This window comes from Pyrus communis, chromosome 3 (assembly GCF_041283825.1).
Source record: "Pyrus communis isolate YQ-2024b chromosome 3, ASM4128382v1, whole genome shotgun sequence".
NCBI lineage: Eukaryota > Viridiplantae > Streptophyta > Magnoliopsida > Rosales > Rosaceae > Pyrus > Pyrus communis.
In genome coordinates, this window is record NC_142567.1 from 4,359,417 (window position 1) to 4,431,505 (window position 72,089).

The 72,089-nt window shown below is 38.5% G+C and overlaps 4 protein-coding genes and 5 pseudogenes across 6 annotated transcripts in view; 4 read left to right on the forward strand and 5 right to left on the reverse strand.

Annotated features, from left to right (window-relative positions):
• LOC137716052 (uncharacterized protein At4g28440) overlaps window positions 1-93 on the reverse strand; it is a 2,397-nt gene extending 2,304 nt beyond the window's left edge. The window contains exon 1 of the mRNA XM_068455445.2: window positions 1-93. This exon is cut by the window's left edge and continues 338 nt beyond it. The gene's annotated coding sequence lies outside the window, so the exon portion shown is untranslated.
• A 7,694-nt stretch (window positions 94-7,787) lies between these two features.
• On the reverse strand, window positions 7,788-10,386 carry LOC137714562 (D-amino-acid transaminase, chloroplastic-like). Its single transcript, XM_088690706.1, has 5 exons — window positions 10,186-10,386; window positions 9,990-10,051; window positions 9,289-9,464; window positions 8,442-9,115; window positions 7,788-8,289 (listed from the first exon to the last, which is right to left on the reverse strand). The coding sequence occupies exons 1-5, from the start codon at window positions 10,220-10,222 to the stop codon at window positions 8,144-8,146; spliced, it is 1,095 nt and encodes a 364-aa protein (XP_088546832.1). The 5' UTR covers window positions 10,223-10,386; the 3' UTR covers window positions 7,788-8,143.
• A 3,240-nt stretch (window positions 10,387-13,626) lies between these two features.
• LOC137714126 (putative aminotransferase TAT2) lies at window positions 13,627-15,709 on the reverse strand (annotated as a pseudogene). The gene is made up of 6 exons (XR_015960296.1): window positions 15,458-15,709; window positions 15,129-15,347; window positions 14,649-14,708; window positions 14,166-14,321; window positions 13,983-14,076; window positions 13,627-13,879 (listed from the first exon to the last, which is right to left on the reverse strand). The product of XR_015960296.1 is annotated as a putative aminotransferase TAT2 (transcript).
• A 3,159-nt stretch (window positions 15,710-18,868) lies between these two features.
• LOC137714561 (L-type lectin-domain containing receptor kinase IX.2-like) lies at window positions 18,869-27,967 on the forward strand (annotated as a pseudogene).
• Window positions 27,968-37,152: 9,185 nt separating this feature from the next.
• Window positions 37,153-39,954, forward strand: LOC137716134 (L-type lectin-domain containing receptor kinase IX.1). The gene is made up of 2 exons (XM_068455535.2): window positions 37,153-39,451; window positions 39,627-39,954. Exons 1-2 carry the CDS (start codon window positions 37,206-37,208, stop codon window positions 39,661-39,663), a joined length of 2,283 nt encoding a protein of 760 aa, XP_068311636.2. The 5' UTR covers window positions 37,153-37,205; the 3' UTR covers window positions 39,664-39,954.
• Window positions 39,955-55,126: 15,172 nt separating this feature from the next.
• Window positions 55,127-56,915, forward strand: LOC137714559 (L-type lectin-domain containing receptor kinase IX.1 pseudogene; annotated as a pseudogene).
• Window positions 56,916-57,922: 1,007 nt separating this feature from the next.
• Window positions 57,923-60,524, forward strand: LOC137715791 (L-type lectin-domain containing receptor kinase IX.1 pseudogene; annotated as a pseudogene). Its single transcript, XR_015960522.1, has one exon. The product of XR_015960522.1 is annotated as an L-type lectin-domain containing receptor kinase IX.1 pseudogene (transcript).
• An 8-nt stretch (window positions 60,525-60,532) lies between these two features.
• LOC137715792 (S-adenosyl-L-methionine-dependent methyltransferases superfamily protein) lies at window positions 60,533-61,711 on the reverse strand. The gene has a single exon (XM_068455139.2). It carries the CDS (start codon window positions 61,508-61,510, stop codon window positions 60,809-60,811), a length of 702 nt encoding a protein of 233 aa, XP_068311240.1. The 5' UTR covers window positions 61,511-61,711; the 3' UTR covers window positions 60,533-60,808.
• A 655-nt stretch (window positions 61,712-62,366) lies between these two features.
• On the reverse strand, window positions 62,367-63,738 carry LOC148697783 (L-type lectin-domain containing receptor kinase IX.1 pseudogene; annotated as a pseudogene).
• Between the last annotated feature and the right edge of the window lie 8,351 nt (window positions 63,739-72,089).

Consider the following 72,089-nt stretch of genomic DNA (forward strand, 5'->3'; position numbering starts at 1 on the left):
CTCTCTCTCGCTCTCCGACTCTCGCTCCCTTCTCTTAGCGTGGCGTTTTGGTGTGCTTTTATTTAGTGCTATTAACTTTAATTGTGTCGCTTCGTTTTCTACCAGTGATTCGTGATTCCCAAGTAAGGGTGGAAAAAAATACTAAAAATTCCAAACCGAGCCGAAATTTTTTTGAAATCGAACCGAAAAAATTTCAAACCGAAATTTCAAAAATTTCGGTACTCAATCCCAAACCGATCTCGAAATTTCGGTAGAAGAATGGATCTCACATTTTCATTTGTTGGGTAATCCCCAATCAAACAATATATATATATATATATATATATATATATAAAATTTAATTTTAAATATATATTTGGAATTGTAACAGCCGTCCGATTTAATCTCAATCGTTGAATCCAAATAAAACCCTCACTCAGTCACTCTCTCTCTCGACCTCACCTCTCACCTCACCCTCCTCGTCGATTTTTCTCGATCTCTCTCCTCCTCCTTATTTGTCGTCTTCGAATCCGGCCACACCCACATCACACAAGTGACTCACCTCTCTCTCGACTGACCTATCACCTCTATGATCTTTCTCTCCCTCTCTCTCTTGACTTCTCATCCCTCACCATGGAGCCTGCCTTCTCATCCCTCATTGTGCACCGATTCTCTCCCAAATCAGGTAAATTTTGGAATTAATTGAGGGTGTGAAATTTAATTTAGGGTTTGAATTCTAGATTAGGGTTTGTGAAATTCGTTCATGTTTTGGATTGGATGTTCATGATTCCAGCCCTAATTTAATTTCTATATTTATGTTTACCATTATGTTAGGGTTTATGAAAAAAAAAATTCGACTTAGGAATGAGGCTATTACTGGAATTTGCAAGGTAAAGTTTTATGGGTTTTTACTTTGTTGCTCCAAAATGGTCTTAAGTCTTTGAAACATTTATGTGGGTTTTGTTCAGTTGGTGGGTTGTGAATCTCTTATGGATAACATCTAAACTTTCATTTTTTAATCCAAGAGTTTTGCAGCTCCACATTTTGATGTGCTTTATGCTCTAGTTTGTTTATTTTTCATGAAATTTTTGTATATTTTTCATAATAATTTTTGTTGCTTCTTCTGTCTTTGCATCATCTAATTTTTAATTTCAGTAAATAGAAATCCAAAAAATAAAAAACATGTTTGGATGGTTTTTGCCTTCAATTTTTGGGGCTTTGTAAGCTAAATTTGTTTTTTTTTTCCTCGTTTCTAAGATTGTAGTATTTGTATTTGCAAGACCTCCCCTAGAAGGTTTCATCCTTATAAGTTGTTCACTAATCTCCGAAAGCCTTAGCTGTAAAGCAATGTTTCTTTGATCAGTGCCAAGCTATCACACTCAAGTCTTTGGAATTCTACTTTGGTGATTTTAGGGTTTACTCTCTCTCTCCCTCTCTCTCTCCCTCTCTCTATATATTATTATACATGGTGTGTGTGTGACTTATAAAGCTAACTGTTAGTTAATGGATTTGAGTTTAACTCCTAGGTGAACATAAATTTAGATCTCTTTTTCTTTTTATTCAGATTACATCTATCGTTCGGGTTCATATTTGGTAATTTGGGTTTTGTTTTCTAAGGGTTTTTTCATTTGGTTAACACACACAAATTACAAATAGGTATTTTGATTTGAAACTGGTTTGAGTTAGTTGTAGTTAGGGATTTTGATTTGAAACTAGTTTGAGTTAGTTGTAGTTTGGTTTGTGGAAGATCAGCTTTAAAACCCGACAAAAGATGTAACTGATTAAAGTCTGATACTTTAGGCTGCTTTAAGTCCATGTGTGAGAATCTCCTTTTCTTCCTTTGTGCTTTTCTCAGTCAGTCTTCTTCCTTTCATTGCTTTCTTTGTTATTAAGCATTCCAGCAGGAATTTAAATCAAGTTTGATTAATATGCAGCTGAACCCGCACTTATAATTTTATTGCTTTCTTTGTTATTGTCGTTTAAGTGCCTTCCTGTCCACTTTTTAACAAGATTCATAGGGTTAACTTTAGTGTTTATCTTCACTGTTTAACCTCATGGTGGTGGGATGATTGATAAAATAAAAGACCTTGATTGCTAACTTCATTTGGAAGATGTTGACTATTGGTTTTTTTTTTTTTAGCAGGATTCTCTACCCTCCTAATCTCTTTACCCTTCCATGCCCTCCTATTTGAACGGTCACGGTTAAGCCACGTCAACATCTTATATTGATTTTTTTTATAGAGATAATAAGACAAAAAACAATGTGTAAGAGGAGGTGATGGAATGAGATGAGAATAGGAGGGTAGAGAATCTTCCTCCGATTTTTTTTCCCAATTTTTTATAGGACCTAGAATCTGTTTGTATTTTTGATAGGGCCAAGGCACTGTTAACTTTAGCACTTGGAAGATACTGTTAACTCCTCAACTATTTGAATGCACTAAGCCCAGATTATGCACTGCAGATAGAATCCGCAGACTCATATTTCAATTGCTTTTTAAATGTGTCCCGGCTAAAAAAAAAAATGTAAAATTATGTTAGTTAAGAGACTATGAAGTATGAACCATTGAAAACTCAACATTAATATAACAAGAAGAATGCTAGCCATTGAAAATTATGTTAGTTGAGAAATCGTGCCTTCAAGGATCATTAGTTGATTGAATCTTATATGGAGCACAACACTGGAAAGAAAAGATCATTGTTTAACAACATACACACACACACACACACACACATATACATGTGTTCAATCCTTTTCTCTGCTAATTTATCTTGAATGCTTTAATAGGTTTTCTTCAATCCTGAGATTTATAGCACCGACTTGACCACTCCATTACCCGTTGTAATTGACAAGTGTATTCAATTTGCTTCAATTAACACTAGGAGGTCTTTGTATAAGGTGAAGTTGGCCTTGAATTGAGCTTAAGGAGATCGGTCCTCGGTTTGAATTGAGGCTTTTTAAGGTTAGTACGCTATCTTCATTGTTGAGAAATTTGTGCTTCTTGCAAGGATATAGTTAGATATGAATAAATATGAATTCTCTTTAATTGTTTCCTCTTAAGAAATGCCATTTAGCATGAATAGATTTAAAATTTAATGTTGTGCTTACTTTGCACATATTGAATATGTTATTGCATTTGAATTGGATATTTGATTTATTGAATTGGAATATGGATATATGCTGAACTGTGGTTGTGATATATTAATGTGCATTGTTATTATATTCGTTAGGATGGACGGGTCTAGTAGCCAATCTAGTACACTTACGGTCTCGGTATTAGGAAAACGAAAACAAATCCAACCTAGTGATACCCTTCAACTAGGCACTCTCTCACCCTAAGATTATTTGCATGATGATTATTATGAAGATTGTTGGGATGATGATCCGGATGTGGATGAGGATATTGCATTAGAACAAGTAGAAGAACAGGGTGAAAAAGGGGAAGAGGGGGAAGAAGAGGTAGAAAAAGTAGTGAAAGAATGGGAAGGTCCTCCTCGAAGAAAGGGCCCAAGTTCGGTGTGGAACAATGCTAAGATGGTAACTATCACCAATTTTAATGGGGTGGAATCGTACATGGTTGAATGCATGCATTGCAAACTCTTAGCACCGGCACACCCTATAATTCATGGGACGGTGAAAATTATTAAGCATTTGAAGAAATGCATGGGTTTTAGTCTTTGAGAGTGTGGATCTGAACCAACCAACATTGACACAAGCGAAGATAGGAGGTCTAGTTGTCACTCACACTTCCCATATAAAAAAAGACTTGATATGAGATGTGTGAGGTGGATTATAATGGTGGATATGTCTTGTAGGGTGGTCGATCAAGATGACTTTGATCTTTTATTCGTGACTTGAATCCAAAGTACAAACTTTCTAATAGGCATAAGGTGGCGACATCAGTTTTGGAAGTGTTTTACGAAGAGAAGGCAAAAATAAAAAGTGTGATTGAGGGGTTGAGAGTAAGTATCACAACTGATACTTGGACCTTGATCCAAAAGAACGACATGGTCATCATGGCCCATTTTTTGGATACTAATTGGGCATTGCATAAGAGGATCCTAAACTTTGTCCAAGTTACTTCTCACAAGGGTGATGACATTGGAAGATGTCTAGAGGTTTGCTTGAATGATTGGGGCATAGACAATGCTAGTGCAAAATTATATACATGAAAAGAAGACTCAAGTCAAATGGTACTCTTTTACTCGACGAGGCTCACTTGCACATGAGGTGCGCTTGTTACGTCCTCAATTTAATAGCTAAGGATGGAATGGCGGATCCTAGTTGTGAGACTTGATAGGATGTCAAGTATCCCTTGTGATGTTGCTACAAGGTGGAATGCCATCTATGAAATGCTTAATAGTGTTTTCAAGTTTAAAGAAGTGTTCTCTAAGATGACCTTTGAGTGTGACTCTTTTATTGATTACCTTAAAGAGGAGGTCTCGAAAGAGGTTGATGGGGTGACAACAAAGGGCAAGCGGTTGGGTCATCTGGAGCTCAATGATTGAGAGAGGTTGGTGAGTTTTGCCCAATTTCTCAATAAGTTTTACAATGCCACCTTGACATTGAGTTCAACTCTTACTCCAACGTCACTCTTAATACTGAGCATGGTGATTGCTTTGCAAGTGGAGATAGAAGAACAAATTTTAAACACCTCTAACGCCACTTTGCAAAGTGTGGCTACCTCAATGAAGCTCAAGTTTGACAAATATTGGGGTGACATTGAAAATGTGAACCCTATTCTCTTTGTAGCCCAAGCACTCGACCCAAGGTACAAATTTGAAATTTTGGAGACAAATCTAAAAGAGCTCGGCTATGGATGAGACAAAACAAGGGAGGAGAAAGTAAGGGTTAAAAGCCATGTAACCGAGTTGTATAATGCATATAACGAAGGAGTGGTCCTTAGTAGTACTAGTAGTAGCGCTACTTCAAATGTGGAGCAAAGATCAAGTGTTGTACTAGATGATGAGGGGGTGTGTGGTAGATATTGATGTTGTTAAAAGGATGACAAGGAAGATCCAACAAAAGAGGGCGGTGGCACAACAAAATGAGATAGCCAATGAGGATATGTACTTCAATGATCCACATCAAAGCCTAACATATAAGGGTTTCAATCTTTTGGATTGGTGGAAAGGAAATAGTGGTACATATCCAACTCTTAGTAAAGTTGCTAAGGATGTATTTGCTCTTCCTAGTAGAACCGTTGCTAGTGAGAATGCCTTTAGTTTTGGTGGGAGAGTTGTTGATCCATTTAAAGCTTCCTTAACACCTAAAACGGTTGAGGCTTTCGTTTGTACTAGTGATTGACTCAGAGGAAATGACTTTTGTTTTTACAAGGAGCCTACACTCGACAAATTCAATTTCTACAAGGAACTTGAACGCTTAGAAAAAAGTAAGTAAATAATTTAATTTCCTCTTTTATTTTCTTAGTATTTATTATCTATTCCTATAATTCAATTTAAACGATATGTGGTTTATTGTTTTAGGCACGGCTAATTTGGGAGGTGAGGGGAATACAACACAAGGAAATGAAATGCCACCTCCACCTCCACCTCCTCGACCACCTTAAGTTGAAGTTCAACAACGTCAAAATCAATCACAACACTCCAGATTGTGCCACGTGTCACAACGGTAACTTTTCTTAATTTTAAAACTATTTTTTCTTTTATTTTTTATTTATTTATAAAGCATATTAATATCCACCGTTGATCTCAGATCGAACGGTGGATATTAAATAAGACTTTTTTTTTTCTTGACCGTTGAGATCGAACGGTCCAAATTAAATATCCGTTGAGATTGAACGGACCGTGGGAAGCCACGTGACTTCCCAACGGTAACTAAAAAAGTAAATTTTTTTTTTTTTGATTTTGTGTCGGCGACGCGCCCCCACGCGCGAGTGGGGTGCACGCGCCTGACACAAAAAAAATTTAATAATGCCTGACGCCAGGCTGACGTCAGTGCTGACGTCACAATGCCTAAGGCTCTTGGGCTGGCAATTCTCCACGGGCCTGGAGCTCGAGCCTCCACCTTCACTCGGGCTTGCCCACGCTGGAGCCGGTCCATGGGACCTCGGGCCCCTATTCTCTCCCCCGTCCCCCGAGCAACTGCCCACGCTGGGCTTGCTCTAGTGAACCAACTGCAAGGCACTGAAGCCGTAGGCAAACTTGCATCTCATTTGGATATAGGGAAGGGTGAGGATGAATGTAAGCATTTCGCACCAATTGTAGTTACTGCTTGTGGTTACAGCTATACGCCAAATACACAACTACCAGTTGAAGATTTTGTAATTAAAAGTAATACATGCTGACATGTGAATATAATAATAATAATTAACAAATATTGTATATCGAGAGAAAAACGAGTTCATGATTACCATGACATCTTAATTTAATATTAACTGAAATGATAATTACATAATCGAAATGAAACCTTACATAGAAGAGATTTTTTTAGTATGTCCGTCACACGAAATAGTACATCACGTGTTCCTCAAATGGTGGTTTATATGTGTGTTAAAAAGTTAATAACTTAAAAATTATAATTTTCTACCACTTACATAAAAACACGTGATTTAACATTTATATTCACATCACAACTAAACACTTCTACTACGAAGCGGTGAACCCTAACAAGGTTCGCTGTCGTGTACGTGCGGTAAAGTCGGAAAAAGACGGGCAGCAAATGTATCGCTGTCATGTGTTTGATTGCACATCCCCACTTAAAGAAAAGCATCCCTAGATGCCGACTAAACACTAAAGTGGGCACACTGTAAAATAAATGCGAAAGATGCCCTTTCGATGCCCAAAAACCTTCTCTCTTGCATCCAAGATCTGAAGATCTGACTCTGCAAACTTGAAGAAACTCCTTTCTCTTTCTTTCAGATTATGCAGGTGTTCATGCTTGTTTGAAGGCATCTGCTGGGAACGAGATGGTAGATCTTTGGCCAGAATCTCTCTCTAGGTGATCAATCATTGCAAGTCACTAGTTTGGAGGACGACGCAGAAGTTACAGATTCATGGAAGATTTCCGAGGACAAAGGGGTATGAGTTTGGAATACCAATCTTGGGAGTTGGTGGCATCGGTAAAGTTCTTTTTTCTTGTTAAGGATGTAGAAAAGAGCTGGGAGTTGTTCTGCAACGAGAAACTCTAGTTTTTTTTCTACTTGTTCCTCAACCAATTAACTTTGTTCAGTAGAGATTTTAAAGTAGAATAGTAATAGAAATATGAGTTCGTATGAAAGGATTAATATATTACGCTCGCAATTAATGAAGTTAGAGATTAATGTTTACATGTTTTGTTGTTATATGTATCGTCACATATCTTTTGATTTATGCATTGTTTTTTCACTTTCATCGTTAAACGATTGAAGTATGATTAGTTTATCTTAATTGTATTGTACATTTTGGTTCATGGTAGTTTTACCTAAATTGTGAATTGTAATGAACATGGTGATTTAGCCCAAGGGAGAGCAGGAAGCACTTTTTTACCTCTATATATGTTTTGGGTGTCGACATTCCGCCATCAAATCAAAGGAAACATGAGCTATTTGCACACTTATAACATGTTAATTTGTAGATAAAATGCCTGCAAAATTGTGAGAAGGTTAAAATTCGTTTATGCAGTCTAATTCGAACGAAGAAAGAAAGATGTGTAAACGAAAAGGTTGCATCAAACGGGAAAAAATTTGCTCGATTAGATCGATGTTATCTATATGTTGGAGTTAAAACTTCTAAACCTTGAAGGAAATGTTTTTGCAATGTCAGAGACTCAGAACATTGAAACATCAGAATACATGCCTTTACATGTTAAAGATACTTTAAGCCAATTTGGGCAATAGGTTTTCGCTCCGTTCTTCAATTACAAGGGAAAAAGAATATGTTTTTCGATAAAGGCTTTTTGCTTTTAGAATGCTCATACATTTCCAATGATGTTCAATCCATTCTAACATGATTTACAGCGAAATTCGATAGTCATGCAATCTGCAAGCAAAAATATGCTTTAACAATATTCGGGAAGAGCTCATGTCAATCGAGTAGTTAGCTAAGACTCGTTTATCCGATTATTCAAGTGGATTTTCCTTATGTCAATCAGAGTGAAGTAAAGAAACCAAGGACGAAGCATGGACAAAGCATTTGTAACATGAGGGGCAATGATCAATGAGGCAGCTTAGATGCAAGAAGACGGCTTTCTTCTGCCTTCCTGATCTGATTCCTCAGTATAAGGAACAGCTATCCTCTGCGTACCAACCAGGCCTGCTACCATATCCTCCCAAACTAGATCTGAAAGTGCCATTGTCAACTCTCCCACCTTTCCTGTTACACGAAAGTTCTACAAATCAGCAATCAAATATCGCTGCATTGGAGAAGCGGGGTATGGGATTTTACTACAAGAAAAAGTAGGGGAGCTCAGTATCAAAGCCCTATATGCATTCAAAGGTGATAAACAGTTTTAAGTCATTCGTTACCATCTCCAATAGGTTGTTCATCCCATGCGATAATTGGCAACACAGGTAGTGTGCTTCCTACATACATCATTTCAGCTAAGCTTTTGGCTTCTTCCACGGTAAGATTTGCAGTTCTCACAGCTTTAAGACGTCCCTGCTCAACCAACTTCGGTGCTAGTTCAAGCAGCCTTAGCACAGTGCACCCTCTAAGGATTTTATCGAAGAAGGGTACTATAAGCTCCTTGTCATGAGTTATAAAAGCGACATTCACATTTGGACCTTCTGCTATGTATCCTTCCTCATCAACCCGTATAGAAGCATTTGCTCCCTTCTCTTTGGCTTCTAGTTTTGCAAGGACATTCGGAAGGTAGTTCACATTCTTCATCATTGAAAATTCAGGTGACTTCATGGGAATGGTGGATGTGATCACTTTAACCCCTTCTTTGCACCGAGAAAAGTCCTCGTCAATTACTACAGCATAGAACGCGGATGTTGGCAACTCTGTAGGTGAGAGCAAGAAGTTTCCAGGACCTGCACTCAGCCAATATCTTAGAGTTCCTTTCTTGATCTGCGATGCTGCAGCCAGTTGCGCAAGAATGGTTTGAAGAGTTGACCGAGGGAAACGAGAGGAGATCTTCGCCTTTGAAGATGATCTTAGGAAGCGGTTTAGGTGGACGTCAAGTTCATAGATGAAGCTGCAGGAATCACAATTCAAATCAATAACTCAAACTCTACACCATATTGGATGTGACAAATCAACATAACTCCGAAGCCTATACTACACTAGAATGAAACCTTACAACAAAAGTATTGCAAAACATAACCTATAAAGCTTGAGAACCCAAGAGGAAAATTTAAAAATGCCTACCCGTTTAGGATAACCATTGTGTCAAACACACCATGGCCTTGATGAACCATGTGATCGTCAATTGGGATCACCATCAAAGCTGGATCAAGAATAATTCCACCATAAGTGCTCGAGTACATGGCTGGGTATGGTTTCTTTTCAACTTGGCTCCACTTCTCATGCAGCTTTTCAAGCATCTGGTCGAGAAAACGGCATCAAATTAAAATTTTCAGAATTAGTCCGCAATATGTATGGAATAGAATGACAGGTTTAGATTAGGCCACAAGAAGAATACTTAAGCAACGAGCCATTGATCGCACGAGAGAAAACAACATGATTGCAGCAACGGATTCTTAAGTAACAAGCCATTGATTTTACACTGCAACCACCTAAAAAAAATTCTCCAGTTCTCAACTCAATACTTTCGAACTCAACGCTTGCACCCACAGATATACTAAAGATAATTTGAAACCAAGTTCCAAAACAACTGCCCTGTAAAATTGTATGCACAAAAACTAGACTAATCTTTGCGTTTCTAACAGAAAACACGGAAGACTTGATCCCGTGCTATCAAGCAATCTAAATATTGCAATCTCCACTCATAAGTATCTTCAGACTTGATCCCCGGCCACAGGAAATTAACAAGGTTCACAATTTTAATAGCCGAAACTAACCATGGTGATATTAAAACAAAAAAAAAATCGCGTTTTCTGAGTTCTCACCTTGGATGATGATTTGAACACATGCACTTTGAAATCATTGACATCTCCAGCCTCCAATGTATCTTCAGAACAACAGCAACAACAAGTTCATCAACAATCAAAGCACCAATTATGTTTACAGATCATCATGATCACATTAATTACAAATGGCAAAACCCCAACACAAAAAATTAATACACAAAACAGAAGTTCGCACGTGATTTCTTGTCAGAAGAAGAGCTGTGGCTTGCCATGGATTAGCAGAAGCAGAAATAATTAACAGAGTTAATTACAATTAAGCAATAGAGTGAAGAAGAAGGGTGATGGTGGATTAGGGGATATGGACATGTTTTTATATTGCCATTAATCAACAATTAAAGTTAATTTAGAATGGAGGGAAGGGAATCCATTTTTGTTTCAACCCTTTGCAAGTTTGGAGTTTGTCTTGCAGTGTTGTGGATTGGATCATATAGTGTCAGGTTGCTACTGACTTATGTTCTTTGTGTTGTAGCTTCATTGGTGGACAGATTCTGTATCCAGGTACCCGAGTGATGGTTACAGCAAATTAAGTACTACTAATTAGAAAATAATATTCTAGTTAAATGAGATTAAGACTCAAGAATTTTTCATTGATGTTAAAATTTAATAACCGGAGTTTCAAATGATAATTAGTTTTAATTAATAAGAGACCGCTCTTAGCAGGGTCTCATTCTACTACAGCAAAAGCAAGACGATAGGACCGAGAAATATACACAAAAGGAAACGAAGGAGGAGATAATGAAATATATAAGAGCTCTTATACGGTGAATACTGGTTCCCCGACTTTATATGTAGTAAAATGGAAACCTACCAAGCAGTTGCTTCTTAATTACTTGACATATATTTTTCCCTCAATTAAGTGTGGAAGAATGTAAGATCTCATATCGAAAACATGATAACATAAAATAGATATGTAATGAGTAATTACACTACTAAAAAGAGCGATATGTTTTATTAAAAAAACCTCACACCTTACTATTCTATATGATATCCGACAATGCAATCATCATCTATACTAGACACCTTCACTGACTTGTTTATCATACTAAACTACAATCTATATTTACAGAGAGCAAAACATAAGAAACTCTAACTCAGACAGACCAGGTTCAAATCCCAAACTAACAAGTAAACCTAAATAATTAAATAAACATAGAATATTAATATTTTCCTACAAAAACCAATAATGATAAGGCACATAACTTTTTTCTTTCTTTTTACCACCAAGCCACATAAGTTAAACGATATTGTTTTTTCTATGCTTGTTTGAAAAGGGTGTTGAGAAGCAAACAAGTTTCTTGGCAATAAGTGGCTTATTAAGGTGCATTGTCTATTAAAATGTACTCTCCTGCGCTTGCTTTAATTGCATAGCAAAATGTGAGAAACATGACAAGTTTGAAGGAAATCTCAAAGCATTCACCACTCAAATCCTAATTAGCCAAAATATGAGAAATAAGACGAGTCTAAACGCCATTTGCAGTTCATAAGATGAATTTAATTATACCGTTAATCAAATAGCTACATGATTGTCACTAAAATGGGTAAATGACTTCTAATTCGATTGATTTTTCTTAGGAATGATCCTTGTAAGATGACCTCAAAATTAATCGAAAATATTGCAGAATGTGAAGAAAGGAAAATGCAGAAAGGGAAGTGTTTGTGTGGATATTTAATGTTGGGCTTAGTGCGGTTGAAAGCCTAAGAACGTGAAATGTAGAAGAAGAATTGGGCTTTGGACAGTTGGCAGCCCAGGAAGAATTGAAAATCATTTTTTTTCCCAAGAAATAGGCAACAAGCCTATTTGAAGTGACAAGTGACAGAGGACAGCTCACCCCTAGCAAAAAATACTTTTCCATGGCATGTATAGGTAAATAACAAAAGTAGATGGTGACTCACCATACTCTGGAACCCATCACCGAAAGGGAAGGCTTGGACAATCGGGCTAGAAAGTTTATAAAAGTAGTAAGGGATGTAAACAAAAGGCTTTCTCAACCAATCAATCAAAAGACATTCAACTCTGCACTCCAATAGCAAGAAATCAGAAAGTTTTAGTTTGTTCAAGCTTTGCCCTTTCTAGTCCTAAGTCCACCATAGAAAGCTATCTTTTATCTAGTTTTAGAGCTTTGCTACCTTTCTTTGTGTTGTAGTATTGAATCTCTTTAGGTAAACCCGGTTTATGTTCCATTTTCAAAGACTTCAACCTTGTAAAACAAAAAGAGAAGTGGCTGCAAGAAGACGAAGCTTGCCTGACAAGGTTGTAATCTTGCCCGAGTCTCTTTTGTTTGTACTTACATAAAAAAGATCTATTATTTATGCATCTTTCATTGGATCCTATATCATTTTTCAACTACCTTCATTCAAAGTATCATCTATGATTAATCCAAGAACAATATGTTTTTGGGTGGGTATTTAATGTTGGGCTTAATGTGATTGAAGGCCCAAGAATGCGAAAAAAATTGAAGGAGAATTGGGCTTGGACAAGTGGCAGCCATGAAGAATTGAAAATCATTTTTTTTCTTCCAAGAAATAGGCAACAAGCCTATGTGAAGTGACAAGTGACAGAGGGCAGCTCACCCCCAGCAAAAAGTACTTTTACATGGCATGTATAGGTAAATAACAAAAGTAGATGGTTACTCACCATACTTTAGAAGCCATCACCGAAAGGGAAGGCTTAAATAATCGGGCTAGAAAGTCTATAAAAGTAGTAATGGATGCAAACATAAGGCTCTCTCAACCAATCAATCAAAAGATATTCAACTCTGTACTCCAACAGCAAGAAACCAGAAAGTTTTACTTTGGTCAAGCTTTACCTTTTCTAGTCGCAGGTCCACCATAGAAAGCTATCTTTTGTCAAGTTTTAGAAGCTCTGCTACATTTTTCTGTGTTGTAGTATCAAATCTCTTTAGGTAAACCCGGTTTATGTTCCATTTTCAAAGACCTCAACCCCTGTAAAACACAAAGAGAAGTGGCTACAAGAAGACGAACCTTGCCTGACAAGGTTGTAATCTTATCCGAGTCTCTTTTGTTTATACTTACATAAAATAGATCTATTGTTTATGCATCTTTCATTGGATCCTATATCATTTTCAACTACCTTCATTCAAAGTATCATCTATGATTAATCTTACTAAACTGATTAATCTTACTTCTTTATTGTTAGTCTAAAACTGTAACTAATGAAATAAATTGAAAGGTCTTGGACTCCCCTTAATTGCACATATGATATTATGAGTAAAGTCCTTGTTTACAAGGCAAGAAAAAGAACTTTATACAAACGTAACCCATTTGTGAACAATCCAATCGAATTAAGAAGTCGAAGTAACTTGTGGTGCAAATAATCAATCCATTTAATAACTAAAAAGAACAATCTGTTATACAAAGATAACAGTGGCACGCTCAGGTCCATATTAGTTTTCATTGTGAGCCTCAAGGTCTAACAAAGGCCCCACAAATGCACCATTCAAACTAATAACAAACTCATATTGTAGTATACCAAGCAACAAACCTTGCCCTACAGGCAAGACCCAGAAGAGTTGTGCGAGGGACAAATCTAACCCGAACAGGAAGGTACCTTTGCTTCTTTATTTGTTTCAATCTCTTGAGAACTTATTGGCATGGTGTTTAAGGGTGTAGCATCCAAGACACGTACGATGCATTATTAGTAATTCATTACAAATTGACAGTGGCATACAAGAAGTAAAAACATCACAAATGGCATCAGCATTTCTTGTTGATGGCATTTGTGTCATACAGCGATAATTTTCTGGCATGCCTTTGACAGAAAGACTTTGTCCTCCTCAAAGCTTCTTCAACGGAAGATGGATCAGCAGCAAATGTAATGCGTATGCAGTTGTTCAGACCTACTGCTATTCCTACAATACACACATATAATCTCCGTTTGTTAGTCAGCGAGATGCTTGTAAACAAGAAAAATGTCATGGAAACTATGTTTCTGAATGTTTATTAATTTATTACCTGGAAGAAAGATCATGCTTTCCTCTTTCGCAAGCTTGAAACAAAACTCGATATTATCAGTAATATCTTCCAGTAGTGAAAGGTCTAGTTTCACCTGCATTACACGGAAAATTAATAAGCAAAGATGTAATAGAATGTTGAATTTATAGTATATGAACAATTGTGTTTCCGTTAATTTCTCACCATTACGGCCATGGATCCTTCTGGTTTGCTTGGACAGCTAAGACAAGGGATCTCATTTATCCTATCCCAGCAAATGTCTGAGGACTGCTTCAGGAAATAGAGAGTTTTCTTGAAGAAGGTCTCTTCGGTTTCTTCAAGGATGCGAGGAACTGCTGCCTAATGCCTATAACGTATCAGATATGTCATTTTGAAACAGAGCCGAAAATTAAGTTAATACTCAGATAAGAGTTTAAGCATGCAAATAATATGTTGTGTTTTTCTCGTTTTGACTAGAATTCCTGAGGAATTGTGAGTAAATGTTGAACTAAAACAGCTTTTAGAAGTTGTCTTTTGTTATAGCAATCTGGAAGGAGCTTTTAGAAATAGTAGTTCCAGAGGACAGAAACCGCACAGTGGCATGACCTTAAAATCAAATTAGTCTACTAAGCAAGAAAACTAATTGCTGTGTTTGAGCAATTCGAAACAAGCATATGAGGTACAAACCTGAATGAAAGTTGCAGACCCTCCCAAAATGTCTAAATATTTCTTAAAGCGCTCAATAACCTGAACAGAACAGTATATGTCAAAACTAGAAGTGGATGATGTAATTATAAAAATCATGACGATTTTCGGTCCGTAGAACAAAGTTATATCCATGAGATGTGAATATCTGTAACAGGTATAAGTGGAACTTGACAACATCAAAACCGCTAGACCGATGGATCTGCAAAGCAATTGAATCCACAAGAGACTAGGGGCCACATGGAAAATCAATTAGACTTTTACGATAAACATTTAGTGCTATAAACTGGTTTAGGAAATCCTGAGATAGTACTCTTGAAGTGCACTAAAATGGCAGAGAGAGGGGGCTATGTATATTCAATAGATATGCACGGTGATTGTTTGGAATTAATGGTACGTAAATCAATTTATATAGAGTTCATAATTCTGAGAGAGAGAAAGAGAGATAGAGAGAGAGAGAACCTTGTGTGTTCCAAACATGCCACATGGATCAGTCGTCACAAACCAACCAAGTCGCCATCCAGGAACTATCCATCTCTTTGACAGGGACCCAAGAGTAAGAACCGGAACAGTTGATCCAAAAACACCCATTGGCACAAATGGTTTATCCCCAAAGGCGAGATGCCCATAAACTTCATCAGCAATTACAGGAATTCGAAGCTTTTTGGCAGTTTCTGCGATCTAAGTTTGATAAAAAAACAATAGGTTACTACGATAACCAGTGTCAATAACCTAAACTGGTCTCTCACGGTACAATCTTTTGTTCATATGCGATACCATTGATGACTAACCTTCTCCAGATGTTGGTAACTGTACACATTCCCACAAGGATTCCCAGGGTTTATAATTACCATTGCAACCGTGTTGTGATCTGCAAGAGCTTCAACAGCATCAAGGTCAACCTCCCAGGCATTCTCTTGCAGGAGATCAAAATGTCAAACTTCAAGATGTCTAAAAGCAGAACAAAGTTCATAGATAGGGAAGCAAGGCTTTGGAAGCAAGATATTGGCACCAGGGCGAGAAAGCATGGCCAACGCAACATCAATAGCTTGCGTGCAACCAGACGTGACGAAAACATCATCAGATGTTAACTTGTATGGAAGGTCACGGGACAGATATTCAGAAATTGCTCTGCCACGAAGGGAAATTATAGCAGATTTAGTAATATACACTATGGATAAGCATCATCAACATGATTATATTTAAGTACCCCTCAGGACATATACTCTGACGTTTCCTTGCTGTCCAAGCCACCAGTCTATTATCCAACACATGCATCAAATGTGCTGTCACCATTTAAAATGCCGCTTTATCAGAACAGGAAGATAGGAGCTTGGATTCGTTTTAATCAACAAGAGGATGTCTAGATAAAGGCTTTCATCAGCGACACTAAATTCATGCCTGGAAGAAAATGTTTATGAAATTTTATCACAACAGGAAGATAGGAGCTTGGATTTTTGACAGTAAAGTAAACAAAATTTTGAATTGTTTTCAGCAGTAACTATGAAATAAGAAGATTTTGCCATTTACTTTTATAGCTCCATAAAGCAGTTCCTCACCTCATAAGGCACAAGTATTGCTCCTACTTGATTTGTACCACACCGGCGGTAATGAAAACCCTCCACAATCCAATCAAGTAATTCGGGTTTGTTTGGTGTTCAATTTCAAAATAATTTTTAGTTTACGAAAATGGTGAATGTAATTTAAATTACTTAGTACTCATTAGTTGCAAAACAAAAGATTGTATCCAAGAAAGATACAAACAGGCTCGAAATTTCTTCAAAATATTAACTAACATAGTCTTTTCCGTTACTTCGTTTTTGTTTTTGAACTTTTCTACTTTCTTGGTTTTTCATCCTTTTTACTTTGGACTAATTTCTAATTTTATGTCAACTTCACAAATTTTAAATTGCTAAAAGCCCGATTACTCGGAGACACTAAAAAGGGTAAAACAGAATCATTCATGACTATTCAAATTGATGAAGTATATTGAAGTTAACAAAAAAAAAAAAAAAAAAAACTGTTTAAAAATCCCCGCCTAGGCGACTAGCCACTGCGCCAATTAGTTTTCAGGCATTTGAAAATTAAGAAAGTGCACCCAGACTCGCTTAGGCGTCTGCCAAAACCCGTCTAAGTAGCAATTTTCACATAGATTAAAAATCGATAACTTTCATTTTACATTTTATTTTTTCAATAAAATGTAAGAGATTTGTTGAATGCTTGATGAACACTCTTTATACATTTGTTTCCCATGTTTTCAATATGTTCTAATACTTTATAATCTAGATGCTATTTTATTTTGCAATTTATATATACAATTATGTGTTTTTAAGTATAAATCGACACTTATTTATACAATATATAATAAATTTACTTAAATCCGCTTAATCCACCTAGACCCCCGCTTAGCCGCCTAGGCGTTAGGTCCCAGCCTGCCGCCGGATTAGCGCCTCGCCTCTTTTAGAAACTTGAAAAAAAGTGAAAAGAACTACAAAGTTACTTCAACTAAAACATTAAAAATGCAAATTGAAACCAAACTCCATATAGTCCAAGCACCCACTTAAACAACAAGATAAGATCCCAAAAACCAAATTTGGCAGCACTTAGAATCCAGGACAAGAATTTGATAATAACAAGAACAAGCAAGTACTAATGATCAATGTTCTAAAAAAGGGCCTAGGCACCGCCTAGGTATTGGGCGGTGGTGACCTGAAGCTTTTTTTTGCAAATCGGTTGGAAAAATCGGCTGGGCTCTAGGCTTCACCTAGGCTGGCTAGGTGGTTTTTTTTTTCTTATTTTTTTTTGAAATTAAAAAAAAAATCCTATCTACATTACTATATTTCCTTATTTTCGTCCTATTTTGCATTTTATGCGGTTTTAAATTGTGAACTTATTGTACTTGTGTCATCCTACAATACTCTTCACTATGGTTATATTGTATATATGCTTAATGTGTTTTTAAATTTTGGACTTGTTGGATACTCTTTTTGCATTTTATCATTCTTTTATTATCTTATTCATGGATTTTTTACAAGTATAATTTTTTGTAAGTGTCAATATGCACTTATTTACAAGAAATTTACCTAAATCCGCTTAGGCGCTAGCTCACCGCCTGACTAGCGCCTACTACAAAAGAGGCTATCACTGGTGGTGTAAAAACCGATAAGAAACCCCAATTACTGTTGGATTTTTACCAAAAATCCGACATAAAATCATGCAATGTCGGATAGGGAAACCGACGTCATTGCTAGCATCACGAAAGGGGTATTGACGTCGATTAGTCCCCTTAATCCGCCACCAAGAAGAAAAGTAATATAAAATAAAATAAAAATAACAGCGTTGCTTAAAAGCGCCATTAAATTCTGACATGATGGCAGTTCTAACCGACATCAACTAACAACTAAACTATTAAAATAAAAACCTATTGTCGGCCCTAACCGACGCCACAAGCCAATAATAAAAAAATAAATAAAAGTTTGTCTCGGTTTCTCCGTCGACTCTGAGTTCCTCCGTCGACCTGGCCAATACTGTTCCTGGCCACTACTCAGTTCCTCCTCCTCCATTTCGTGCTGCCCGCCGATCAAGAGGGATCATAGACAACATCAGTTCCTCCTCCTCTATAGCCACTTATGCAACCACGTCTCTAGAGATGCTGCCTTCCGCAATAGTGTCCTATTAAGAGGGATCATAGACAACATTAAGTTAAAGCAGCTTTGGCTTTCGTACTTAACAAGATTAAATGGGGAAAGTACTCCAAGTGTGATGAAAATCATGCTACCTCTGGCTCCATTACAAGATTTATGGTTGGAGGTTTGTTTCTCAACTCACCGGGTCTTATAATCTTGTAGTTTATACCGCACTTCCTGATATAAATCTTTGCCTGAAGCTTTGCTATTAAGGTGAGCCCAAAAATATTGAGGAAAGCTGGGTTAAGATATGCCCCACTGCCGCTCCATTGACCAATTTTGGGAGAGATGAAGGAAGAAGGAGAAGGGGAGAATAACCAGAGCAACATTGTGAAGGGATGGTCGCCGCTGTTGTAGTGAGGCTGAGGAGAAGAACGCATGGAGGTTTTGTTGGGGTTGATTTGTTGGGTTGCTGATGTTACTGCAGGAGGAGAGTGGGAGGTCTTTGAGTGGGCATCATGAGGGGAAGAAATTTATGGTGGTGGTGAGGTGATGAGTAATGGATGGAGAGAGGCGATGAGTGGAAAGAAGACAATAAAAATGAGAGAAAAGTTTGTGAGAGGTATAAAGTAATAGGAAATGAAAGATTTCACTTAAATTTTGAGAATTGCGGGAGTAACAGTGAAATTTCACAGAACCTGTACTCACATGCCCACACGTGAATGATTCACAATATATATATATATATATATATCACACATTCATAAAAATTATGAAATATTGCAACCACAATGCAAATCATAATTTCCACTAACGGAATTCCATAATCACCATGGAAATTGCACCACAATCACAATACAAATCATAGATGTATCTCTCACACACACACAAACACACACACACACACACACACACACACACACATACATATATATATATATACATATATATATATATATATCACATGAATGTCACTTATTCGCAGAAATTATGAAATTATGCAACCACAATGCATGTCATAATTCACGTAAATGCCTCATGATGCATCACACTAATGAAATGTTGCAATACCATTGCAATCATATTCCACATCATCAAAACATGAGAATATATACATTCACTCTCCTGCCAGTATGAGATTCATAATACATGCATATTTCTCATTAATGCCATATTAATCATAGAAATTATGAAATAATGCAATATCATTGCAAATCATAATTCACATCCATAAAACTCCATAACGTTCCAAATTGTAGAGCATGATCATTTGCTCTGATACCAAAGTGTCACATCCCGCCCCAGACCTCCATCACATCCCGGGCTCGACTCCACCGTAGCACGATATTGTCCTTTTGGGACCCCGACCATGCCCTCACAGTTTTGTTACTGAGAACTCATAAGAGAACTTCTGAGTGGGTCACCCATCCTGGGATTGCTCTCGCACGAACTTGCTTAAATTCGGAGTTCCGATGAACTTCGAAGCCATTGAGATCCCCAAAGGCCTCATGCTAAAGGAGGTGGGCATGTACATATAAGGCATAGAGGATCCACTCCCCTGGGCGATGTGGGATCTAACAATCCACCCCTCTTAGGGGCCCGACATCATTGTCGGCACACTTTCTGCTAGGGATTGGCTCTGATACCACTATGTAATGACTCGAAATTTCTAATTCAGAAGCCAAACACACAAGTAGGCCACAATAAAGTAATGGTTAATTATAATTCTAACTAACCATACTAAAAATAATAATCATTTTGTTTAATTTATGGATGCATCTAACATTCTAGTTAGACTGCCTACGTACCCTAAACGAAGGGATCAAGCCATTTGTAGTTCACCTTACGCTTCTAGAACAACATACTAAAATTTCATTTCGATCCAACGGTTGAATCTCCGCCAATCACAACATTCAAGTGGCGATAGACGTTTTAATTTACTAACTTGCAAATCCAATTCAGGAAGGTCCGTATGTTGGATTCCCGATCCATAAGTTCTTAAGGTCCTCAAATATTATGTACTATAATGTCTCAAAGTTTAGTGACGATCCAACGGTCGAATGATCGTCAATTACCAAAAATCGTACAGTGATACAATTATCCGAAAAATTTGAATATTCGAAACATCGTAACAAATTTCAACGAACGAACTTTGGATATGGGTTCAGGACATCAAGGATGTCTTGCTATCCAAAACCCATGAAAACAGATTCTCCTTCACGTACCGCCCCAAGTGGTGGTTTCCGGCGACCAGAAACCCACTTTTCGTCTAACTCCAAATTCTACAAAATTTTACAGGAAGATAGACCTCAACAAGAGGAACAATTTTTATACCTGCCACAAAATCCAAAAGTGGACGGAAGAAGGTCAATTTTACTGATAAAATCGGTGGTTGCCTAAAGCTTCTCGGTGTCGATTCGTCGCCCACGGTGCTCCAACGGGATCAAATCTGTCGGGATTTACTCTTGGGATGATGGGCTACAAAACCCAAGTGGTGGCATTGGTCATCGGTTTGCTGATTCACCTGAAAAATGAAAAGGGTGGCCGGAGCACCATTGGTTTTCATCGGTTTTTATGGCCTCACACCGCCACATACGGTGGTTAATCAAGGTGGTTCTTGGTTGGATTTTGTAGAGGGGAGTAAGAACTTCAAGATGGTGATGGTGGCATCGAAAAACTCCACCAGAGTTGGCCGGAATCGGCGTCAGAAAATGGGATGTCGTGAGGGTTAACTGGGTCGCAAACTAGGTTGGAGTTTCTGGGCTTCTTTGGGTCAGTTTCCTCCCCTGGAAACTTCCTAATTTTCTGACCAAATTTAGAGACTTACTACTAATAGTGAGTCCATGTGTCTAAAGTTCTCACCACTTCCGAGTCTTGTAACTTCTATGTTCTGACTCAGAATTAAGATCGATTTGAACCTACGCACTCATAGGGTCGTCCTCTATTCAAATATTTTAAAAATTACGATAAAATATGAGGATAAAATACGACCTCGTATAAGTATGCTAACGAAATAGGGCATTTTCATCTTTCCCCACTTAACGAAAAATTATATCACATAATTAATTCTTAATCTTGAAACGGGATTTCACATTTTTTTGCCATTCAAATTTTATAACCAAAAATCAATCTATTTTTTTTCCTCCACATAAACAATAAAATGAATATCCCCATCATTTTTAAAATACTAAGGGTGTTACAGGTGCAGTGTACGACTACATTGATTTTCACAGAGGGCGAGAGAGTTTGAGATAGGGAAGAGTGAATGATGAGAGAAAAAGTGATGAGAGGGAGGGAGAGCTAAAAGGGAAGAGATGAGAGTTGATGGAGGATAGCTCAGGAGAGGGCTCGAGGGTGTCCGAGAGATTGGGGGAGGGGAGGACACGAGGAAGAAAGGGAAGTGGGGTGTGGGCCCCACTAGCCACAAAAATTATAAAATAATAAAATATCCAACCCTAATATCTAGAATAGTGAAGTTACTAAAATACCCTTCTGCTTTGTAGTTCCATAAAACCCTCATCGTAGCTCCAAATTTGATTCTGCTTGCACCCACGTGTTCGTAACGACAAGTACTATAAGGATATGCCAAGGAAACAGATCTTACGTGACACGACAAGGTGATCAATAAAAGTCAATGTTTTTACCTCGAAGGGTATTTTTCGTAAATTCATGCTTTAGAATTATAAAAACTGTAATATTTGGGGACAGGTCGTTTCAGAAAAAGCTATCCCTTTAGATTTTGCCAAGTGTTGGCTACTAACTCGATTCCCTGAACCAGCTCTTGTGTGTTTCATTCATAGTAGTCTGTTTAATTGTGCTTCCTATATACTTAGCTTTGGGCATCTCCCCGATTTCCATCATTGCATTCTTATTCATTCCTGTGATTTGGTGCCTACCACAATCTAGATGCGTTAAGGTGAGTATATATGGTTCTTACGCAAATGGTCGTATTGGTTTTGCTGGGAATTTTCGTAATTTGGATGGACATGTACTTGGTTCTTTCTCCTCAAATACGAAGTTTGTTAGTTCAGTGGTTGCAAAAGTATTAGCTTTCATTGAGGCGGTTCATGTTGCTTGGATTTGAGATTAGAAGCATATTTGGATTGAAACTGATTCCACCTTGGTTGATTAGAACAATTGTTTATGGCTTCTTCGCCAAATGAGTATTTTTTGTACACACATTTATCGGGAGGGTGACAAGTTGCTGATGCCCGAGCTTCTTTTGGTGTGGTTAGTAGTGCTTATTATTGGTTGTCCATTGTTCCAGATTTTGCAATTGCCACCCATGCTCAAAACACTGAGTTTTGTCCTGTTTTTCATTTTTGTTGATGTTTCCTTGTTTTTCTTTTAGCGGGTTTTGTCTCCATCCCCCTACTTGTATTCTTTTGTTTTCAGTTTTCTTTATTTAATAAATTAAGAGATAGGGGACCATGGGTTGGGGGGGGGGGTTCGTTCTATCAGGGATTGGCCGTTGCTAATTACTCTGAGTGGAAAAGAAGTAGCGTACTTGTAATTGATGGCTAATCCTAGGGTCTTTTGTTATTTCTTCCCACATTGGGCGTGTTTAGAGAGTAAAGTTTTTATTTTTGTAGTCTGACGACCAAGCCTTATGCGTAACTTGACTCGCCTAATCCATTACCATCCTTAAAAAAATAAAATAAAAACTAAACGTCTACTCATACTTAAAAATAATATACAATTGTATTGAGATACATAAATGGTAAAATAGAATGCTATATAGATTGTATTAGAATATGTTGAAAACATGGTGAGCAAGCATATAATAAGTGTTCATCCAAGCATTCAACTAGTCGTTTATAATTTATTAAAAAATAAAATGCAAAATAAAAGTTACCTATTTTTTGTCTAAGTAAGAATTGCGACCCAAGTGGGTCTAGATGGTCTAGGCGGGGCGCCTAGGTAGGGTCTAAGCCCTTCCTTAGTTTTCAAACACTAAGAGATTTATCAGGGTTTTGACCAGCCGCTTAGCACCTAGGCAGGGCCTAGTTGGCGCTAGACGAGGATTTTTAGAATAATGGGATACATTTTTATGATATCAAAAGAAAAATAATTTATAAGAAGCTAGTCCCCTCAATTTCTTCATACTTTCCATATGTAGTTTGTATAGATGCCTCTAACATCATTCATCTACCGGTCTATCCAAAAATATGCTCTTGGTCATCAGGTTGAAGTGAAGTCCATCATGTTTTTCATTTGTGGATAAGATCCAACTTTATAGTTGACGATGAGCTTGGAGACATTCGCCATTGAATAATGTATTGTAATTAAGTTCTGCAGACTGATGATGATAGACAATTTGCTGTAAGGTGTTGGTACATCCGCGCGCATGCATGGTTTTCTTCTTTAGTTCGTGACTTTGTTTATAAGTTTAACAAGAAGAAAAGCCCATTACATTGATATTTCCTTCTCAGAAAATCGTTGTTGCTTTTCTTTTGCATTGAAAACAAAACAAGACAAATAATTTGTCGCATCATAAATTCTGCCAGCGAAACATCATCCTTCTATTAAATTAAAAAAAAAAAAAAAAGCTAAATTGGATTAATGATCCCCATGATGAAAGAGTAATCGAAAGATAGCTCCCATGGTGAAAAAATTCGGATTTAAACCCTCGTGGTGAACTCCGTTAGAATTTAAACTCAAAATTAACATTTATGTGAACTCTCCGTTAACCCAAAATTAACAATCCCACCCTTCCCCCAAAGATTTCATTGGATTTTAAAACCACGAAGTCCGATGTGTTCAATCTCAATTTGTCCTGCATTTTTCTCCCTGCGTCGTATTTGAATAGCGAGAACCTCAATCCTTTGATCAGAAAAGCAAAAGAAGAAAAATTGTGTGAGCGTTGAGATAGAGAGTGCAATCAAAGCAGCAACATTCTTACCATCAAATAAATGGCACCAAAAAAAATCCAAATCCATCTCCCATCCAAAAGAGAAACCCATTTTCATGTTTCTTCAATCTCCATAGACGCATCCAACAGAAGAAACCCATTTCCCTGTTAATGAATACCACTACGTATTTTGGATTTTCATCGCCAATTTTCTCCTCCTATTGTTTATAATTGTAATATTCATTTTCGTTTTGTTTTTTGCGAGCAGAAAATCACAATCCTTCTGTAATCTGACAACTGAAGGATCTTATTTGAAATCATTTTTTCTCAAATGGGCATATTTAGGGAATTCACTGCTTAATGGACAAAAGATCTTTGAATGGAATCGAAGCATGGATCAACGAATTTATAGCCTTGAATGAATGAGTTTTTTCCTCTTTTGGTTATAAAGGTTGAATGGGTTAACAGACAGATGAGGAGGATGTTAATTTTGGGTTTAAATCCTAACAGAGTTTACACAAAAGTTTAAATCTGAATTTTTTCACCTCGAGTTTTATCTTCCAATTACCCTATCACCACGGAGAACATTAATCCAATTTAGCCACTAAAAAATGGCTCTTTATCTTAAACCCTTTTAAATTCGGATCATCTGCTTGGTCCTTCTTTTTCTATAATAATATTCTAATACTCTCTCTCTCTCTCTTTCTCTCTCTCTCTCTACCAAACATTATTGTTAAGAACTTTGGGATCTTGACCACTACCCAGTCACCAAAGTTTCACCTCCTTCTTCTCTTAACAGGATCATGTACCTTCTGTCTGTTAATCCCTTGTGCAACTCCGTTAACTTTCAGTTTCCCTAGCTTCCAGCAAAGTGATATCAACACTAGACTAATCACCGAAGGAGATGCTGTCATCTACGACCAGTCCATCCGCCACACAGAATACCAACAAGATGACAACATTCGTGGGAGCTTCGGTCGAGCCACCTACCACCAGCCCTTCCTCCTTCGGGAATCCACCACTGGAAAACTCGCTGATTTCACAACACATTTCAGATTCGTCATTGATTCCCAAGACAAAATCCCCTATGCGGACGGCCTCACGTTCTTCCTAGCGCCAAACGGGTCCATATTCAACCGCACACTAGTAATGGGCGGCAGTCTTGACCTCCCCGTGGAGAACCTGCCGTGATACATGCCAAGGAGTTCGCAGTACCCATTTGTCGCAGTGGAGTTAATTTGATATCTTCACAAACAAGGAGGAAAGTATCGATGATACCGAATGGGAGCATGTGGGTATAAACATTATCTCGCTCAAGTCCAAAAAAACCACGCCTTGGAACGGCGGCATTTTGGATGGAAAACAAAATAGTGCTAAAATTAGTTACAATTCTATCTCAAAAAGTCTTCGCGTTACCTTCACTAGTTTGGTAAATGGCAGTCAAGTATTGATTTCTAATTATCACTAAATCAGTCTGACTCAGTACTTGCCCGATTTGGTCATTGCCGGATTCTCCGCCTCCACGGCAACCTCAGGTGTTGCTTTTACTTTGCATAAGATCGTCTCATGGGATTTTACCTCCACTTATCTAGATGATTATGAAACTAAGACAAACCCCACTTCTAATTATAATTTACTACTGTTCGTTGCACTGGGGTGCTGGCGGGGGTTTTGTGTTGGTTGGTGCGGTTGGTTTTGTTCGGTTCATCTTGTGGAAGAGCCGGAAAAGAGGAGAAAATATTGATGAAAGTCCTATGGCAAACATGTACTTGATTGACAATGATTTCGGAAAGCAAATTGGCCCGAGGAAGTTTTCCTATAACAAGTTGGCTCGTGCGACGAGTAACTTTGTGGAGAGAGAAGAGCTTGGAGAGGGTGTTGGTATTCAAAGTTTACTAACTCAATACCAAAATATGTGGGTGATAAGTTTACAAACTCTATCACACCTCTCACTTTCACTCTCAATAAAATTGGACAAAGAAATAGAGAAAGGAGGGAAGCAACAAGCTTTGGTAAAACACTTGGACTTTGATATATGAAAGAAGTAGCAAGCTTGGTGATAACAAACACTTTGAAATATTAGAAGAGTTTACAACTCTTAAAGCTTACAAGCTGATGAGAATGGAAATGGGATTTGGATGAGATGATTTAAGCTTAGCAAGATGGCATATTTATACAAAACAGAAATTGATAAACAATGCAACAACACATGCAATGAATGGGGTGTTTAACATCTTTACACCCTTTAAAACACATGCAAGAACTTTGGACAGTCTAGCACACATATGCAGCTATCTTTCCAGCTTGCAATCAACACTCTTTTGGCTAATACACAGCAGCACACTGCTGTCTTCCTGCTAGCACATCACATGGCAGCACACTTGCTGTCTTTCATCACCATTTCAGCTAGCACATGGAGGAAACTTTAGTCTTTGTAGTTGCAGCATGTGTGGATACAACCTGTAAAGAAACTAACAGCTAGAAGCAACCTTTTACAGCTTGTTTTGATTTGAATTTCCAACACACCCCCTCAAATCAAAACGCCTTCATGCCTAGCATTTCACGCAATAACCAGAATGATTCAACTGGTAGTGGCTTAGTGAAGATGTCAGCCGCTTGTTCCTTTGTGTGACAATAGACAAGCTCAATTGTCTTTTGCTTCACATGGTCCCTTAGAAAATGGAACCTGGTATCAATGTGCTTGCTCCTTCCATGTTGAACAGGATTCTTTGCAAGTTTGATTGCAGACACGTTATCCACATGAATCACAGTCGATTCCACTTGTGGATGACACACTGACTTCAACAGATTTCTTAACCAAATTGCCTCACACACGGTTGAGGCTACAGCAACATACTCGGCTTCACATGATGACAAAGCAACAATTGATTGCTTCTTTGAAGTCCATGAGAAAGCTGTTGATCCTAGAAAAAACACATAGCCAGTTGTGTTTTTCCTTTCATCTTGGTCACCTCCCCAATCACTATCTGAATAACCAAATAATTTTGCATCTTCACCAAAATTATAAAATAGACCATAGTTTAGAGTACCTCTTATGTACCTCAAAATTCTCTTGGCGGCCAGCCAATGAGACTCCCTTGGTGTTTCCATGTATCGACTCACGAGTCCAACACCATAAATTATATCAGGTCTTGTGATTGTAAGGTACCTTAGACTTCCAACCAAGCTTTTGTACACGGTTGAGTTTACAAACTCACCTTCTCCTTCCTTGGACAGCTTCAATCCAGTTGCAACTGGAGTGTTGACAATATTGCACTTGTCCATATTGAATTTCTCCAATATATCTCTCATGTACTTTTCAGGGCTAAAAGCTTGTTGGTTTGGGAGGTAAGATACAAAATTGTGCAAGGCTAGCTTAGCGTCTGGTTTGTTCTATCTACACCAAGGATGGGAACAATGTGTGCTTCATAGGGATATCAAATCCAGCAACGTTACGTTGGATACTAATTTAACAGCGAAACTTGGAGACTTTGGAGTTGTTGCTTTGGAGATAGCTTGCGGGAGACATCCCATCGATTTCTCTAAGTTTGGAAGTATTGAAACCAGTAAGGTGGACTGGCTGTGGGAGCTTTATGGAGAAAGGAAAGTCCTTGAAGCGGTTGATTGATCCGAAACTATGCCGAGATTTTGATGCGAAGCAAATGGAGTGCTTGATGATTGTTGGGTTGTGGTGTGCTTACCCAAATTACAATATGAGGCCATCGATACAGCAAGCGATTCAAGTGCTAAACTTTGAAGTTCCATTGCTGGTTCTCCCACCAATTATGCCAATGCCAATGGACCATATTTTGCGCCTTAGTTGATTGTTTCTCAATGTTGTCCTCTGATAACACTGCAGGTTTTGTTTATCTATTTTGCTCCTTAATTTAATGTGTCTAAATATTGCAAATATTAAAGTTCTGGACCTTAATTGTAAGAAAGCATGAATGGTGCTTCATATTCGCTTCAAAACTGGCGTTATAATTTGTCTAAATTATGTAATCTCAAGACTGCAATTCATTGTATAATTACTACCACATGCCAAAGCCAAAACTACAATGCTAATTGGGGTTCCGTCTAAAAATTCAGATTATATCAGGGGTTATATTTTATCGAGGTTGGTCTCTGAAATTGAACATTTCGATCAAAATGGTCCTTAAAATAGAAATCGGTCAATTTGCACGCTATGTCAAAATTCTTTTGCATTTACAAAAAAAGTTAATAGTTATGTATAAGGAAGAGAGGAGAAGGGGGGGGGGGTGGAGGTGAGGAGATGATTTCTGTGAAAAATGTTCATATTTCTTTTTGCCGACGGGTGAACTGGTTGGCCCTGTTAAGTTAAACATTTCTTTTCGAGTTTTGAGTATTTTTCACTTGTCAACTTAACAGGTAGTGTTTATGTAAGATCCCACATCGCTCAGGGGTGAGGATCCTGTAAGTCTTATATGTATATTCACATTTCTACCTAGCACAAGATCTTTTGGGAGCTCACTGGCTTCGGGTTCCGTAGGAACTATGAAGTTAAGTGAGTTCGCGCGAGAGCAATCTTATGATGAGTGACCCACTGGGAAGTTCTCGTGCGAGTTCCCAAAAATAAAACTATGAGAGCATGGTTAGGGCCCAAATCGGACAATATAGTGCTAAGGTGGAGCCGAGCTCGGGATGTGGTGGGGACCCGGATCGGGATGTGACAGTTTAGGTGGTCCGTTAGAAAATGGTTTTTATTTAACATTACTTGAACCCAAAAAAGCCAACCCGTTCCCAATTTTAGTGGTTAGTCATAAAATACTTGCAATTCCAAGTTGGTTTGGTTGGAAGAGTAATGTCCTTAAAAACCAACCCGTTACCAAGTTTAGTGTTTTTCTTTTAAGAATAAATATATTTTCTGGACAGTCCCGTTCTCCTGGACCCTATGGCCTATCCTTCACGTATGTGCATTCTTTGAATTCACAATACTAAGTGTGATAAGTGGTAATGCGTGGGCTTGGAGTTGTAATGTACCATATTCAAGTATTTGTGCTTAGAATAGTGGCAGTGTTCTTCTTGGTGTTGTGTTATACTAATCCGGGAAAGTGTTTCGCACTCAATGCAGTGATGCACTGAGGACATATGTGGACCGATTTTACGAACAAAGTAAAGTGTTATGCAACATCATACAGTCACACGTCCGCGGTCCTTCTGTTAGACAAATAAGGAATATGGTTGGAGTCCTTGTGTAATTGTATATAATATTATTATTGGAAGAATAAGTCGTCCTACAGCCGTCCTACCTTGTCCTACCTACACACTAGCCGTCTTACAGCCGTCAAGCCGTCCTACAGCCGTTCTACCTTGTCCTACCTACACACTAGGACAGCTACCTTGTCCTCTACAGCCGTCCTACCTTGTCCTACCTACACACTAGGACGGCTACCTTGTCCTACCTACACACTTGTATCATGTATATATATCCTTGTAATCTTGTAGAGAAAGATAATGAGAAAAAAAAAAAGCATTCTCTTCCATTTTTCCACATTCACGTATCAATAACAAATATATTTTTTAGCCTACATACCTTTTTCTACATGGTATACAGAGCAGGTTTATAACCCTAGCCCTAATTTTTTTTTCCGGTAGCTTTCTCTGCCGTTCCCATGGTTGACTCTTCTTCTTCCGATGGTGTTTTTTCCCTTCATCATTCCGACCACCCGAATCTTGTCCTTGTATCCAAGAAGTTGAATGGTGATAACTACACATCATGGGCCCGTGGCATGCAGTTTTCCTTGAGTACCAAGAATAAACTTGGTTTTATCACTGGCGATATCCAAGAACCTTCTTCCTCCGACGACCTTGATGCTCACGCGGCTTGGCGTCGTTGCAATGACATGATTCTCTCTTGGCTTCTGTATTCCTTGGAACCTGACCTTCAAGAATCTGTGCTTTTTTCCACCTCTGTCCAAGCTGTATGGAATGATCTTCGCGAACGCTTCTCTCAGAGTAATGCTCCACGCATCTTCCAACTCAACTGAGAACTTGCTACAATTTCTCAAGGTTCTTCTTCTATCTCCGCCTATTTTACTCGCCTGAAAGCTCTCTGGGATGAGCTTGCTTCTTATAATGATGGCTGCACATGCTCTTGCACTGCCAAGCATGACCGTCAACAACTCATGCAATTTTTAATGGGCCTCAACGAATCTTTTGCTGCTGTTCGTGACCAGATTCTTTTAATGAATCCCCTTCCCACTGTTCGTCAGGCCTGTTCCTCGGTGTCTCAAGCTGAAAAACAACACTCCCTGGGCGTCCTCCGCTCTGTCGATCAACCTGCTGCCATGGCTGTTCGTGGCCCGTCCCGTCCCTCCTCTGCTCGTCCTCCCCTCCACTGCACCTACTGCAATTTTGATTATCATACCCAAGACACCTGCCATAAACTTCATGGCTATCCCGTTGGCCATCCCCTCCATGGCCAACCGTGGCGACCACCGCGCCGTGCCACTGCTTCCAGTTCTTCCCGCAGCCATGCACCTTCCAGTCCTCCCCGGCAGCCACGATTTTCTGCTTCCCAGGCCCCATAATTTCACCCAGGCCCATCACGTGCAAGGCACCTAGGCCCCCGCCTCCTCTTCTACTCCAGCGACCCACCAAGTGCACGGGGCCCAGCCCACTTTGCATGACTTGCAGCTTGCTATGCCTGACCTCTCTGCCGAGCAGCACTCCCGTGTTCTAGCTGCTCTACGTGACACCACCACCCCTCCTCAGCCCAATGCCGTGCTCACTACTGATTTTGTCCAAGGTTTGTTACCTGTCACCTCTCGTCATGGTCAATGGATTCTTGACAGTGGTGCTACGAATCATATTACTTCTTCCGCTTCATGTTTGGTTAATCGTTCTCCTTCACATTTGCCGCCTGTTTCTTTGCCTAATGGTGCTTCCGCTCCCATTACTTTTACCGGCACTCTTCCTTTAAATTCATCAGTTACTTTGAAGGATGTTTTATGTGTCCCTAATTTCCGAGTGGACCTTTTATCGGTTGGTAAACTTACAGATGGATTATCGTGTTCCATAACCTTCTTTCCTTCTTGGTGTGTTTTGCAGGACTTGGTTTCGAAGGCGATGATTAGTGTGGGTAAGCGACGTGGCGATCTGTATTACCTTGTGGCCCTTACCTCTTCTCTCCCCACCCGTCAACCTCTCTGCAACATCATTACCATCCCCTCCTCCCTCTGGCATAGGCGTCTTGGTCACCCCTCCTCCACTCGTTTGCAAGCTTTAGCATCTAGCTCTCTTAATTGTACTTTTGATTCTAGTCATATTTGTGATGTTTGTCCGTTGGCAAAACAAACTCGTCAACCTTTTCTTTTGAGTTCAATTTCATCACCTTTCCCTTTTGCTTTAATTCATTGTGATATTTGGGGCCCGAATCGTCAATCTTCTCTTTCGGGTGCTCATTATTTCTTAACCATTGTGGATGATTTTTCTCGCTTTACGTGGGTCTTCCTCATGAAACATAAATCCGACACTCAACAATTAATTAAGGATTTTTTTGCTTATGTCACTACCCAATTCCGCACTACCATCCAATGCATTCGTACTGACAATGGTGGTGAATTTTTATCTCTTCGTAGTTTTTTCTCTGATCATGGGGTGCTTTTACAAACTTCTTGTGTTTATACCCCCCAACAAAATGGCGTTGTTGAAAGAAAACATCGTCATCTTCTTGAAACCGCTCGCGCCCTTCGTTTTCAATCCCATCTTCCTATCAAGTTTTGGGGGGAATGTGTTCTTACCGTTACTTATCTCATCAATCGTCTCCCTACCCGTCTTCTTCATCATAAATCCCCATTTGAGGTTTTCTTTTCGAAAACCCCATCTTATGACCACTTCCGCGTCTTTGGTTGTCTGGCATATGCCACCTCTGTCACTCCCACCACCAAATTTTCCTCTCGGTCTCATCGTTGCATTTTTCTCGGTTATCCTCATGGACAAAAGGCCTATACCCTTTACGATCTCGACAATCATCGCATTTTCACTAGTCGAGGCGTCATCTTTCACGAAACTACTTTCCCTTATGCCGTTTCTCACCCTCCTATCCCATCATCTTCACCTACCCTACCCATCCCACCCTCTCTGGACTTTACATATAACCCACCCTTTCCTGCCCCGACGCCTCACCCTCCTCCACCTTTCACCCTTTTACCCACGGACATCCCTACCCCCCCCCCCCCAAACCACTACCTACCAATCCTCCCCTTCCCCATACCTCTTCCCGTGCCCATAAACCTCCATCCTATTTAAAAGACTACGTTTGCTCGCAGGTGATTCTGCCATCCCACCCATCTTCGACTTCGCAACCCGGTTCTACACAAGGTACGCGATATCCACTTTGTAATTTTCTCTCTTATCACCGTTACTCTCCCAGGCATTTTTCTTACATTAACTCTGTCAGTCGGACTGTGGAGCCTTCCTCATTTGCCGAGGCTGCCACTGACCCCAATTGGCAACGTGCTATGACTGAGAAGCTTCAAGCTTTACATGCTAATGGTACTTGGACTTTAACTTCCTTGCCCTCTGGCAAAATTCCTATTAGTTGTAAGTGGGTGTACAAACTCAAGCACAATTCCGACGGCTCTATTGACCGCTACAAAGCTCGTTTAGTTGCTAAAGGCTTCACTTAGGCTGAAGGTATTGATTATCATGACACTTTTTCTCCTACTGCTAAGATGATTACGATGCGTTGTCTTCTTGCTCTTGCTGCTAGTCAGTCTTGGTCTCTTCATCAGCTTGATGTTAATAATGCTTTCTTACATGGTGACTTACATGAAGAAATCTATATGTCTCCTCCTCCTGGTCTTTGGCGACAGGGGGAGAATCTTGTGTGTCGTCTTCACAAGTCACTTTATGGTCTTAAACAGGCTTTTCGCCAATGGTTTGCCAAATTCACTAGTGCCATCATTTCTGCCGGTTTTCAACAATCCAAAGCTGACTATTCATTATTCACTAAAAAGTCTGGTATTTCTTTCACAGATTTGCTCATTTATGTGGATGATATTGTGATTACAGGCAATGATGCTAGTGCCATTAATTGTCTGAAGTCTTTTCTCCGTGATCATTTTCGGATAAAAGACCTTGGTGATTTAAAATATTTTTTGGGTATTGAGGTTTCTCGTTCTAAACAAGGGATTTATATTTCTCAACGCAAGTATGCATTAGAGATTCTCAAGGACTATGGTTTTTTGGGAGCACGACCCATTGCTTTTCCTATGGATGACACAAAATTATCTGATAAAGGAGAACTTCTCAAGGATCCTGAAAAGTATCGACGATTAGTAGGTCGGTTAATATATCTCACTATCACTCGGCCGAATATCACCTATTCTGTGCATGTTCTAAGCCGTTTTATGCACGAGCCAAGGATATCTCATATGGATGATGCGCTTCGTATTGTTCGTTATTTGAAGGCTACTCCAGGTCAAGGCTTATTATTTCGTTCTGACAACCAGACCAAGTTAACTGCGTTTTGTGATTCTGATTGGGCAGGTTGCCTTATCGCTCGTCGTTCGACTACTGGGTATTGTGTATTCTTGGGCGGTTCTTTGATTTCTTGGCGGACGAAACGACAGAAAACCGTTTCGCTCTCTTCAGCAGAGGCAGAATATAGGGCCATAGCAGGTGCTTGTTGCGAGATAGTTTGGCTTCGTTTTTTGTTGAAGGATTTGAACATTCCTTTGGATGGTCCTTCCATTTTATTTTGTGATAATCAAGCAGCGTTACATATAGCTGCCAATCCTGTTTTTCATGAACGAACTCGTCACATTGAGATGGATTGTCACTTTATACGAGATAAGATTGTAGATGGCACAATAGAGACCAAGCATGTGGGTACGGCACAACAGTTGGCAGACTTGTTTACCAAACCTCTTGGGAAAGAAAAGTTTTCGGGTATGTTACGCAAGTTGGGAGTTCTTGACATCCACTCTCCAACTTGAGAGGGAGTGTTAGACAAATAAGGAATATGGTTGGAGTCCTTGTGTAATTATATATAATATTATTATTGGAAGAATAAGCCGTCCTACAGCCGTCAAGCCGTCCTACAGCCGTCCTACCTTGTCCTACCTACACACTAGCCGTCTTACAACCGTCAAGCCGTCCTACAGCTGTCCTACCTTATCCTACCTACACACTAGGACGGCTACCTTGTCCTCTACAGCCGTCCTACCTTGTCTTACCTACACACTAGGACGGCTACCTTGTCCTACCTACACACTTGTATCATGTATATGTATCCTTGTAATCTTGTAGAGAAAGATAATGAGAAAAAAAGCATTCTCTTCCATTTTTCCACATTCACGTATCAATAACAAATATATTTTTTAGCCTAAATACCTTTTTCTACACCTTCCCTCCTGTCCTTAATTTACTCCTCCATTTCTGTTTTTAACTTTCCATCACAACTTGCACTCTCCCTTCTCCTTGCTGCTATCTCTATTACATGGTTGTTGGGTTCTCCGCTCCAACGGGACTCTGTTGCTCTGTTTAAGACCTTCTCGTGGAATTTTACTTCGACCATATTAGTTGATCCCTACGAGATCGACGTTTCAACAGACAACACAACATCAATGGTTCTAGTTCCATTGCGAAGCCTAATTACTAGTACTTCTACGCCAAAGTCAGGAAATGATCAAAGGATAGACTAGTAATTGGCTTGAGGATTGGTGGATGTGCTGTCTTGCTTGCTGGGTTGGGTTTGGTTTGGTTAGTCTTCTGGAAAAAAAGGGAAATTAACAACTGGAAGTGATGAAGATCCTACGATTCTTGACTTTATTGATGATGAAATCGAAACGGGCACTGATCTGAGGAAGTTTTCATATGGCGAATTGGCTCGACCGAGTAATTTTTATAGAGAAAACTTAATATAAGTCCCATTTTTTTAGCCAATAGTAGGAATAGTTCAATTTATTAAAATAAGTCCAATTCCTTAAATTTAATTATTTAATTATCAATAATTATCTATTCAATGGTAAAATTTATTATAAAAATCAAATTTCTTCCTAATTATCTCTTTGATTATTTCTTTTTTTCTAATTTTTAATTTCTTGTTCTTCCTCCTGCTTTAAACCCCATTTATAGATTTTATTTTTAATTTTTATAATCAACCTATATCACAGGTTAATTATTTTTATGTATCTATATGACATATTCTTTTTTATAATCAACGTGTCACAAATTCATGTGTCTTGCTTGTAGGTATATTATGTTTTTTCCTACCTTTTAGTTAGGTTTCATATCTCGCTTACAGGTATAATATATATTCATATATTTATTACTTGAGTTAAGGTACAATGTTTTGTAGATAATTTATGTTAGTATATTAGTTTTTTCTTTTTTGTAAGATATTAATTAGATTTTTTTTGGAGTTGAAAAATGCATAATATTAGAAGATTTTAATTGATTTTTAATATTTAAAAAAAATATAAAATGAGTATAAAAGAAATAAAAACATGTAATTAGATAATTAGGACTCACTCCTAAAAACCATCTATGTTTTTGGACCTAGATCTAAAAGCCCCATTTTTCTGAGGAAAAGAAGCTTGGAGAGGAAGGTTTTGGCGGGGTTTACACAGGATCTATACCAGACTTTGGAGTCATATGTATGTTGTTGTAAGAGGATATTGATGTGATTTTTACCACATACAAAAGTATGGATAAATATACTTAAAAATACTTACAAGATAATCGTATTATAAACAGCTTAACTAAGATCGTTCACCACAGGGATTACTAAAATAATTTATGTAAAATCAAATGTTAATTATTTACTTAAAACAAAGTTTTAAAAAATATTGATTTTGTGACTAAAAATATTTAAAAATGAATTTAAAATAAAAACAATTAAATAAATCAACTAGAAAACAATTTAAAGAAAATCAATTTAAAGAGATAGAGTTTCATAGTCACTTTAACAATCTTATGTAATTTTCTCAATCACTTATGAATTACCTATGCATATTTCGAATGTTAGGTTTTCCTAATATATGTCCTACTTGGAACTTTTAATATTGAACGTATATCTAATATGCAACTCATCCAGACGTGGTGTTCGTCCTAAGTGAATTTACAATTATTAACCACAAGAACCTATTGCCAATTTCAGGAAACAATCCGACTAAAATTACATCAAATTACTTTTCTAAATATCATAATAGTCGTGATAGTTTCAACACAATGATTAATAATTCAAAACATACATACATAATATCATAAGTAAATTAAAAAAAATAAAAAATAAAAAAACTACATTTACTAAGCCTTGTGGCTTCAGCCTAACAAAAAGCAATTAATTACAAATAATTATAAAATAAAAATATTATTAAAAACATGAGTGGAAAACACTTTAAAGTAAAACTTGCGCGGTACCTCCCCAACCGGATAACCACAGAGAAATGAGAGTGAGTGGGGACAGAGACCCTAACAAACAGTGGACGGCCCAGATCGTTTTTAAACAATCCAATGGTGGGAATTGATTCTGACTATGATTAAAATATTGTTGTAAATTGGGGCCCACATGCCTTTGTCTCCCCTGCTGGGCCATCATCCATGTGTTCCACCGAATTCCTCAATTCCTCAATTCCTCTCTTCAGTTTCTTCTCTATGTACATGTATACCCGTACCGAATGGTTTGGGATCGAGTTGGTATTACATTCCAAAAATTTCAGAAACATCAAGTTTAGAACATTTTTAATTTGAGATCAAAATTTTTTTTATTTATTTCAAAATTTTCGAGAATTTTTTCTATCCTAGAAGGAATGGTGTGAATTTCGTATCACAAAAATAAATAGCTCGATATCAGACTTTATTTTTATTTATGTTACAAACAGAAGAAAAATTGCCAACTCTCTCCTTTTTAATACAACTTGTTTGTAATCATGGTACGTCTTCAGAGGCTCATTAGTGTTTTTTTCACGACAGAAGTTTCCTCAAGTCTTTGAACAGTTGTCCATATTGACTCTGAGTCAACGAACTTTTGTCAAGTCTTCCTCCAAAATAATTGGTTGCCCAATAATTCCACGGCCACTGCATCTATTTCAGATGACAAACATTTGTTCAAGCTTATTACAAATCCTGAGTCTCCATCTCTCTCCCAAAATGCTTGCCACCATGATCAGTGCATCAACACTCCGATCGCAAAAGCTTCACTTCCTACTTGTTTTCTTCTTTCTCTTAACCCCTTCTGTAACTCCATTAAACTTCAGCTTCCCCAGCTTCAGTAGCGATGACTCCGCTAATATATCTATAGAGGGCGATGCTTATTTGGGAAGCCCCTACCTCCGCCTCACACGAGACGCCACAGACGTGGCAAAGAACGACAGCGTGGGCAGAGCCACCTACCGCCAACCGTTCCTCCTTCAGGAAAAGGCCACCGGCAAACTCGCCGATTTCACCACGAATTTCGACTTCGCCATTAACTCCAACAACGAATCCATCCCCGGTGACGGTCTCGCCTTCTTCATAGCTCCAAATGGCTCCGTCCTCAACTCCACACTAGGCAAGGGTGGCAGTCTCGGCCTGCCTTTCAACTCCACACCTTCAGATGACTTCGTCCTGAGGAATCAGTACCCTTTTGTGGCTGTGGAGTTTGACATATTCTACTATAATGTGCCGAGCCTGACAACCATCGACGACCCCCAGTACGAACACGTGGGGATTGATGTCAACTCTCTCAACTCTTCCATTTTTTACTATTGGAATGGAGGTATTGAGAAAGGACTTCGAAATAGTGCTACGATTACTTATAATTCCTCCTCGAAAAATCTTAGTGTTGCCTTCACTACTTTCGAAAACAGTGATCGCAACTATTCCCAATTAGTCAAAAAGATGAGATATTTTAATTACATTGTTGATCTGAAGCAGTACTTGCCCGATTGGGTCGTTGTTGGGTTTTCCGCTTCAACCGGTGCATCTATTGCCATCCATAAGATCATCTCGTGGAATTTCACTTCCACTTCACTTGTTGATCACCACGAGGCACCACCACCGCTGCAGGTTGCAGTTCCTGTATCAAGCCCCATGGCTAATTCTACCTATCCTCCCAAGACAGTAAATAAGCCTATTGGACTAGTAATTGGGTTGGGAATTGGAGGATGTGCTGTCGTCGTTACTGGGTTGGGTTTGGTTTGGTTCTTTTTGTGGAAGAGGAGGGAAACAGGAGAAAGTAGTGATGAAGATACCTTGGTTCATGAATTGGTTGACGAAGAATTTGAAAAAGGGGCTTGTCCCAGGAAGTTTTCATATAGGGAATTGGCTCGGGCGACAAATAATTTTGGGCAGGAAGAAAAGCTTGGAGAGGGAGGATTTGGTGGGGTTTATAAAGGCATAATACCAGACTTGAAGTCACCTGTTGCTGTTAAGAGGATATCGAAGGGTTCTAAACAAGGACCGAAGGAGTATGCCTCGGAAGTGAAGACAATTAGTCGACTTAGGCATCGCAATCTTGTTCAACTGATTGGTTGGTGCCACGAAAAAAAATTTCTACTTGTGTACGAGTTCATGCCCAAAGGCAGCTTAGACTCTCATTTGTTCAAAGAGCAAAGCTTGTTAACTTGGGAGGCAAGATACAAAATTGCTCAAGGCTTGGCCTCTGGGTTGTTGTACCTACACCAAGAATGGGAGCAATGTGTGCTGCATAGGGATATCAAGTCCAGCAATGTTATGTTGGATGCGAATTTCAACGCAAAACTTGGGGATTTTGGGTTAGCAAGGCTTGTGGACCACGGACAAGAGCCACAAACGACAGCATTGGCTGGAACCATGGGTTACATGGCTCCCGAATATGTTATCACGGGAAAGGCTAGCAAGGAATCTGATGTCTACAGCTTTGGAATTGTTGCTTTGGAGATTTGTTGCGGACGAAAACCTATCGACCCAAAGTTCGGAAGTAGTAAAGTCAATATGGTAGAGTGGGTTTGGGAGCTTTATGGAGAAGAGAAAGTCATTGAAGCAGCTGACCCGAAATTGTGTGGAGATTTTGATGAGAAACAAATGGAGTGCCTGATGATTGTTGGCTTGTGGTGTGCTCATCCGGACAACAATATGAGGCCTTCAATACAACAAGCCATTCAAGTGCTCAACTTTGAGGTTCCATTGCCGAATCTCCCATCAAATATGCCGGTGGCCACGTACTTTGCTCCTTCGAGATCGCTCTCAAAGTTGTCTGGTGGTGCTTCTAGTTCTCAAGGAGGGCAAACTGAATGTTCAGGCTATGCCTACAACACCAATTCCTCGGAGTTCACAGGATCTTCTTCTGCAACAAATTCTCATCCATCAGTCTCACTTGGGTAAGAAATAACTCTAATTTACTGACTGATAACCTGGATTCTAGTTTTTTTTTTTAGGGAAATTTTGTAATTTCACCTTTGTCTTGTTTTTGGAATCGTCAAAACATGCATAAACAGATTGAATATAATCTAATGTATTATGTGGTAATTGTCTTATTTGATTTTCTTTGATCAGGTCTAAATGTGATAATTCGATGAGAAATTACCATTGACATGATCGGATGGATGGCAAAGATGAAGATGGCGCCCTTCCCCTTCTCTGTGTTTGAGCATTTAAAACTAAACTGTTTATAGTTTGGATTTACTTCTGTTTCGACTGAAAGACTTTGTATTCATATATTGTGATTGTATTTGGGCTTGGGGTTAGTTTGGTATTGTTGTCATTTAAATTAAAAAAAATTACTGCTGTTATGCTGTGAGAAGTTGTTAAGTGTTTGGTAAACATTTTTTTTGTAAAAGTGCTTTTAATAAAATAAAAAAAAAGTGTTTGAGTGTTTGATAAACTTTTATATTAATTGCTTTGAATATGTTAAATGATTAAAAAATATATAGTATTTAATATGATATAATACTAATCAATGACAATAATGTACAGGTAAATATTGTAATTTTGTAAAACGTCTAGAGGTATACTTATCATTTAAAAAGTTCATCAAATGTGCATTAATTACTATGCTTTGTTTAAAAAATCTGTTTTTTAGAAGCATAGTAAATTCCCTGCTTCTGATTTTCTATACTTTTCTACTTTCATTAAGCAGGTTTTTTAAAAAGCACTTTTTTATTTTTTTTTTATTTTTTTTTATACCAAACACATTTAATGTTCTAGATTTTTAATAAGCTTTTTTTTTTTTTTAAAGCACCACAATCCCAAACCAAATCTTAGCCTACAATGGATCAGCAATAATGTGATTCAAATTCTCTTTTGGCGATAATTGAATCTAAGACCTCTCACTTATTTGTGAAGAGAAATATCATTAGACCGTAGTATTAAGTAGCTAGTTAATTTTGTTAGATCTCATTTAATAAAGTAGAAACGAAATGCCACTTAACAAGGTTGGCCCTTAGGGTAGTCAAAGTACGCGCCACCTAGACCCCACTTTGGAGGAGTCCCCAATTTACACACATATATATATATATATATATATATATATATATATATATATTACAATTTAAATTCAATAAAAATATCAAAAAAAAAAAAAAAAAAAAAGAAATCATAGGCAATTGAAAAAGAATTGGTTGAAAAATCAGATTATGTAAACTCAATTATTACATTTGCGTGTAATGCGTGATGTGTAATTTTTTAATAATGTTTGTATATCTTTATTCTTTTAATATTAATTTTTAAAGATATTTAATGTAGAAATAAACTTTTTTATGTATTTAGCGAATTTTTTTTATACATGTCAATGTACAAAAAATCAGAGATCAGAGAATTCCACAACCTTACTTCGAAGGCTCGATTAGAGCTCCCAAATTCCCAAGATCGGCCCTGCCACTAAATATGTCATTAGCATTTTTCTCCATATAAGTGTGATGCATGCAACAACTCTAAACTCCTTGTATCTATACCAAACCGCGAAGTAGTTATAAGATTGTACACGGACTAGGAAATGAAGGAAGATGTAGAAAGACTATCTTCTTCCTCAATTAATTTAACACCAATTTTCTGGAACTGGCGTTGAAACTTCCAAGCATGCGTTGAACACGTCATGTACTTCATGAGATCATTACATTCTTCATCTATTGTAACATTGTAGTATGTAATGTTGCTTTAGCTTATGGAAAAGCTAATCAAGGCCCGAAATAGCTACAGAAAAAACATCTACCCTTCACTGTACAAGAGATGGAAACTAGAATTCTATCTTTGAAAAAGTAAAAGCAAAAAGTAAAAATGAAAGGATTAAGATTTTCTTAATTTCTCTTTTCATATCTTTTTATCCTCGTCTTTCACATTTTTTTTTTGTTTTTTGTCTTTCTTTTACAATAAAAAATTAATATAAGATGTTAACATAGCTTAACCGTAATTCTTCAAATAGAATAAGAAAAAAGAAGAAAAAAAAAAAGAAAAAAAAAAAAAAAAAAAAAAAAAAAGAGAAGAAAATCCTACGCCAAAATTGAAAGGTTATCAAACCCCCAATACTTTTAAATATTAATCACAACTTACTCTCTCCTTCCTAGCTACCACAATAAAAAAATGTTGAAGCTACTTGTCTCAAACAGCTTGCCTATAAGAAAAAATGGTTATTCCCTTCCAATTTTGTGAATCCAGATTTTTGCTGAATCATTTTTGTGAGGATTTCAAGAATTTATAAATTATATTCGTTCGTTCATCATATATTGTATAATTAAAAATTATTTTAAATATTTTTATTTAAAATTAAATACAAATAGTATATAATAAAAATTGTCTGCAATCATCTTTGCCACTTTTGCCGTGTCTATTTATGGTGACAAGACAGCTCTCTTCCCCCAAATATGGCTGTCACCACCACTAACTCCTCCAGCACTAGCTTACACTCTGAAGTCTTTTACTAATTAATTCCCCGCAACTAAAGTAGTTATGATGATCTGTAGCAGAGGGACCTTCAGACAAGGATTGGCGTAGGCCCACCCTGAATTTTTCTTTGCAACCCTCCCTCGTTTTTGTATTATATTTATGACATATTTAATAATCCGTAATTAAATTAAAAGGAATTGAATTGAAAAGGAATTGAATTGGGATGGAATCAGAATCAGATTCTTGTTGAAGTTGTTTACTAAAATTGTATGGAATCATAGTGCAAATGATGCATATTTTATATTATTGTTTATCAATTCATATGAATCGGAATAAAAAACAGCTTGATTACTAAACTACCCTTGTACAAAACAGATAGAAATTTTATTTAACTAATTAATAATACAATTCTTTTGTATATAAAAAACTAATACAGTTATTTATCCTAAAAAAACCTTTAATTAACATATAAGAAGCCTTTAATAATATAATTATTTTGTACATATGACACTAATACAATTATTTATCCTAAAAAAATATTTATTTACCATATAAAAATCCCCCACCGTATGCCAATTCTATGAACGCCTTCAATTAAAAACAACCGAATTAACGCAGCCCTCCTCCTCATCTCCTTGCCCTCTATAAATCCCCATCTCCTTCCTTTTAGATTTTTCCTCTTCTATTCTGATTATTCTTTCCTCTTCTTCTGATTCTTCTTCTTCTTCCAAATAACTAATTAATTCTAAATATTTATTTATTTATTATATTGGTCCTCTGTCTCTATTTCTCTCTTATGTCTGCTTCACTGGGTTTTGATTTGAATGGGTTCTGTGCTACTGGAGACAAGGGAAGGAGATTAAGGGGGTGTTGTGCCACTGGAGATAAGGGAAGGAGATAAGGAAGGCGCTGGATGCTGTGCAACCAGAGACGAGGGAAGGAGATAAGGAAGGCGCTGGGTGCTGTGCTACCGGAGACAAGGGAAGGAGATAAGGGGTCTTGTGCTACTGGAGAAGAGGAAAGGAGATAAGGGTATATTGGGTAGAAAAACATGATTCCAGGTTGAGACCTTCTTCCGGAATCCAAATACCACCTATTGGTTGGTAATCCAATTCCATGCAAATCAGGAAACTGATTCCCTATTTTTAGTGGGTCCCACGTACAATTTCATTCCCCTAGTGTTAGTAAACACATGAATCACTTGGAATGAATGCAATTCCCATTCCCCTCACATAAACACGCCCTTATTTCATTTAGAATCAGACTCACTCCAACCCTGTTCAAAAACCTAAAATTCCCTTATTCCCCCCCCCCCCCCAAAACACAACCCAATCCATGGCCTAAAACTAACCTAAAATCTAAAGCTCATCCTGGGGCCAAATACCGGCCCAAGTTTAGGCCACAAATTGGAGTGGACCTCACAAGGTGAGACTGAAATAGGGGCTGTGAAGCCCACACCCCAAACCCCAGTCGCCCAAGCATTGCACGCGCCAAACATCCTTGCCAGCCAAGCCCACCCACGTCGGGTTGTCCCCCCGAGTGTCAGCCATTTATGTAGCCCAATGGCTACTTTTTTCGATCCAATGATTGGATTTAAATGGTCGTTGGTTAATCCACGGTCCAAGTTCAAATTATTTTTTTTAGTTTTATATTTATATATTTATTGAATCCAATGGCATAGATCGAATATAATCAAATGTTACAGTAAAAAAAAAAAACAAAAAATCTAACGGTTAAAATTATTTAACTCAAAATTCACCCCAAAATTCTATAAATACCTATGTATTTGTTCAAACATCCACACGAAACTCACTTTTCTCCTACAATTCTTCCAATTTTTTTTTCTACCATTTCTTCTCATTTCCAAATTTTTCAAGATGGCAAAAGAGCATGTTAGAGGTCATAATTGGAAACAAAAACACTTTGAAAGTAGAAAGATTGAGGATTTTTAGGAAACAAAAACACTTTGAAAGTTGAAAGATTAGCCTAATTTCATTCTTTAATTTGAAAGTTGCTAAAATTTTAGCCCAGAAGGATTGGAGCAGAAAAGCTGTTTCTGGGCTGAAACTTATTTTTTACGGGTTTAATATTATTAGATTTTAGGCCAGGGTTCGAGATGGTCTAATTGGTCAATAGTACAACAAGCCAAACCTTTTATTTCTTATTTCAAATTTCAACTTCCAAGTCTTATTACAACCCACCATTATAACTAGAGCACTTTATTATGTATATCTGTTGACCCTAAAAATTACAAAGCCTACGTGGCGCGCAGACCGAGTAATTAATAAGCTAACTACGTCATTCGATTGAATGCGGAGCATGCCAACTCGTCGGCTGAGGAGTAAAATTTGTTGATGTTGCGTTGAGTGTGTTGCTGACTTCTTTATCTTGCGACTGCGGCCAAGGAAGGAACAAATCTCAGCCTTTGGATTCTTAAGCCTGAAGACAAGTTCTGCGAAGTTCACAAATCGTCGCCGCCGGATTCGGTCACATTGATTATATTCGTAAGAGTATAAGCACGTCAAATCGACACCAGACTATACGAACACAAGTATTCAAAGGTGATGTATATCTTGATGGTGAATGGGTTCGGGCGTCAGAATGCTGAACTTTGAAACTCACTTGTGAGTATCCAATCATAAAATCACTCGGCGTTCAGTACGCTGAATGTCGTAACTCGTAACTCGGGACTTGTGAGTATCCAATCATAAAATCATTCGGCGTCTAGTACGCCGAATGTCGTAACTCGTAACACCTTACTTCGCCGAGAAGGCTAATAAGATGACCTACGCCAATAAGGATTCGAAAACCCTTCTCGACCGAGACTTGGATAGGTAACCAGTCGGCCTCGACGCAGTACTGTTTATCCAAACTGAAAGTGCTCCTCGGTCGGCTGATTCTACGGCAACAGTGCTGTTTATCCAAACTGAAGGTGTTTGCCGGTTGCCTTCACAGTGCTGTTTATCCAAACTGAAGATATGTCAGCGGGAAAAAGAAAATAAAAAGTCTCAAGATGTTTAAGAGGTTTTACGCAGGGCAGTTGTGTGTTGAATTGAAGGTCCTTTAAATGATGCACTCTACTCTCTATTTATAGCAACAAATCCTCCTCGAGATCAAGTTGAAACTACATTCAGATTAGGACTTCTTGTTCTGATCCAACTTTATCTCGACCAATCCTACTTTTATTAGGACTTTGAACCCACCCCCCTTTCAGGCCGTATTCATTTTCGGCCGAGAATCCAAATTGCATTAAGACTCGACCATCTTCACTAAACGGCCTAGAGCTACCAGGCAGCCCATAATATATTTGGAAAAGCCTTGGGCCCAAACAATATCCATTTTCCATCAAGATGTGTTAAGGGCTATGCTCATTCAATGGTCTAGATTACTCGGGCCGATAGTGTAAAATCGGGTCCAAACATTGCCCTTTAGTTTCCTTGAGCTTCGGCTCGTAAGCCAAATGGTTGAGGAAATTAGACAGTCGAAGAACCTCTCATATCATCGAAAATGAAGTGATTCGGTTAAGCAGAGCACTCTCCCCACATGGTGTATGTACTTCATAGCCTCGGTTGTTGGCCGAGCTCGGCCTGGCCGATTGGAAGTCTTAATGGCCAAATGGAAAAACTAAACTCCTATTATTTAGCTTTCCCTTCTATAAAATAATCTCCATGAGTCAAGCATGACTCTCGAGGAAGCCTTCAGTGCACCTGAGGCCGGAGAGGAAACACAAGACTGACTAGAAATGATGTTGTCAGTCATGCATATCCCCCATCAAAGTTGGCTTCTTTCTCATAAAAAATTGAACTCCCATAGTTGAGCGAAGGGAAGGAAGACATGATTATGAAGATGCGAAAATCAGCCGAGCTATGTGGCCGATGACCATTGAAAAACGATTGCCGAATAAAAAATGTATTCAGCACTAAAATTCCATTCCTTCAGCCTAGCACACCATCTTGTTGCCCCCTTTATTTTCTCAAGTATTGGCTGAAAAACCGAATGGTTAAGAAAATAATTTATTCATTTTATATATATATATATATATATATATATTTTAGCAAACGAAAATAAAAGTGGCCGAACCATAAAGTGGAGGAGGCCAATGATGTTTTATTCCGAGCCGAGATCTTTTTACATCAAAATTCTCAAATTGATTTCGCTCTAAGCCAAATAAAGGATTTTCTCCAAATATTTGTAACTTGGCGAAATTTTTTTCATTTTCGGCCGCCGAATGTGTTGAACAATTATTATGCCCCCCAAGCATAATTTTGGCATTTAATTCAAACAACTTACCCGAATGAGATTTCTCTATATCGGCTTTCTCACCAATAATCATGTCAATTAGTGTGGTTTGTTCAACTGAAACCATGAATTGGTCTTGTTCGTCATTGGAACACTTTTCTGAAAAATTATTTTCTGAGTCAATTTTTGGCTCAGAAACTTGAACATTTTCTTCTAGGCCTACCACACTTGCAGCCTCGACCGAAAAAATAGGTGGCCTAGGTTTTTCTTCTTAGCCGACCATATTTTCAGTCTTAACCGAAAAAATAGGTGGCCTTTGTTCTTCGGCCAAAGTAACAATTTTCTTAGGGCAATGCTTGATTACGACAGGAGCAGAAAATTGGCCCCCGATCTTTTCAACCAACCATTCCTCAAATGGAATTGATTTGCAGTCGAAAACGTAAGGAAAATATTTTCCATCTAGCCAAGTATTAAATCGAGCCCTGTCTTCATTTACCCATTGCTCCTGCAGGCTAACAAGAGCTTTTATTCTCAACATGTAAGCGAATGACTTTTGCATCTCTATATGGCCACGAAGAATTTTTTCCACTTCCAAAGATCTTTTTCGTTCCTCATTGTGTTTTTTCAATTCCTCTAGAGCTCGTCCAATCGGCTACATGGAGCCGGATTGGAATCTTAATATATCATATGAACTTTGTAGTTTTAGCACTGTGTCCCACTGGGCGTGCCAAAATGTTGATCATAAAAATTACAAAGCCTACATGGCGTGCAGGCCAAGTAATTAATAAGCTAACTACATTTTTCGGTTGAATGCAGGGCGTGCCAACTCGTCAGTCGAGCTCAGTCGAGGAGTAAAATTTGTTGATATTGCGTTGAGCGTGTTGCTGACTTCTTTATCTTGCGATTGCGGCCGAGGAAGGAACAAATCTGGGCCTTTGGATTCTCGAGCCTGAAGACAAGGCTGCTAGTTCTACGAAGTTCATAAATCATCGACGCCGAATTCGGTCACAGTGATTATATTCGTAAAAGTATAAGCACGTCGAATCGACATCAGACTGTATGGACACAAGTATTCAAAGGTGATGTATGTCTTGATGGTGAATGTGGTTCGGCTGTCAAAATGCCGAACTCTGAAACTCACTTATGAGTATCCAATCATAAAATCACTCGGCGTCCAGTACGCCGAATGTCGTAACTCGTAACACCTTACTTCGCCGAGAAGGCTAATAAGATGACCTATGCCAATAAGGATTTGAAAACCCTTCTCGACCGAGACTTGGATAAGTAACCAGTCGACCTCGACGTAGTGCTGTTTATCCAAACTGAAGGTGCTCCTCGGTCGACTGATTCTACGGCAACAGTGCTGTTTATCCAAACTGAAGGTGTTCGCTGGTTGCCTCCACAGTGTTGTTTATCCAAACTTAAGATGTGTCAGCGGGAAAAAGAAAATAAAAAGTCTCAAGATGTTTGAGAGGTTTTGTGCAAGGCAGTTGTGTGTTGAATTGAAGGTCCTTTAAATGATGCACTCTATTATTTATTTATAGCAACAAATCCTCCTCGAGATCAAGTTGAAACTACATTCAGATTAAGACTTCTTGTTCTGATCCAACTTTATCTCAACCAATCCTACTTTTATTAAGACTTTGAACCCACCCCCCTTTCAGGCCGTATTCATTTCCGGCCGAGAATCCAAATTGCATTAAGACTCGGCCATCTTCACTAAACGGCCTAGGGCTACCAGGTAGCCCATAATATATTTGGAAAAGCCTTGGGCCCAAACAATATCCATTTTCCATCAAAATGTGTTAAGGGCTATGCTCATTCAACGGTTTAGATTACTCGGGCCGATAGTGTAAAATCGGGTCCAAACATTGCCCCCAGTTTCCTTGAGCTTAGGCTCGTAAGCCGAATGGTTGAGGAAATTACACAGTCGAAGAACCTCTCATATCGTCGAAAATGAAGTGATTTGGTTAAGTAGATCACTCTCCCCACGTGGTGTATCCATTTCATAGTCTCGGTTGTTGGCCGAGCTCGGCCTGGCCGAATGGAAGTCTTAATGGCCGAATGACCTGGCCGAATGGAAAAACTAAACTCCTATTATTTAGCTTTCCTTTCTATAAAATAATCTCCATGAGTCAAGCATGACTCTCGAGAAAGCCTTTAGTGCACCTGAGGCCAGAGAGGAAACACAAGACCAATTAGAAATGATGTTGTTGGTCATGCATATCCCCCATCAAAGTTGGCCTCTTTCTCATAAAAAACTGAACTCCCATGGCTGAGCGAAGGGAAGGAAGGCATGATTATGAAGATGTGAAAATCAACCGAGCCATGTGGCCGAGGACCACTGAAAAACGATCGCCGAATAAAAATGTATTCAGCACTAAAATTCCATTCCTTCAGCCCAGCGCATTCCATTCTTTCAGCCCAGCACACCATCTTGTTGCCCCCCTTATTTTCTCAAGTATCGGCTGAAAAACCGAATGGTTAAGAAAATAATTTATTCATTATATATATATATATATATATATATATATATTTTAGCAAATGAAAATAAAAGTGGCCGAACCATAAAGTGGAGGAGGCCAACAATGTTTTATTTCGAGCCGAGATCTTTTTACATCAAAATTCTCAAATTGATTTGGCTCTAAGCTGAATAAAGGATTTTCTCCAAATATTTGTAACTTGGCAAAAAATTTTTCATTTTCGGCCGCCGAATGTGTTGAACAATTATTATGCCCCCCATACATAATTTCGGCTTTTAATTCAAACAACTTAGCCGAATGGGATTTCTCTATATCGGCTTTCTCACCAACAATCATGTCATTTGGCCTGGTTTGTTCAACTGAAACCATGAATTGGTCTTGTTCATCATTGGAACACTTTTCTAACAAATTAATTCAACAATAAGATTTGTAAAATCTATCTTATTCTCTATAACTTTTTATTGTTTATCCTCTATCTTACCTATTTTTTAAGTGTTAGTGTTTAGAATTTTTTATTGATTTGGCACTATTAAATTTAATAGTATAGATGACAAGGTTATCATGTAACACGTAATATTGTGTATGCTTGGAAGTACTTTTAAAATGACTGAAAGCACTTTTGGTTAAAGTATTTAAAAAGTTTGGAAGAATCACCAATTATGTACTTCTTGTAAGAAGCACTTCAAGTTCTTTTTGGGATTCACTTGCATTTTAACTAAGGATTGGTTATATAAACACTTTCATTAAAGCTCCTTCAGTCATTTTCAAAACACTTTCAAACACACCATTGACAATGGATATGTTATTATGATGTTTTTTTTTAGGAGTTTTGTAATGTGTTATTAGCCTTTTTTTTTTCTTTTTTTCTTTTTAATATATTTGTGAAAGACATCTTCTATGTCATATCCTAATCTGCATGGTAAGATATTGTCCGCTTTGGGCCATGCCCTCACAGATTTGTTCTTGGGCTTCCACCCAAAACGTGTCTCACTATAGGGAGGTGGGCATGTACATATAAGACACATCACCTCCTCTCTCCCGGGCGATGTGGGATCTTACAATCCACCCCTTTAGGGGCCCGACGTCCTCGTCGGCACACTTCCAGGCGAGGAGTGGTTTTGACACCAAATTGTCACGTCCTAGTCTGCATAGTAAGATATTGTCCGCTTTAGATCACGCCCTCATAGATTTGTTCTTTGGCTTCCACCCAAAACGCATCTCACTATAGGGAGGTGGGCGGCACATGGCCGCCGGAGCCGCCACCTTGGGGCGGCGCGTGGCCTTACCCGCAATCCATTTGTATGTTATTCGATGTCCTAAACCCGTTTATGATATCTGTTTCCTGAAATTCAATCGTTTTAGTATAGTTTCATTAATTGTACTCTTTATGTGTTTAGGTGCAATTACTAGTGGTGATTCCGTTATTCCTACTTCATACGGCTCTACTACGACGAAGTATCTGTGAGTAGACCCCCTTCTAAAATGCATGTTTTATTAGTAGAAATGCATACATAAAAAGCATGATTTACTGAATACGTTTTGTGAATGTTTTATGAGAAATTGATTATCATGCTATACTGAGCTTATTTTGGAATACCATATTTTCTATCGAACCCATGTTCTTGTGGGGTATCTGATGGATAACGATATACTACTTAGAACATGTCTTCACACACTTCTTTATAATATGGATGATGGATGACTTTATATTATGAAGATGATTTTGAGATATATGTACCTATGTTTGGAAAGATTATGTTCAATGTTTTTGTAGGTATCTAGTGGTTACTATTCCCCCAAGGGCGAGGATCTGGTGCTGGCATATGGGCCGAGAGAAATAATCCCTGGCCTTGAATCAAGGACATGGAGATTGGAAAAGGACCTGGAGAAATAATCTCTAGCTTCGGGTCAAGAGACATGGTGCTGGCAAGGGGTCGAGAGATATTATATTATTGATACCATCATTTAGCACACTATATACGAGATTTGCTTTATGAGATGTTTTATGGCATGCTAGGGTTTTCGGAAAACCTACCACTTATTATGCTATTAGTTTTCATAAAGCTTTGGGGGTTAGTATGTTGATAACTGTTTATATATATATATATATATATATATATATATATATATATATATCAACTTGGTCCACTCATGTTTGTTTTGCGCCCCCTCAGGACCTAGGTACAAGGAATATGACGTGAGCTACGAGGCATTGTACCGTTGACATCGATCTATCTTTTCGGCTCTGACTTCATTGTAATTCCACCTTCCGCTTATATTCTAATTAGAATATGCTCTGAACATGCTATGCATCATCTTTATGAATTCATTGTCGGTTGTTAAATATTATTTTGTTATACTAGTATTCGTATCAAATTTATATGCATTTTGTCACATGTTCTCAGCATTTGCATTCATAAATGGCTTGCGTCTCCTTCAGGTGTCGGCTAGCGCGTGACTATCCTGATATCCCACAGACATCAGGATCGGGGCGTGTCATCCTCATAAGAAATTTTGGCTCCACCATTGATGATAATCAATGGTTCATGAATTTAGGGGTAACGAATTTGAAAAGGGGGTTGCCCTAGGTTTCTGTATATTGATTTCGCTTGTGCCACGAGTAATTTTTTCGAGGAAAAGAAGCTTGGAGAGGGAGGGTTTGGTGGGGTTTATCAACGGGTTTATACCAGATTTGGAGTCATATTTAGTTGTCAAGAAAATATCGAGCGAGTCTTTTTTTGAAAGGGTAATATTTTATAACCAGGGGCAGAAAGCCAAAACATACAATAGTCCAAGGGCAAGCTCAAAGTGATGGTCTCTGGAAAACCTTAAATCACTTGACAAAAATTCGAGTGAAGGAAAAGAGACCGAGCAAGCCAACAAAGACTACATTAAAACATTTAAGTAGTTACAGACTCCGAAATTAAAATATCAGCAAGCCACAGTGGGCCTACATCATTCCAAAAAACCAAGTCTTGTTCATGAAGGCCATGTCGCGCAATCTAATGTGCAACTCCATTCGCATGTCTAGAGATGGCTCGAGGGATCAGACATTGGTCTTAAGATAGTTGTCAAGAAACATCCACAAAGTTTCCATCAGGCACCAAGCATGGTTCATCCTGAGTAACAAGTTTGATAGTGATTGTGAATCCGATTCAACAATAAGGGGAAACCACCCTGCATCAATGGCAAGATCTAGCCCCGTTTTTAATGTGAACAATTCCATAGCCAAAACCGACATGAAACTGGGACTAGGCATAGAGTATGTATGCATCGGAAGTAAAGATCATTAGTCGACTTAGGCATCGCAACCTTTCAACTGATTGGTTGGTACCACGAAAGAAAATCCTTGCTTGTCTATGAGCTCATGCCTAATGGGAGCTTAGATTCTCATTTCTATACAAAATTGCTCAAGGTTTAGTATCCGGGCTGTTCTATCTGAAAGAACTTAAACTAGGGTTTTAAACATTGATTGCATAAGCTCAACTCAGTTAAATGACGAGTGAGGCATGTGGAATTATCAGAGAGATGTGTCATAAGCCCACTTCCAACAACCCCCATATTATCCTCAACTTGGTAATTACCACCTGCCCAATCTGTCAGATAAAGATAGAGTCTAAAAGGATATAGGATTGTTTTGTTTCTCTATCTGAGGAAGAGTTCTTAAGTCATCCAAGGTGTGGTTTTGGCTTGGTGAGCGGGAAGCATGGAATTCAAATTGCTCATGTGTGGATCGCTGACTTGGAGAACTATTTGGCTTGGATTGCTGAGTTGGATGACATGTAGGATCATTATGTTTATCACTATCTACACGAAGAATGGGAGCAACGTGTGCTGCATAAAGATTTCAACAATCACAAATGACGATTTTGGCTAGAACCATGGGCTACATGGCTCCAGATTATCTCGTCACGGGAAAGGCTAGCAAGGAATCAGATGTATGTAGCTTCGGAGTTGTTGCTTTGTAGATTTCTTGTGAGAGAAAACCCATCGATCCAAAGTTCGGTATTAGTAAGGTGAATATGGTGGAGTGGGTTTGAGAGCTTTATGTAGAAGAGAAAGTCATTGAAGCAGCTGACCAAAAACTGTGTGGAGATTTTGATGAGAAACAAACGGAGTGCCTGATGATTGTTTGTTTAAGGTGTGCTCATCCAGATTACAATATGAGGCCTTCAATGCAACAAGCAATTCTAGTGCTGAACTTTGATGTTCCATTGCCGAATCTCCCACCAAAGATGCCGGTGGCCACCTATTTCGCTCCTCCGAGATCGCTCTCAAACTTGTCTTGTGATTCTTCTGGTTCTGAAGGAGGTCAAACTTGAAGACGTCACCTTGCTCTTTCCCTGTTCTTCACCAATTAGTACCGAGTTTTCACTTAAAGATTTTCTGTTCATATTTATGATTTATTTGTGAATAGTTTAAATTTGAAGTTCAATTGATTTTTCTTGTATGTTTTCCTTTAAGAATAAATTTGTATATGTTACATATGTTTTGAAGAGTCCCATTCTCATGGACCCTATGGTCTATGATTATTGTGGTCACTTAATTACCATTCAATCTTAATCCAACGGAAGAGGAAAAAGAACATTTATTCTTCTCCACTGTTAGATTAAGTTCAAACAGTAAGGGACCATACTTTTCCTTGATCATAGGGTCAGAAGAACGGGAGTGATTTTTTTTTTTTTTTTTTTTTAACAAACGATATTATCTACAATAAGGATGGGGGAATGAGCTTAGTCTCATAATTGGCTAACAATATTATGGTTCAAACTCGCCTTTGGTGAAAATTGAACCTAAAACCTCTCAGTTACAAATAAAGAAGAAAACTACTAGACTATAGTATTAAGTGGCAACGGGAGTGATTTTTTGGATAGTGCAAAATTGATTCAATCAGCCGGTTTCCCTCTTTCGGCACGTACAAAAACATCTGTCGTGTTCTTCATGAATCATGATTCTATCTCTATCCCTCACATATGAGCATTCTTTAAATTCCCTATACTAAATGTGATAAGTGGTAATGTGTGTGCTTAGAGTTGTAATGCACCATATTCAAGTGTTTGTGCTGAGAATAGTGGTAGCATTCTTCTTGGTATGGAGTTGTACTAATCCGCAGATCCAATCTAAAAGAGCAATTTATATTTTATTTTTTTAACAAACAATATTATCTACGTTAAGGGAAAATAACAATTTATAGAATTGATTGATGTGAAATTGTGTTCGCACTCAATGCAGTGATGCACTAAAGAAAAATCACACATACGTGGACCGATTTTATGAAGAAAGAAAAGTATCATGCAACATCACACGGTGACAGGTCCATGGTCCTTCCCTCTTTTCCTTAATCTACTCCTCCATTCCAGTTTTTAACTTTCCATTACAACTTGATCTCTCCTTCTCCTTGCTGCTATCTCTATTACATGGTTGGGTTCTCCGCTTCAACAGGGAACTCTGTTGCTCTGTTTAAGACCTCATGGAATTTTAATTGCACTTCATTAGTTGATCCCCATGAGATCGACATTTCAACGGACAACAAAACGTCAGTGGTTCTAGTTCCACTGCCAAGTCTAATTGCTAGCACTTGTAAGCGTAAGTCAGGAAATGATCAAGGGATAGACTAGTAATTGGATTGAGGATTGGTCGATGTGCTGTATTGCTTGGTGGGTTGGCTTGGGTTTGGTTCGTCTTGTGGAAAAAAAGGGAAACAACTGGAAGTGATGAGGATCCTATGATTCATGAGTTTATTGATGATGAATTCAAAAAGGGGGACTGGCCTGAGGAGGTATGAAAGGTTTTCATACAGCGAATTGGGCTCCACCAGAGTAATTTTTTCGAGGAAAAGACGCTTGAAGATGGAGGGTTTGGCGGGGTTAACAAAGGATTTATACCAGAATTGGAGCCATATATATATACGTTGTTGTAAGAGGATATCAAGGGGTTCCGCGCAAGGACGAAGGATTATGCATGAGAAGCAAAAATTATCAGTCGACTTTGGCTTTGGAATCTTGTGCAACTGATTCGTTGGTGCCACGAAAGAAATTCGTACTTCTTATGATTTGTTGTTCCAATGGCAGCTTAGATTCTCATCTGTGCAAGGAACAGAGCTTGTTAACTTGGGGAGCAAGAAAGAAAATTGCTCAAGGCTTGGCCTTCATCATATGCAACTAGCAATTCAACTCTAGGTTCCATTGCCGAATCTCCCATCAAATTATATGCCGGTGTTGACGTGCCTACAGACGAGGAGGAATGGGAGTTTGAATCTGACGATAGTGATGATATTTATTCTAATTCAGACAAGGATTAATGAAAAATTGTGATGTAAATGTAATAATATGAATGGTATTTATTTTGTATACAAACGAAAGTTTCATTTAAAATTTGTAACAAAATTAATTTTAAAAAATTATTTAATTATTTAAACCAAAAAGTAAATTAAATTTACAGATTTGTACCACGATGTTTTATAAATCTTTGTCGTGCAAATATTTTAAAATTCGAGCCACCTACCACCAGCCCTTCCTCCTTCGGGAATCCACCACTGGAAAACTAGCTGATTTCACCACACATTTCAGATTCGTCATTGATTCCCAAAACAAAACCCCCTATGCAGACGGCCTCATGTTCTTCCTAGCGCCAAACGGGTCCATATTCAACCGCACGCTAGTAATGGGCGGCAGTCTGGCCTCCCCGTGAAGAACCTGCCGGGAGACATGCCAAGGAGTTCACGGTACCCATTTGGCGCAGTGGAGTTTGATATCTACACAGACAAGGACGAAAGCATGGATGATCCTGAAGGGGATCATGTGGGTATAGACATTAACTCGCTCAAGTCCCAAAAAATATTCAAGCCTTGGAACGGTGGAATTTTGGAAGGAAGAAAAAAATAGTGCTGAAATTATGGTTACAATTCTACCTCAAAAAGTCTTAGCGTTACCTTCACTAGTTTGGTAAATGGCAGTCAAGTATTGATTTCTATTTATCACAAAGTCAATCTGACTCAGTACTTGCCCGATCTGGTCATTGCCGGATTCTCGCCTCCATGGCAACCTCAGGTGTTGCTTTTGCTTTTCATAAGATCTTCTCATGGGATTTTAACTCCACTTATCTACATGATTATGAAACTAATACAAACGCAACTTCTAATAGTATACTAATGTTCGTTGCACTGGGTGCTGGTGGGGGTTTTGTGTTGGTTGGTGCGTTTGGTTTTGTTTGGTTCATCTTGAGGAAGAGGTGGAAAAGAGGAGAAAACATTGATGAACGTACTATGGCAAACATGGACTCGATTGACAATGATTTCGAAAAGCAAACTGGCCCGAGGAAGTTTTCCTATAACAAGTTGGCTCGTGCGACAAGTAACTTTGCGGAGGGAGAAAAGCTTGGAGAGGGAGGATTTGGTGGGGTTTATAAAGGCTTCATAAAAGACTTGAAGTCATATGTGCGGCTAAGAGGCTATCTAAGCGGTCTAGACAAGGGCTGAAGGAGTACGCATCAGAAGTAACCGTCATAAGTCGATTTAAGCATCGGAACCTAGTGCAACTCATTGGTTGGTGCCACGAAAAAAAGAGAGCTTCTACTTGTTTACGAGTTCATGCCAAACGGCAGTTTAGATTTCCATCTTTTCAGGGCTAAAGCCTTGTTGGTTTGGGAGGTAAGATACAAAATTGTGCAAGGTTTAGCGTGTGGTTTGTTCTATCTACACCAAGGATGGGAACAATGTGTGCTTAATAGGGATATCAAATCCAGCAATGTTATGTTGGATGTTAATTTCACAGCGAAACTTGGAGACTTTGGATTAGCTCGACTTGTGGACCACGGAAAGCAATCGAAAACAACTACTCTAGCAGGAACTAAGGGCTACGTGGCTCCGGAATATGTATCCACAGGCAAGGCTAGCAAGGAATTTGATGTTTATAGCTTTGGAGTTGTTGCTTTGGAGGTAGCTTGCGGGAGACAACCCATCGATTTCTCTAAGTTTGAAAGTATTGAAACCAGTATGGTGGAGTGGGTGTGGGAGCTTTATGGAGAAGGGAAAGTCCTTGAAGCAGCTGATCCGAAACTATGCGGAGATTTTGATGCGAAGCAAATGGAGTGCTTGATGATTGTTGGGTTGTGGTGTGCTCACCCAAATTACAATATGAGACCATCGATACAGCAAGCGATTCAAGTGCTTAACTTTGAAGTTCCATTGCCCATTCTCCCATCAATAATGCCCATGCCAATGGCACCATATTTTGCACCTTAGTTGAATGTCTCTCATGTTGTCCCGTGATAGTACTCCTGGTTTGGTTTATCTATTTTGCTCCTCAATTTAATATGTCTCAATATTGCAAAAATTCGAGCTCTGGGCCTTAATTGTGAAAAGCCATAGAATGGTGGTTCATATTAGCTTCAAAACTGGCGTTGTAATTTGTGTAAACTATGTAATCTCATGATTGCAATTCATTGTATATTTACTACCACATGCCAAAGCCAAAACTACAATGGTATTTGGCTTTCCGTCTAAATATTCAGATTATATGAGGGTTATATTTTGTCAAGTTTGGTCCCTCAAGTTGGACCTTTCAATAAAAAAAGATTCATGAAATAGAAAATCTGTCCATTTGGTCTTTAAAATGGATCTCGCAAATCAATTTGGTTCTTTTGTTAACCTGTTATCAATTTGATTCTTCTGTTAACCTGTAATCAATTTGGTTCATGAGGTTTCCCGTTCAATATTCTTGAGAAAATGGCAAAATGATAATTTTACAAAGGGAAGTGTTATTAGCACTTCAAAATTTTCATTTTACACTCCTTATAAATGTATTTTTCTTTTATAATATAGAAAGTTTGGAGTGCAGAATAAGATTTTTAAAATGTTAATAACAATTCCCTTTACAAATTTCAATGATTAAAATAAAAAAACGATGACATATTAATCAAATATTGACAATACTATTGAAGTACTGATTAAATATAAATAATATATTGACAAAATCTGGAAAAATGATCGGTTAGCAATTAGGAAATGTAGTTTCATGTTTTCAAGGTAACGGGCTGAAATAAAAAACTCAAGAAAATCAAAAGGCCTTTTTTAAGAAGTTTCCAAGATGTTGTTTTATCATTTCAGAGTAACGGGCTTAACGCGTTGAAACTTGCAAGCCAACTTCGCACGACATGAAATAGTTGATGACCCCAACTGCTGGTTTCGGAACACTTTCACTCACTACGTACAGTCGGTCAACCAGGTCTTCAAGTCCTTTCCCATGAAACTTCTCTATATATTTCCAACTGGAAATTTCAATCTGCAATCATCTGCTTCTCTATTTTAGACGACAGTTTCTCCAGCACGCTCACTTGTCTCGTGGTGAATCGGTGACAAGAGAGCATCTCTCGTCTCATCAGCGCCAGTGTTTTTCTTTCCCACCAAAACAAAAAATGGTTGCCCATGATTTGGCTATCATCGCACTTCTCTCACCGAAGCTTGATCATCACTTCCTTGTTATTCTCCTCCTGCTGTTAATCCCTTGTGCAGCTCCCTTATCTTTCGAATTTCCCACTTTCCGACAAAGTGATCACACCTACAGTACGGAAGAGTTGAAAAAATTAGTTACCGAGGGAGATGCTGTTATCGGCAACCAATCCATTTGCCTCACTGAAGGCAGCCTGGGTGGGGAAACAAATAAAGCTAATGGAAGTGTTGGCCGTGCTACCTACAGAGAATCCTTCCTGCTCCGGGACAATAATACAGGAAAACTTGCTGATTTCAACACAAGTTTCACGTTCATGATTGATACGAAAAACAGTGCCACCCCCTCCTATGTCGAGGGGCTGGCCTTCTTCTTAGCGCCAAATGGATCCTTACTCAACCGAGCACTTGGAGTAGGTAGCAGTATGGGCCTCCCTGTCAACAGCTCCGTGGAAAATGTTACTGAGCCAAGAAATGAGTACCCGTTTGTGGCAGTGGAGTTTGATACCCACAGGCCAACTGTGGAGGATCCAGATGGCGGTCGTGTGGGGATTGACATCAACTCTGTCAAGTCTAATATTACCAGGCCTTGGAATAGTGGAATTCTGGAAGGAAAACTTAGTCGTGCTTGGATTAGTTATAATTCAAACTCGAAAAACCTTAGTGTTTCCTTCACCAATTATGCCAATGATACCCACGAGCAAGTAGTTGATTCTCTCAGTTACATGGTTGATCTGAATAAATGCTTGCCGGATTGGATCATCGTTGGCTTTTCTGCTTCAACAGGTGCTTCTTCTGCTCTGCACATCATCTCGTGGAATTTCACTTCTACTCTGGTTGATGATGAATCTCTAACTCTTTCGGGGGAACAAAAAAAGCAAGAATCTCCAGTTCCGACGCCAGGCCATAGTTCTAAAGCCAAGTCAAGAAAACGCAAGAAATCTCTGGCGGTGATTATCGGTAGTACTACTGGTAGTGGTGGATTCATCTTGATCTGTGTCGTGGGTTTGGGTGTGTTCAACTCGTGCAAGAAAAGGATAGTCAGAGAAAGGACTGATACAAACCTTATGAGTCCTTATGACTTGGTTGACCAGTTACAGAAGGTGATTGGCGGCCCCAGGCAGATTTCGTACAGCGAATTGGCTTCTGCGACAGGACATTTTAGTGAGAGAGAAAAGCTTGGAGAGGGAAACTTTGGGGTGGTTTACAAGGGCTACCTAAAAGACTTGGACTCCTACGCTGCTGTTAAGAAGATATCATTAGGACCTGAAATGGGGATCAAGGAAGTTGTATCAGAAGTGAGGATCATCAGTCGACTTAGGCATCGGAATCTGATGCAACTCATCGGTTGGTGCCACGAAAAAAGACAACTCCTACTGGCTTTCGAGTTCATGCCCAACGGTAGGTTAGATGCTCATTTGTTTGAAGAAGAAAGCTCGTTAGTTTGGGAGGTACGATACAAAATTGCTCAAGGCTTAGCCTCCGGGTTGCTCTATCTACAACAAGAATTGGAACATTTTGTGCTGCATAGGGATGTCAAATCCAGGAACGTTATGTTGGATTCAAATTTCAACCCTAAACTAGGGGGGTTTGGGTTAGCAAAGCTTCTGGACCACGAAGAAGGAATAGACACTTTTATTGCCGGAACCTATGGCTACATGGCTCCTGAATTCATTGTAGACGGTAAATATTCCAAGAAAACAGATGTCTACAGCTTCGGAGTTGTTGCTTTGGAAATAGCCTGCGGGAGAAAACCCATTGATCGCCATGCAGAAAGGAGTAAAATCGATATGGTGGAATGGGTTTGGGAGCTTTATGAAGAAGGGAAAGTCACAGAAGCAGCTGACCCAAAATTGTGTAGGAATTTTGATGAGAAGCAGATGGAGTGCTTGATGATTGTCGGATTGTGGTGTGCTCATCCGTGTGACAGTTCAAGACCTTCAATTCAAGAAGCAATTCGGGCGCTTAACTTTGAACTTTCATTGCCAATTCTCCCATCAAACAAGCCAATTTTTCCATCATCTCCTTCAATGTCACTCTCGAGGTTGACTAGCACTAATGCTTCTGAATCTCACCTGTACACAATCTTTCTCGCAGTCTGCTTTGTATTGAGGCTGCGCACCGCCATGATGAATAGAAAAAAGAGAGGAGATGAAGCGAGAGAGAATGGAGGATGGATTAGGGAGCCATCGAATGATAAGCTTCAGCTATCTTTCCGATGTTCCACCACCATCGAATGATAAGCTTCAGCTATCTTTTTTATATCGTTTCAATTGCTACGCTAGGAATTCTCCGATTATATATGAGTGTATGATACTAGTGAAAATTTGATTTGATCAAACAAGTTTTAGCTTGGGGCTGCCTAGAGTACTAATCCCATGATCATTTGGTAAGCAAAATTTACAAGTACTGTGTTTTCAGACAACTGCATTTATAGACAACAACAGCATCAAGTAGCAGTGTAGCTTTCTAACATGCACCGGTGTTTGAACGGCTTGATTGAGACCGTCAAAATCTAGACACGCAAATTCAGCCGTCCAATGTACCCATATACCGGTACATTGTAGAATTTTCGAGCAGTTATTTTACAAAAACACACAAGAATAATCCACACAAACTTGCACAATATCTTTTGCAGATAACAATACAGAAGAACCGAAATCCGAAATCCGAAAACCAAAAACCTGCACTCAGGATTCAAGAGGACTAATCTGATGAGCGAGTTCTCCTCTTTGTTTCTTGCGCAAGACGAACACATTGGCCTCTTCGTACGCATAATTCGGGTGCAAATCCTCATGAGGAACTTTCTCGATCGAAAAAACTCTCTCACACATTTCCCAGAACAGTTGGTGTGCTTCCGGGGACCTCACTTGGTACCCAAGCAAAACAACCCCGTCGTCCTTAACAAGCGCCTCCATGGTGGACACGAGCGGGCCCACAGTCTCCTCGATGTAGACAACGTCGGTCGCCACCACGACGTCGTACGGCGGACTCAGGGACTTGGCCTGATCGGCCGCCTTGTTCCAGTGCACGATGGCGTGCTTGATCGTTTTCCCCAGGACCGGCTTGTTGCGCTTGAGGTTGTGCTTCAGTGCGGGCATGACCGCGGGAATATCGGTGAGGACGAGGTCGGTCAGGCCGAGGAGGTACAGGCCCATGCCGGCAGCCCCGCATCCGGCGCCGAGCTCGACGGCGCGCTTGCCGTGGAAGTCGAGGAGGGCGGAGTAGGGGTTGTTGGGGTTGGGTGGGGCCCAGCGCTCGGCGAACTTGACGAGGACTAAGGAGCAGGGCCAGACGGAGGTGCCGACGTGGAAGGAGCCGTTGTCTTGTTGGAGGGAAAGGAGGGCGTCGCGCACCGGCAGCTCGATCACTGGTGAGTCGGTGAACTTCATGCCTCTTTTTTTTTCTTTTTTCTTTTTTACTCCCTACTCCCTCCTAAACCGAGGCTTTTTCTTTGTTTTGTGCTTTTGTTTGTTGCCTTTTGTATTTTTACATAGGATAGGATATTTGGATTTGAACACGGGATCTCGAGTGTAAAGTAAAATTTCTCATAAATAAAGCAAGAAACCACTTACCACAAAATCATTTTTTTTTTATTATTTATTAGAAAATCTTATTTGAACTCATATAAAGAGGTTATATGAGCAAAAAAAAATTTCGAGTCAAATAAAATTTTCCTTGTATATTATAAATTGTGGACAACTTTGCACTTATAAACATCGAACGGGTTACTATCATATCAATATTTAACACGTTTAATAATTGTGCCATGTTTAGGTTTGGAAAAATCGTCCAACTAATAATTGTGTTGTACTTAAGTTAGCCCTAATCATGCTCGTGTGGACACTTACTCAACATGCATACACGAATTGCCACTGCTAGATCCTCCACATATAAATGTGAGGTCTAACACACTATCAAGATCGATCTTGATAGTGCGTTAAGTAATTTAAAATGAAAGAAAAACAAGGTTTGTTAGATAAAATTAAAATGAAAAGGTGAATAATCAATTGGCTAGACAATTACTGATTAAACCCTTTTTAACATTGATAATTCTTGAAAGAGAACTTCAAAATTAAAATGAGAACTGAACGTTTTCGATCATCAAATTATGCACTTTTCAGTAAGGACATTCTTACCATAGAAACATTTCTAAATGGGGTATTATCATATTTGATTAAATTACACCAATTCACTTACCAAAGTGATGGAACTTAAAAGAAGTTATTGAACAAGATATACAATGTCCTACAAAGAACTAATCCTGTAAGTGTTGGCTGAACTCTTAGTATGACCTTCAGAGCCAGCACTACTATCACTAGGTACAACATTGAGAATAATACTGGAGAAGGTAAAATATATGGCCACCGGCATCTCTGATGGGAGAATGGGCAACGGAACTTCGAAGTTAAGCACTTGAATCGCTTGTTGTATTGAAGGTCTAAAATTATAATCAGCATGCGCACACCATAACCCAACAATCATCAGGCACTCTATTTGTTTCTCATCGAAATCTCCACACAATTTCGGGTCAGCTGCTTTCCCTTCTCTAAAAAGGTCCCAATTACCCACTCAACCATTTCGATTATGCTACTTTCTAAACTTGGATCAATGGGTTTTCTCCCGCGAACTATTTCCCAAGCAACAACTTCGAACATGTAGACGTCTGATTGCCTGGTAGCCTTTTCTGTCATAACATACTCCACAGCCATGTAGCCCCCTGGTTCCAGCCACAATTGTTGTTTGTGGCTTTTTTTCGTGATCCACAAGTCAAGCTAATCCAAAACCCCCAAGTTTCGCATAACATTGCTAGATTTGATATCCCTGTACATGTAGGACACATTTATCCCACACTTGATGTAAATAGCGCAACCCGCAGGCCAAGCCTTTGAGCAATTTAATATCTTGCCTCCCAGCTGGTTAACAACTTTCAGCTTTGGATAGATGAGAATCTTAGATGCCGTTGGGCATGAACTCGTAAACAAGTAGGAGCTCTCTATTTTGGTGGCACCAACCAATGAGCTGCACTAGATTTTGGTGCCTTTTGACGTCTGATGACCCTTACTTCTTATGTATACGCCTTTAGACCTTGTTTAGATCCCTCTGATGCCCTTTTAACAGCGACACGTGACTCCATGTCTTCTATAAATCCTCGATAAACCCCACCAAATCCTCCCTCACCAAGCCTTTCCACCTCATCAAATTAAGTTACTTATTGCGCAAGCCAACTCTTTGTAAGAAAACTTCTTAGGGCCTGTCCTTTTCTCTAATTCCTTGTCAACCAAGTCATGAATTATAGGATGTTCATCACTACGTTCTCCCGTTGCCCTTTTCTTCCATAAGATGTACCAAACGAAAACTATCCTTGAAGCTAATATAATACAGTACACACCTCAACCGCTAGTCCTATACTGTCATTTGCTGATTGGGGATCAGAACTGTGGTGTGATGTGTCAAGTAGTGAAGAATTAAAACTCCACGAGTTGATCTTGTGTAGAACAAACTGATCAGCATAGATCAGCGGCAGCAGAAACCCAATAATCACCTAATCTGGAAGGTATTGATCCAGTTCAACTATCTCATGTAGATAATTCATTAATTACTTGGATACCGTCGACATAACTAGTGATAGCACGCTAAGATTTATTTAATGAAAAACGTGAAATGTGTCGGGAAATCAACAAGAGTTTTCCTGTTGCACTTCCGCAGAGAAGGAAGGGTTCTCTGCGAATTGTTCGTGGTATGTGGCACAACCGACCAACCGTCGGTATAAGCATCTCGCTCAAGAGATATAATTATGTTGACGCCAATAGGAAAGTTGGAGAAATTATAGGTTAACAGACGGGCAGAATGCGTTAACGCAAAGATGACAAGGAGGAATGGAAGCTACACATCACCCTCCCCCTCTCTTCGCCTTCGGCTTTATGTCATCCCTAATCCTCTTTCCTTCCAATGCCTTCTACCTCGTCTCCACTCGCCCCCTCTTCATCACCGAAGTTGACGTCGTTTTGCTCGGCCTCTTCTACTCCCGCCACGATCGTGTACTGTCTGGTGGCTTTCAATTGGCAAATGTGATTCGGAAAACATATTTTCTAAAGCTGATATCAAAAACGATTTACTAAAACCTTCACAGCTTTGCCCCAAAGATGGTTGAGAGGAGTTTCTTTTTTTTTTTTTTTTTTTTTAAATACAATGAAAACCAAAGATCTTTCATTAAGAAACGAAAAATAAATATCATTGGTAGCTTCTCTTTAGTATATATTGAAGAAGCAAGCAGCCACGTTTCTATTCATAGGAAGAGTGGGTTACCTTAGCTACTTAGCTTGAGTGTGGGATGTATTATTTTGGTTGGTGTGTGGCGTTTGATTAGGTTTATCTGGTGGAAGCTGAAGAAAAGAGGATGTGATGAAGATCAATCTTATAGTTAATAACGACTTCCTAACAAGTTTACACAATAAGAACCCGCTAATAACGACTATTTAACTAGTTTACACGAGGGTGACACACGAGTAACCCGTTTCGACACATTAAGAAAAAAAGTTATTTTGATGATTTTAATTTTTTAAACTACTAAAAACTTACTATAACGTAACAACCCGTCCCGAAATTTACAGAACGAAAGGGCATTTTTGTAATTTCACTAAGTTTGGGGATATTTTTCTTTTAAAATTGTTTTTGGATCTTAATGGGTGTGCCAAGGGGCCCACCCTTAATTTTTGTCCCCTGGGCTCAACGCCTCTATCTCCCTTACCTCCCCCAAGTTCTTTCTCTCACAGTTCACTCCCTTTCTCTTTCGTACCAACTTCCCTCAGATCTCCCCCACCTCCCTCATTCCTCTTCTCCTTTTGCAACTGGGACTGTAACACCATGAAAGCCGGTGCAAAATCAAGGGGAACTCCAACTAATCTCCACCATTTTCGAGTAGGTAAGCCTCGAAGCCCCTTTCTCTTTGTCTCAAATGGATGTTGCTACGCTTTCTAAGATTATATACTCGTTTTTAGTGAAGGTTTGACTTGAATCACGTCGGGGACACCTCCCTAACTTTCCGACGAGATTGTCGTGAATTCCAGGCCACTACCCGGCCGTTTCCTAGCCATGAAATAGGTACAACACCCTTCCTCTCCTCCGTAGCTTCATTTTGGCCTCCAGCTTAATGTGTAATTGTGGAGTTTTGGGTTGACCGGAGATTGGAAGCTCCGGTGTTCTTCTTTGTTGAAAATGGCCAACCTGACCTAAAATTGATCGACCCGACCCGATAGCTCCACCCATTTGAGTAACCGGCCCAATTTGTTGGGCCATGGAACCTAGCCTATTTGGGCAGCCCAACCCCATAACCATTTAACCCAAAAACCTAGATGAAAACACGAGCCCTCGGCCCACTGAACAAAACCCAAGGTATGACCTAGATCCAAAACACGGGCCCAAGCCCGGTTTACCCAACCCGACCTAGAAACCTTTTAAACCTAAACCCAAGCTTTGGCCCAAACCCATATTTGAACCCAAGCCCAAATGCTAACCCTAACCCAAGTCCAAAACCCTAAACCCTAAATGGATCCAACCCGTTTGACCGACCTGTTGACCATTGACTTCCAGTCAACGTTCACCGTTAACTTTGACAATTGATCGTTGACCCGTCAAAGTTAATTTTTGTTGACTTTTTTCGGGTTTCGGTCGGGACCCCTCCTAGGCTAATTTCGACGTCCTAGATCCGTTTCCGACGTCCATTTTCCCAAATTCAATCATTATGATAGTGTTTTATTAATTGGTACCTTTATATGCTTAGGTGCAATTGTGAATGGCATTTCCGTCCTCTCTTGTTTGCACGACTCTTCACCAACGGTGTAAGGTGAGTGGACCCCTTCCAAAATGCATATTTTTACTATTAGAAATGCATACATGAAAAACATGATTTAATGGTAACGTGTAACATCCCACATCAACTAACGGAGAGATGGTGATGTGCCTTATATGTACATGCCTACCTCCATATAGCACAAGGCTTTTTGGGAACTTACTGGCTTCAGATTCCATCGAAACTCCGAAGTTAAGCGAGTTTGGGCGAAAGCAATCCCAGGATGGGTGACCCACTGGGAAGTTGCTCGTGAGTTCCCAGAAACAAAACCGTGAGGGCGTGGCGATGGAATCCGAAGCCGGTGAGTTCCCAAAAGGTCTCGTGCTATATAGAGGCGAGCATGTACATATAAGGCACATCACCCTTTCTCTGTTGATCAATGTGGGATGTTACAATCCACCCCCTTTAGGGGCTCCACGTCCTCGTCGACACACACGTACCAAACAGCAGAGTGGCTCTAATACCATTCTATCACATCTCAATTTCGGCTCCGTCGTAGCACGATATTGTCCGCTTTGGGCCCCGGCCATGCCCTCACAGTTTTGTTTCTGGGAACTCACGAGCAACTTCTCAATGGGTCACCCATCCTGGGATTGATCTCGCCCAAACTCGCTTAACTTTGGAGTTCCGATGGAATCCGAAGCCCATGAGTTCCCAAAAGACCTCGTGCTATATGGAGGTGGGCATGTACATATAAAGCACATTGTGACATCCCACATTGCCCAGGGGAGTGATCCTTATATGTATATTCTCATCCCTACCTAGCACGAGGCCTTTTGGGAGCTCAATGGCTTCGGGTTTCGTTGGAACTCCAAAGTTAAGCGAGTAGTGCGCGAGAGCATTCCCAGGATGGGTGACCCATCGGGAAGTTCTCGTGTGAGTTCCTAGAAACAAAACCGTGGGGGTGTGGTCGGGGCCCAAAGCGGACAATATCGTGTTACGGTGGTGGAACGGGCCCGGGAAGTGATCCGCCCCGGGGCGGGATGTGACAATTTGGTATCAAAGCCTAACCCTGGCTGTGGTGTGCCGACGAAGACGTCGAGCCCCTAAGGGGGGTGGATTATGACATCCCACATCGCCCATGGGAGTGATCCTTATATGTATATTCTCATCCCTACCTAGCACGAGGCCTTTTGGGAGCTCAATGGCTTCGGGTTCCATTGGAACTCCGAAGTTAAGCGAGTAGCGCGCGAGAGCATTCCCAGGATGGGTGACCTATCGGGAAGTTCTCGTGTGAGTTCCCAGAAACAAAACCGTGGGGGCGTGGTCGGGGCCCAAAGCGGACAATATCGTGCTACGGTGGTGGAGCGGGCCCGGGAAGTGATCCGCCCCAGGGCGGGATGTGACACACATCACCCCCTCTCTGTTGGTCGATGTGGGATGTTACATAACGTTTTATGAGTAAATTGGATTTACGCTTATGATATTCATGCTTTATCGATTTTACGTTCTTCGTAGTATATATGATTGATGACTATATACTATGAATAGGTTTTACAATATGATGTTTTAGCTATTGAACTCCAATTAAGATATATATTAGAAACATTAAGTAAATGTCTTTGTGTTCTTACTTAATGGTTATACATATGTTCTGCTTACGGGCATATGATACTTATGTGCTTACGGGTGGGAGATATTTATATTGGTTACGGCCAGGTGTGTGGTTAGTGCCTACAGGAAAGAGATATTTATATTGGCTACAACCGGGCGTGTGGTTGGTGCCTACAGGTGGGAGATATTTATATTGGCTTCGGCCAGGTGTAGGTTGGTCGATCGGAAGATACTTATATTGGCTTCGGTTAGGAGATATAGTGCCTACAGGCAAATGATCTACGACGCGTGATGTAGAACCTTCAGATGAAAAGAAGTGTTCTTTATGCCTTTGGGCGAATGAAATATTATATATAAGTATATGCCTTATATATATATATATATATACCACTACTAAACACACTATATATGATATATGTTTTACGAAGATTTTATGGCATGCTAGGGTTTTCAGAAAACCTATTACATGTTATACTATTAAGCTTTCATAAAACTTTAGGGGTTAATACGTTAAAGATTAACTGTTTTTCGTATTACTTATATATCAACTTGGTATGCTCATGTTTTGTTTTGCGCCGTCTTAGGACTTAGAATCGAGGTGTACAATCCCGACATCAAGGCACTTCCGCATCGGCAATCTTCGAGTCCTCTTGCTATAAGACCTATCCTTTTGTTCATTCAATTTTATATTGTTTCTTTTTAGTGTCTCGGATTAGTTGTATGCTCTGAACACGTTCCATAAATGCATATTCATCATAATTAAATTTACAAGTTTTATTTATGTCAGTTAATTGTTCTTAGTTCTCATGCATCCTAATATGGCTTTGTCACCTTCAGGTGTCGACCAACACGTACTTATCTTGGTGTTTGGTGAATATCATGGTCGGCGTGTCAATAAAGTACAAGAGCCATAGTGTATATGTATATATTGTATATTAAATACGTATTATTGTATTATTGTTCTATATAAATTTAAAAAATTCAAGTTTTATTTATTTATATATTTTTAAAGTATACTAAAGGCAAAGAGTGTGATTAAAAAAAATTATAAAACACATTAAAAAAAATTATCAAGTAATTTAAAAATACCAAACACATTAAAAAATTATAATAATTAATTTACTAGTGCGAAAAATGTGAAGAAATATGCAAACGCTCGTGATCACATCCTTTGCACTTTGAAGATGAGTACATCGTCATTTGAATTTTTAAAACCATTCAAACCATCATAAAACGCAACTCCCTTCATTTTGCATATCTTTGAACATTTGATATTTTGTAATAATGTACTAATGCTTTTTCTCTAACAAGTGCGATATGCATATACTAATTTAGTATTATGTTTTCCATCTTTTTGGATGAAATTATGTTTTTCATTTTCATTATTTATTGGTTTAAAATATATTTCTTTAATGGGTAACGGGTTGGATCATATTACCTGATAATATTAACGGGTTGATTTCGGGTTGGGTCATATTACACGTTTACTTTAATAGGTGTTACACGACATGACCTGTTAAGATATTGGGTATGTCATGAAAATGACACAAACATTAAAAACATGATACGAATGACAGGTCTAACGACGACGGTGCCATACGATTATTGAAATCTACTCTTTTATTTAATTATTAAGTCGTTCAAATTTACTTCATAAAAAATAGGGTGATTTAGATTTTGGCCCTTACAATTCATGATTCATAGATAATAACTCATTTACATATAAACATCCAATAAAAGCCCAAATTTAAAATATGTAGCCACATCGGAATACTATTGACCTACTAATACAATTTATTTACACGCATGCCACTTTCCCAAATCCCTAACTTTATTCCAAATTAAAAGTTGTAGAAAAATTGAAATAAAATATATCAACTGTTGTATTGCATTAATTGTATCCATATCATACCAAAAATTTACCTTTTTTGTGATATATATTTTGCATTAATTGGGTAGTAAATTAATTTGTTCCAATTATTATAAAAAAAATTATAATAGATCCATATTATATATTTTGAATCAAATAACACTTCTCTAACTTGTAGGTAAATTATTTTTCATGTATTGTTACATATATTAGGCACATTTTATTGTTGTATAAATGTAGGTATGACATAATATTTTTCAATATAATACATCAAATTATATTTCTTCTTGTAATGGGTAAATTATTCTCCATGTATTAGTGAAAAAAAGAAATTATATTACACAAGGGAGAAAAACTTGTGTGGGGCTTTTCTTGCCACTGGATTTACTTGTGTGGGGCTTTACTTGCCACTGGATTTTGTTGAGTGGCACTACAATCCAATCAAAACTCGCAACGTGGCAAGTCCTAAATATTATCTTTTATCATTCTTTTATATTTAAAATTCTCATAATTATTTTTCCTACTAATTAATATACATCATGAGATTAATTTGATGTATATTTTTCTTCTCCCCTCCCTCTTTTTCTTCCCAAATTTTCCCTTTTGGTACTTTTACGTTTCGCCGTAGAAGTCTTCAGTTTCTTCTCTCTCTCCCACTTCTACCATCATGTTAAAGATGGATAATCAACCAAAATAGTTGTACTTCAACCAAAATAAAGTGAAGGATAACCAATAAATTGTGAAAAGATCAACTCGATTGTATGGAGTGAGTCTGCAAGATTGTATTTAGAGTTTGCTACAAAATATTCTAATCCTTTATAGGAAAAACATAAACACGCAAATTACAACTCAAAGATATATAAAACAGGATGAGTTGTTGGGCAATGAAATTGTGCTTATAATTGAAAAAAAAAATTAATAAACAGCTTTTGTAAATAAAAAAAAAAGAAAAGAAAAAAAACGAAAAAAAAGAAGTATAGGTTTGGAGAAGATGACTTTGTTTTTGCCCCATATTCTTATGAAGAAAGGAAATAAAGAGGGGGAAGAAGATTGCACACGGCAGAGAAAACTGGGGAAGAAAAATAAGCGAGAATGAGAAGAGGAAAAAAAAAATGAAAAAAAAGGAACAAACAAATTTTGTTAAACATCAAGCCTGTGTTAGAATATATATATCACAATTTTATTTCATTATAGATCGAGAAGATGGTTTAATTTTTTTTTCCCATTATTCTTATGAAGGAAGGAAATGCACAGAGTGGGGAAGAAGCCGGCACTGTCAGAGAGAAAATTTGAGAAGAAAAAGGGAAGACAGAGGAGATCAGAGGAAAATTGAAATCTTAAATTAATCTTATATCAATTAATAGGAAATATAATTATGAAAGTTTTAAATATTAAAGAAAAATAATAAAAGATAATATTTAAGACTTGCCACGTTGCGAGTTTTGATTGGATTGTAGCGCCACTCAACAAAATCCAGTGGCAAGTAAAGCCCCACACAAGTTTTTCTCTACACAAGGGGTATAATTTTTTGTAGGTAAATTATTGGAAATAATTTGTAGATAGGTAAATTAATTTGTTCCAATTATATATAAAATATATATATACACCTAGATTATATATATATATATATTTTTTTTTTTTTTTTTTTTTTTTTTTGAGAAAACCTAGATTATATATTTTGAATCAAATAACATTTTTGTATACATGGTAGGTAAATTATTTTGCACGTATTATTACATATATTAGCCTATTAGGGACGTTTTTTTGGTAAAAATATATAAAGTAATATGTATATGATTGTTTGTAGGTAAAAGATAAAATCAAAAGCATGATCCAATTCCTAAGTTTATGCAAGATTTTGTCTCTCTCTCACACACACACACACACACACACACACACACACATATACACATTTTGAATCAAATAACATTTTTGTACATGGTAGGTAAATTACTTTTTTTTTTTTAATGTATTATTACATATATTAGGTTTTTTTTTTTTAAATAAATAAATAAATATATATATATATATATATATATGAACTCATAAAGTCAGATACATAGAATTAAGCCAACAATTCTCATATTTGATATTAATATGCAATGAATTTTTTAACATTAATGTCATATTTTTCTTTTTGCAAAATCATTAATTCTCTCCTTACAATCTGCATAAAATTAATTGTGGACATCAAATATGCAATAGGGGTATTTTAGGCATCTAAAAATGTAAAATATGTAAAGTAATATGTAATTAATGAATTCACTTAGGTGGATCCTAGTCATTGGGTTCTTTTTGAGTAAACAAATTATTTCGGGTTTTATATGGAAAAAAACTTGAATTTGAAGGGTTAAAGTCATATTTTCAATAAAAATAAAAAATAAAACATAAGTTGTTCAAATTTAACGCTTATTAGAAACTTCTAAATCTAAACGTAAAGTGTGGCTTTATTTCTACACATCATTCAGTCATACGGGTGTTTTAGATGTCAAATTTGATCCCCACTGTGACTCGCCCGCTTATTCTTTATAGCAGTTGTACACCACACAAAAGAAAAACCGCAATAAATTTACATGAAAATCAAGACCATGTCAACAAGCTCTCTCTTGAACCTGTACGCATTGATATAATTAATTTGAAGATGACAACAATTAATTGAGAGAAAACAAGGTGAAAATGAATTTGTAGGGACAGT

Excerpts from the sequence above, each read along its gene's own strand:
- LOC137714562 (XM_088690706.1), bottom strand. The coding sequence starts at position 10,222 with ATGGCAAGCCACAGCTCTTCTTCTGACAAGAAATCAC. Across the intron at positions 10,052-10,185 it reads TTCTTCTGACAAGAAATCAC|ATACATTGGAGGCTGGAGAT; the intron begins GTGCGAACTTCT and ends GTTGTTCTGAAG. Across the intron at positions 8,290-8,441 it reads TGAACAACCTATTGGAGATG|GAAAGGTGGGAGAGTTGACA; the intron begins GTAACGAATGAC and ends TTCGTGTAACAG.
- LOC137716134 (XM_068455535.2), top strand. The coding sequence starts at position 37,206 with ATGACAAACATTTGTTCAAGCTTATTACAAATCCTGAGTCTCCATCTC. Across the intron at positions 39,452-39,626 it reads CATCCATCAGTCTCACTTGG|GTCTAAATGTGATAATTCGA; the intron begins GTAAGAAATAAC and ends TTCTTTGATCAG.
- LOC137715792 (XM_068455139.2), bottom strand. The coding sequence starts at position 61,510 with ATGAAGTTCACCGACTCACCAGTGATCGAGCTGCCGGTGCGCGACGCC.